This window comes from Centroberyx affinis, unplaced genomic scaffold (genome assembly GCF_046629955.1).
Source record: "Centroberyx affinis isolate AG114_WGS23_722 - 3 ecotype Tasmania unplaced genomic scaffold, CSIRO-AGI_Caff_v1 ptg002489l_1, whole genome shotgun sequence".
Classification (NCBI taxonomy): domain Eukaryota; kingdom Metazoa; phylum Chordata; class Actinopteri; order Beryciformes; family Berycidae; genus Centroberyx; species Centroberyx affinis.
In genome coordinates, this window is record NW_027280716.1 from 9603 (window position 1) to 81691 (window position 72089).

At 42.9% G+C, this 72089-nt stretch overlaps 2 protein-coding genes across 2 annotated transcripts in view; both read left to right on the plus strand.

Moving 5' to 3' along the window:
* Positions 1-28337: 28337 nt before the first annotated feature.
* On the plus strand, positions 28338-40032 carry snw1 (SNW domain containing 1). The gene is made up of 14 exons (XM_071534112.1): positions 28338-28376; positions 28908-29061; positions 29496-29657; positions 29930-30025; positions 31189-31295; positions 31822-31926; positions 33175-33244; positions 33602-33667; positions 33930-34046; positions 34300-34441; positions 35415-35517; positions 36535-36652; positions 37275-37438; positions 39081-40032. The coding sequence occupies exons 1-14, from the start codon at positions 28363-28365 to the stop codon at positions 39271-39273; spliced, it is 1611 nt and encodes a 536-aa protein (XP_071390213.1). The 5' UTR covers positions 28338-28362; the 3' UTR covers positions 39274-40032.
* A 17436-nt stretch (positions 40033-57468) lies between these two features.
* The window catches only part of sptlc2b (serine palmitoyltransferase, long chain base subunit 2b), an 18805-nt gene continuing 4184 nt past the window's right edge, over positions 57469-72089 (plus strand). Inside the window, exons 1-9 of the mRNA XM_071534111.1 lie at positions 57469-57679; positions 61360-61554; positions 62510-62664; positions 63807-63955; positions 64553-64677; positions 66419-66512; positions 67139-67244; positions 69514-69733; positions 70760-70886. Coding sequence (XP_071390212.1) covers positions 57536-57679; positions 61360-61554; positions 62510-62664; positions 63807-63955; positions 64553-64677; positions 66419-66512; positions 67139-67244; positions 69514-69733; positions 70760-70886 — 1315 coding nt within the window. The 5' untranslated portion in view covers positions 57469-57535. The remainder of the gene's footprint in view (positions 57680-61359; positions 61555-62509; positions 62665-63806; positions 63956-64552; positions 64678-66418; positions 66513-67138; positions 67245-69513; positions 69734-70759; positions 70887-72089) is intronic.

A 72089-nucleotide genomic window follows, 5' to 3' on the forward strand; every position in this document is an offset into this window, starting at 1 on the left:
CATAAATTGCTCATACTTCTGGTGAACACAAACATGGTACTAGCATTACAATGTGTATTTAAGATCACTGATACGACAGATGGCCACGTAATTCACAGAGCAATGTGGGAAACCACAGAAAGCGTGTTTGTTTTCATATCCCACAGTCCTGTGGTGGGAAGCTTGTTAGCATTATGTAAAGCATTAGCAAAGGTGTGGTTATACTGAAATGAATGATAATAATGATGGACTTATGGGTGTTAGTAAAAAAAAATTGTAAGGAGAAAAAGAAAAACATTTGCACTCAAACTTAAGAGGAATGTGGTTTCTGTGCATAATTATGTTATTGATACATGACAGTGGATGCCATTAATCACTTAGATAAAACTCAGAGGTCTCCAAATTCTATGTTTTGCGACAAAATCCCTGTACATCGACAAAAATCTGACTTTGGAATTGTTTTCCTTGGAGGATTGGCATCTACACATCCGTAAATTTCCTCCCACATCCCACCTTTCATCAAACAAGTGGCAGGACCGACATGCTTTAGAGCAGAATGTGTGACACATACGGCACCGCAGATGTCACCGCTAATACTACCAATGATTTAAAAAAAAGGTGTTTTGCCTGTGTTAATTGAGCAGACGTATACAAATCCTTGTCATATGGATGGTACAAAAAGATAGTGAAAATAGACAGTAACTTCATATGCAGCGTGACCTCATGGGAATTTGCAAGAAATCATACAAAATATATACGCCGAGTCCTTTACTTCATGATCATGTACGAATGCCGTATCTTCGTTCAAAGTACAGAGAAGGATACCGGTGACTTCAAATTGCTATTTCAGGAAAACACCACATTTTTCTCTCATTTTCACCTTCAACACCTTTTAAAGTAGGCTGTTCTCATTTTGCTGTTGTTCTTATGTTCATCAGCGCGATTGTTTCATCTGTATGCGGTGAAGATGTCGTAGCATGTCCATTTGCATTGCAAAGTGATTTAAAAGGAACTTGTCTCACATCTGCACTAAGACGATAATCAAGTATGCGTCTTCTCACCGGGTAAAAGGAAGAAAATAATTGCTCAAAAAAGAGACCTTGCGCTCTCTTCTGCAACCAGAGCTGTACATAGGCACAGACAAAGAACGTCTACCAGTGGCACTGCGGTAACCATACTAATTTCTGTGCTACCATGCAGTCCAGATGGCCAATCAGAGATCCCATAATAAAACATTAACTTTAATAACACAAGCGCAAGCAGCTATGAGCTACTGCACTATAAGACACCGGTTGGTACTTTTACAGGCGTGAATAAAATGGAGCACTGTCTGCCTCTGAGTGGTCCTGCAACAGACCTTTGTTTTAATGGGATCCTGGGGGCCCTACACATCAAGGCCGGGGGGTCGTACAGGGAAACGCCTGTTTCTCTAGGAAATAATGAGGTCATTCAATGTATAATGAGGCAACTGATGGGGGCCAGGTAGACACAGGGGGATTTCAGGCTCTGTTCAACATCAATTTGTCGAAACGTGTTTTGGATTGGATTTTTTTTTTTCCTCCGTTTTCTCCTTCCTACTCCCTTCCTCCTCCTACCGTCTTTTACACGCTGTAATTTTGTCGTGTCATCACTACCAGCAGGGTGTGACAACCCGCTGCTTTTAATCATTCTCAATCAGGAGGGACTCGCACTCTCTCTCTCTCCATCTCTCACTCTCTCCCCCTCCACCCCTCCCCCCTTTTCTCTCTGTTGGGGACAGACAAAATGGAGAAGAATGAAACATGCGCGTAACCTTTTCAAGGACAGCAGTGAGGATGGGCCGTCCGGCTAGAAAGCACTTTAGGAAAAGAAAACCACTGGTGCGGTTAATACAGAAAAGAAGAAGAGAGGGAAAATAGATGAGGGGGCCTGAAAGCCGACTATGATGACTTCTATATATAGCCGCTGCAGTGCGTGGTTAAGGCCTGCACTGCTAAGATGGCATGCTCTTCCAGCTAAAGGGATTTCACAGAGAATATGTGTGTGTCTGTGTGTGTGTGTGTGTGTGTGTGTGTGTGTGTGTGTGCGCGCGCATGTATCTGTGTGTGTGCGTGTGTATGTGTGCATGTGTTTATTAGGCCAGAGATTACACTGAGCACTGCTGCCAACAAGAGGAGAGGAAGCAAGAGGAGGAGGAGTAGAGAGCTTTATAGCTGCAGGAGCTGCAGCGTCCTTAATTACAAAGCAAACAACCGAGGGCCTTCTCCCTTGCAGGATAACTGCTTATGTATTTCTCTGAAGGGCTATTATTACAAAACTTTTCTACTCAGCAATTTCTCATAATTAAATGCTACAAAGACCCATTATTCTTGTTAGGATGGTATGGATTTTTTTACGTTGTTTATTATTCAGCAAAAAATACATTTTCTATCTTTCCAGCACTACACTTTCTTGAAAGAAAGAAACCAGGCTGAAAAGTAGTCACATAATTCAAGCTATACTGCATATTGAATTACACTGCTATTATCAAATGACACGGTGAAAGGATAGACTGGGACTAGTTTTAAACTAAAAAAAAAAATGAAAACGTGACAAAAAAGTGACATATTGTATTTTCCAAGTGCTATAACCTTTACCAGAGCCAATACCAGATTAGAAAGTAGAGACCTAAATCCAAAATAACCTCATTAGTCCCCAAATAACATCAACAGCCCCTAACCCATTGTCAGACACATCCTAACCTACACACAGCTGTAGTAGTGTGTGTGTGTGTGTGTGTGTGTGTGTGTGTGTGTGTGTGTGTATGTTCTGCAGAAAACTCATGTTTCCAAAAAGACAACTTTTCAGTAAGTGAGAGAAACTAAAATTGACACTTGTGTATTTTTGTACAATTGTACATGCAGTGTACCATCAACGGTTTGATTTGGTCCCCAGAACCTAAAATATTTTCTGCAATTGTAAGACAATGACAGCTGTCAGTTACAATCTATCTGAAGATGAAAGGTTTCTACAGGACACCAATATGCTGCAGGCATATGTTAGCCAATAGGTAGAAGATCAGTGTTGGGCCACTCAAAACTCAGGCAGCTCAGATACTTCAGTTCTGGGCAGCTAACATTCCCCTTGTCTCATTTTAATGAGGAAAATGTCTCCATTAGGTCCCACAGAGACTGGGAGTGGCGATGGAGGTAAATAAAAGACTCCTGATTGTGAAATAATGAGTACGAAAGTTGCTGCTTGGCAGCTGGCTGCTGCTGTCAGCAGGTTTTGAATCACTGTGAGAGGCAACGGCACAGGGGAATAATGGGAGCTATTAAAATTGCCATAAAGATTACCTACATATCCACCTACCAAACACTTTGCTTGATGAGGAGAGATTGGCGGATAGGACCGACATCCTCTTGACACATTAGTTCATTATGCTTAGAGATGATATCATTAGAGCATTAACAGGGCAATATTCACTGGGCTCGGAGAGGTGAAAGACAAGGAAAAGGCACTGGTCTGAAATAGAAGAACCAGATTTGCAGTTATATAATAATAAATGAATTGGGTTCGAGGGGAAGTGTGTGATTTCACTTCCAATTCTGTACTGTGAAAGATGACACACATGATGCACACATGCACCACACACACTCTCACACACACACACAAATCAATAACACCCCCAAAGCGAGAAAGCTGTCAAATTGGCAGGGGTTTACTTGGATGCCATTGAAGTAACTCATTTACATTTTTACATTTTGGGCATCTTTTCCAGAGCGACCTATAATTAATGAGTAGGCAGTGGTTCGGAAAGCTTCGACAGCAAGCGGGTCTGTTAATGACATTGGCTGTCATGGAGATCAATCCTGTGGAATGGTACATTTTTGTATGGGACAGTGTCTAACCATTAGGTCTTCCTGCTGCCCAAAAAATATGAGAAATGGCAGGTGGTTGACCTGTCACATGGGTCATGATCCAAATTCAAACCCACAATATTGCAGGTGCAGCGGGGGTGCGCCTTGGCTGAGTCACCATCAGGATGGTCATGTAGGGTAAACTCCTAAACTCCATTCAAACTTTTCTGCGTATTTTCCACTATAAACTTACTGTATTATTGGCTAGATTCAACTGATTCATCATAAATATACACGATCAGTCAAAAGTTTGGACACACCTGATTGAATGTACTATGTTTTCCATTATCTTAAAGCCATTTTGATCTAAAGGCTTATGCTTAAATGCTTGAAATTTGTTTCTTAGATAAATATAAATAGTGAAGTTGATGCCTATGTATGAATTTCTTTCCAAAGCCTTTGCCTTTCCATCAAGGCAAAGGGCGGCTACTTTAGAGAATCTAAAATATAAGACAGTTTTGAATTGTTTAACACTTTCTTGGTCACTGCACAATTCCATTAGCGTTATTTCATAGTTTTGATGTCTTTAGTATAATTCTAAAATGTGGAAAATAGTAAAAATAAATAAATTTTTGACTGGTAGTGTGCATAAATATGTGCATGTGTTTATGCATCCATGCTTACAAGTATATGCACTGTGTGTGTGTGTGTGTGTGTGTGTGTGTGTGTGTGTGTGTGTGTGTGTGTGTTTAGTCAGGGCTGTGCTGTGAGCAGAGTGGGCGCCAGACCAGACTCACTGCGAGCGGTTAATGAGAGAGTGGCAGAGTTATTAGCTGATTGCTGTAAGTCAGTGATCTGTGTGAGAGAGGATTAGGTTCCACGCTTCTTGCACAATCTCACAGGAGCCAGGAGCCTAGACTCAGGGAAGCTCATTAGATTTAAATATGGGTGTCTAGAGCAAATAGTTGACAAGATGGATGTAAACTCCCATTATGATGATGGTGAGATTCAGACGGTCAGGCGTGAATGTGTGTGTGCGTGTGTGTTTATGTGCTTGCAATGTGTGTGTGTAAGTAGAAAGAAAGTAGAAAGTAGATGGACTTTGCCTAATCACTGCTTCACATTTAAATTTCATTATCTGCCAAAACAAGATTTTATTCTCTGCGAGGGACAGACATAACTTTTATCAACAAAGCCTGTTGACAGTTCACTCTCATTCTGTTTCCTGTCACTCTTTTGTTAGTATTTTCGAAAAATGGAACATTTTGAAAGCCCTACACGCATGCCGCATGGGTGTTACAGTACACTGTCATTCATCCATTGTAAAAACAAGCTACAGGTCTTGTGCAGTTGGGACAGTTTTGGGAGGCTTGTGGTGCAGTGTTGAAGATTCCTGCTCTCGGCACTGCAACGTTGAAATGTTTATCTTAAGTCGTGTAATCATTTATTTAGTCGTAAAATCATAAAAATCGTAAATTGATTTCGCTTGCTTGAAACAAACAAAAAATATGTTAAACTAGAGCATTTCACTCCATTTCTTTCACTCCATTTGAAAACTCTTGAAACATGTAGACTTGCATAGGAACACGTGAAATCACATCCAATTAGTAGATTTGCCACTTGTTTTAATACAAATATGACTGAAGAATTTTGAAGATAAGACAGAAGACAGGACTAAATCACTTATTGAGATGGACATTTCTTGCAGTGTGTGGTTATTATATAAAAACCAGGCCTGGCGTTATGTAACACAGCGGTGAATCAGGGAGATGATGACAAACACACAACGCTGGGGACAGTAGTCCTGCTATAAGCTGCCCTTCTCTGTAACTCGTTTCCTTTGTAACTCTGTTCTCACTCACTGAATTTATCTTTTTCTCCCACACAATGTCTCCCCGCCTGATTCTTTCTCTCTTCCCATTTCTCCCTCCATCTCTTTCCTACCCTTGGCGCATTATTCTTTCTCTCGCTCTCTCTTCATCACCTCCTCTGCTTTTCCTCACTTATTCTTTCTCCCATTTTATCTATCTATATGCCTCTTTCTAGTTAGTAGTTAGCATCTCTTTAAATGCATCATGTGGTCTATTCAGTGTATCGCTGTGACCTTGCAAATTTTGGTTAATTTGAACAGGTGCACTTTCATTATGTGTGGCATCACTTCAGCAGCAGGGAGGATGCTAGCCTGCTGTACCTGACAGTACAAAGTTGCATGTTTTAGTCATCCAAGACTCTATTAATACAACTAGACTTCTTAAATGTCTAGAAGACAATTAAAGAGTAATTATGCACCCAGTTTGAGCTTCTCTCCGCCTACTGTGTGAAAAAAAATGCAAGAAAGTGGAGAGCGGGGCAGAGGAGGGGGGTGTGGGGTTGGGCCGGGTTGGTGAGAAGAGGAACAGGGTGGAGTGTCTCAAATCTATACTTGGGGTGGTGACATATTTTTTTATCAAATGATGTATTTTATAGTATGTTCAGATTATGGGCTACAAAGCATCTGGAAGTCATTCATTCAGTAGAAGCTGGTGACACAAAGCTACAAATGCCGGTGTGTAAAATGTAGCAGTGTGTCGGGGTACAAACTGTTCAACTGGATTAAAACATTTTCCACCCTCTGATGATGTGGTGAAGTGCGAACCAATCAGAGTAGAGGGACGGTAGTGTAGGGTAGTTGTATTTACGTTATTATTATTTTTAACAAGAACGATTACTTGCCAAATGAAATACAAACGAGACAATTGCAAATCTATGACAGCATGACATCATTAGTTGGTGCACCCAACATGATGACGATATGAACCGCCAACAACCACCCAGGCAACACTTTTCTGCATCTTTGGCGACACTGTAGTTTGGTACACCAGACCGTTTCGTAGCTTTTGTAGCCCATGATCTGAATGTACCATTAGGACCCTTGTCCTTGTACACAGCTGCATCTCCAACTGAGCACCGGCTGTTCATTTTAACCACTAGAGGGCAAATTTAGCCGGGTTTAGTAAGATAAATACGGCACCGGTAGATTTGTGCTCAGATGTTGACAATATAACCAACATTGTTGCATTTCATAACTAAATAGTCGTTTACAACTCATAAAAGTGTTTCAGTGTGGAGTTACTCTTTAAGCTTCCATTTTGACTCAAATCAGATGGTTCTTTGCCTTGTGGAAACACGGTAAGATGATCAAACCTTGAGATCCATCCTGTATGACCCTCTCATTTTGTATCCTACACAAGCACAGTGAAAAATTTCAAGGTAGGGTCAAGGGGGCCCACAAGGGTGCTTTAGGGCAGCCCCAGGAAAATGAAGTAATTTTAATTACATATGTGGAAAGCACAATGAACAGCTTCATCCAACAATCTGTTATGGCCAGCAATAAAAGGTTTGGAAACTGGACTATGAGGACTGAGTGCAGAGGTTGTTATCTATTTGCCTATTTATTAACACACTGCTCTCTGCTGTTGTATTTTGCTGTGCTAAGGACTTGGGGCTCTCAACATTTTCTGCTCCAGGAGCATGGATAATGGATGGAAGATGAGGAGTATGGAAGATTAGACGTGTGTATAGACGAGGTGTGTCTGTCCTCAAGTGTTAATAGTAAAACGCTCTTTTGTGAGTGTGTGCTTGTGTGTGTGTTCCTGCATGCAGATACATCCATTTGTGCATATAGCTTTATGCCATGGTTTTTAAATATACAGACCAAAGCAAATGTTTTCTGCATTTAAGCAGAGTAGTCTGTGACCTTAAAGAGAGGTGTGCTACATGCTGAGGATGAGGAAGAGAGGAGGATGGGCAGTTGCCGTTGGAGGATTGTGGATAGATATAACCTCCTCCCATCTCTCTCTCTCTCTCTCTCTCTCTTTCTATTGAAACCAATGACCCGTGAAAAAAGGCAGCGCCAGCCACCACATTCCTTGGCCGCGCACCGCACCGAGTGCCGCCATGTGTAAAGTGTCTTTTATTCCCCCGCCCCGCCACACCTCTCTCCTCCCCTCCTCATCCCAGAGAGCCAATCAAAACTGGGCAGGATAATGAATTACATAATGAGAACTTCTGTATAATCGTCTCCTCATCTGCCTCCATGCCCCCAGCTAAGCGGACAATTAGAAAATAGAGAGAAAGACAGGAGACGATGGGAGAGAAATGAGAGAGAGAGAGAAGGGAGTGAGAGAGACAAATGGATAGCGAGAGGGAGGGAGAGAGAGAAGGGTAGTGAGTGCAAGAGAGGAAGAAATAGCAGAAGCGAGAGAGAAAATGAGAAAAAGAGACATTTGACATTTAAAATGTCTTTATTGAGTCACTTGAGGTTCATGTGACACAACAGAGCATCTCTCTTAAAAAATTGGGAGTATTTAAAAAAAGAACATCCATCAACACCAATATACAATATCAGCTGAAGACAAAACCTAGTATCACTTCACAAATGAAAACATTGTGAGGATCCACAGAACGTACAATGTCATCCACACACCACACTTTTTTAAACAACACAATATCATTGTCTCTTTGATGTTACATAGCCAATAGAAAGACTAGTTGTTATCAAGGTTTTGAACAAAATCACAATATGAATAACTTGCTTAGCCGTGTGTGTGGTGTAGAGCCAGTTTTGCTTGGCCAAGGAGGAAATTGGCCTGAGTACTCCTTCATTTGTTCCCCCTGGGGATAAGGAAGTGAAAACAACTAAAACATGGTGATTAAACAAAAACCACAAGTGCACAATAAGTCTAGCAATGGGAACAGATGTAAGCACCCAGTAAAGCAATGAAACACTGTGTCAAAATGGGCAGGTGGGCATAAGTGGTGGGTTCAAACAGGAAATGAAAGCATTGGTGGCAGTATAGAAAAGCCTCCACCACAAGTCCCCAGCTCTTTTTGGGATAAGGGGCTTATATAGTACCTTCCATATAAGAGAGGCCTTCCCATAAGCCAGGAGGTGACTCCGCCACTTGTGTGGTGAGTGTCAGGACAATCGGCTAGCTGTGTAACATTGACTGACTTGACACAGAGCTTGTACAGTGATTTTTTTCCTGGAGTGGCTGAGGTCCTTGAAAAGAGAGCTGCTGTCACCCTCTCTTCACACCTGCAGCCTTTGAAGAGCCTAAAAAATTTCACAACAAATCTCACTGACCTTATCCCCACTTGGTTTGAAATTTCCAGTGGTGTCCTCCATTTCCCTTGCCCAGAGTGCAGCGAATTCTCAATACATGCAATCAAACTTCACCTTCACCCCTTCACCTACTTGCTGCTAGGTGGATATAAGTGGACTGGACATAGCTTCTGCCCTGCCAATATGCTTGTCCTCGGATCTCGAAAAAGAGACTAAGTTCTAAGCATTGAAAACTGTGTCCTAGAACAAAGGGAGAGGAGGATGATTAAGAAAACCCCCGGGCAACATAGCACCAAAAGGCTAAAGGCTAACCAAGCTGCTCTATTCTTGGGACAGACAAGGCGTTGAGCCTCCTGGAGCCATAGTGCTGCCACCTCACTGGCCAGGCGAATCCCTGCTCCCTCAGCAACAGGGAGATAGAGTTCAACAAATTCAACAAAAGACTTCTGTATCCTCTGGAGAAAAGGACCAAGAGGGTCTACGACTGTTGCTCTGTGCCAAAGCGTTGATGCTGCCAGACTGTTCACTAAAACCTGCCCCCTGTGTGATAGCTGTGGCTCTATCCAGGCCCAGCGCTGCAGGCATCCAAACAGGTGAACGCTCCCACAAAGTTCCTGGTTCCTCAAGCAACTTTGAATTAAAATGCCAGTACGGGCTTCTTGGTTTTCTCCCTGTTGTTGATACTGCATTGGAGTCATAATGATGGTCAGAGGGCCATGGGTGTAACGGCTCAGCTACACCAGACGCTTCTCTGTTCCATCCGTTTGTGTCGGCAGGGTCGGATCAGATAAACAGACATTTACTTCAGTGCAGCCGCGCACACAGCACGCTGGTGTTGATATACGCATTTTTGACAGACTACAGACTGTTTGTTGTGTATTTGAGCCATACAGATGTATATAAATGCCAAGATTTTGCTTAGTAATTTATCACCATGTCAGCTAGATGTCAACATCATAGTGCATAGCAGAGAAACAAAAACAGACATTTTCAAACCAACAATGCTATCAAAGCTCAAACTAGACAATTGCTAAATATAACAACTTGAGTTGTTTATGAAAATATAAAAAATAAACTAGATCCTTTTGTTCACTTATTGTATGATTGTCTGTTGTTATTATTGTATATTGTTTTCATTTTATGGTAATTAGGTGAGATACTATAAGTCCCGCTGTGCTTTTTTTCCTCAGCTGCACAATCTGTGTTAAGCTGCATGTTGTATCTATTTGTTATTATGTTCTTTGTGCGAAAAATAAACAAAACTAAGATTAAATTAAACTAATTTTCCCATAGGTAAAATGTACATAGGTGCAACACAACCAGCAGACCGCGGCGGTAGGCTTCAAGAACGGATCTGGTGTAGCAGCTTAAAAGTCCATGCTGAAACTAGACCGCAACAAGTTTGGATATGCAAATATTATACATGCTGTGTAGTTTAGGTGTAATGGTTCTCCCAAAGAAACATGCTCTATTACCACAGGTCAAGTCTGGCCACTGATATCATGTTCTGTTTACTTTCAGCCAGCTGTATTGTTTTATGTCTGGATACATCTCCCTCCATATGAATCAATTCATGATAGATAATTGCACTTCTCAATGCACTGGCTGACTGAGGGTGAGGCTCATCGTGGTTCCAATCCATGGTGTGATCCAGAGTGGTATTAAAAACCGATTAAAGAGAGAGAGAGAGAGAGAGAGAGGAAAGAAAGAGAGATAGAGTGAAAGTAGGAGGGAGATGGAGCGTGAACCCGAATGAGAAAGCGTCATCAGGAGGAGAGGCGTATAGGCTAGAAAGAGAGAGAGAGAGAGAGAGCTGCGGAGAGACGGAGAAAGAAAGAGAGTGGAAGGGAGACGGAGACACAGAGAGGGTTGCATTAGTGGCTTCAATCCACAGTCAATGGAGTGTGGACGGGTTCAATAAAAGCGGTGTAGATCCCAACAGAGGCTCGGCTGGATAGAAAAGCTTGACATTGACTGGATGACATCAGACTAAGCTTGTGTAAAGGTGTCTGCGATATTGACTAGGCTTGACTGACTCTGATGGTGAATGCAAGAGAATCCATTCAGAATTGTAATTAGCTCTTTGATGTACAGTTTTATGTGGTGTGAAATTGGGTTTTTCAGGTGTTATTTCTCCCCGCAGTCACCATAATTTACTCAAGGACTGTCACAGCCGAGGCAATGTAAACCAGCTGGCAGTCTCACAATTGTGCGAATTCAGCAGAGGATGGCATAATATGCTCAAGTGTATTTTTTGCCCCCCCCCCCCTTATACAGTGACTCCACCGGTTAGCGAGGTGTGTGTGACAGAGACCTCAGATGCCATCCAATTTCCCGTTCGGAGGGAAGAGGCACCTCGCTATCAAAGACAAACATCTTTCTGAGCCTGTCAAAACAGATTGCTGTGACACACTGGCTTGACACGAGCAAGGGCATCCTCCACTCCTCAGAGGGGTTTGGTGGAAGATACAGAGGCATAGAGACAGACGGCGCTCATAAAACCTCTGTTCACTGACAAACCCGATACCCCATAGGAGTGGATGCTGACAAATTGACATATAACTTTACTGTATCCGTCTGTATTTCTCATTTTCTGATGCAATAAGCCTCATACAGTACACACTGCTAGACAGCAGAAAGAACACAATGTTATTGACACCTGTGGCCTTTTGTGATGTGTGTAAGTCCGTTAGATAAAGCACACACACACACACATGCACAGACACACACACATACACAAAGCTGCTTAGGTCATCATGTAGTGTCAAGTTTGCACTTGGAGCAAGAACGCTCTCTACCTGTCACCATGGCAGCTGCGCGGAATGATAGCATTCAAACAACCAGCAGAGGCTCATGGGAAATAAGCCTGGAAGAATGAGCTCTCCTGAGAAACAGAAAGACAGATAGTGGGAGGAAGAGTGAGAGAGAAAGAGAGAGAGAGAAAGAGAGAGAGAAAGAGGGAGGGAGAGAGAGACAAAGAAGAGCAAGCAAGTTGAGTGTGAAAGAGAGAAAATCAGAGTAACCTTTAGTTTTCAATTATGCGAATAAGGAATTTGACTTTGAGGAACTGGCGCTCAGCAGAATTTGAATGCAACTCCACTTTAGATAGCAACTAGGAGCAGCAAGCACATACCTGGATGAATGAATGACATTCATTGTAAGGCAAGACTAAAAGACTAAAATAATAATGATGCATTTTATAATGCACTTTCCATTAAAAGCAAATCTCAAAGAGCAGGTAAACCACAACAGGGATGGAAATAAAATGAGAAGTGGCAGGCTATTTACTAATGAACAGCAAATGCGTTTCTAAAGAAAGATCTTTAGGCCTGTCGCAGGTTGTTGCTTTACCTGCGGATGCACACACACACACACACACACACACACACGCACACACGCACAGACACACACATATACTCCACATCCCCTTACTAGGTTCATGACATAACACTCCCACTTTTCCCCTAGGCTCATATTTCTCTTTTTTTTCTTACCTCCCTCTCTCTGTCTGTCTCTGTCTCTCTCCCTCCCCCCCTCTCCCCTCTCTCTCTCTCTCTCTCTCTCTCTCACCCACTCTGTCTCTCCCGTCCATTAGCCCTCTGTGGGAATATACTGAATGAGTGAACCTGACTGTGGGTGTGAGTCCAGTGTTCAGCTAATTCCCCTTCCATATCACTCCACATTAGCCTCATCGCACCTCCTCTCTCCCCCCCCCTTTCCCTCTGGGCGTCAAATTAGCCTTTCCCCCATAGCTGTGCGAAACATGACAACACGATTCACCCCTTCCCCCACCTGAATGCCATCTCCCTGCCATACTCCTCCTCGCTCCCATAAGCCCTGCGTGTCCCTGCATCACCTTTCACAGCGCTGCCCTCCACCTCTCCTCTCTCTCCGGCAGCTACCTCCATCTCCCGCTGTACGAGTGCCATATTTAGCATAAGCCAATGAAAACGCTCCGCTGGAAGACGCCGTCGTAATGTGTTAGAGGGTGCGGTTTCACATCGGGGGCCTGGGGTGTGTGTTCTCGCAAACTATACCGCTCAAACGCAGCAGATGCTCCACTGGGGGGATGAAGGAGCAAGCTTAGCAGTTTCACAGTGCTGCTGTTACTTCATGCTTCACAACGGGAGGATGAAGAGGGAGGATGAAGAGGGAGGAGGAAGGAGAATGAGATGCTGGCAACATATAGGGACCTTCGAAGAAATGGAAAACACAACAGTGCCAGAAATGTGTAGATCAGAATACATTAATCAGGACACACTGCGAAAAATCTCCTTCTTAAGTCATTTAGTCTGTTATTGAGTCCTAAAATCGTAATTTTCCTAAAATAAGTGAAAAAAAACGGCCAGTGGGGTTTGATAATTTCACTTGTTTCCAATGCAAATCAACTTGTTTAAAAAAATTTGTAGAATCAAGTGTCAATTTCTTGATAGTAGTGCAGTGATTTCGCCTTATTCTGACTCTAGAAAACTCCTGAATGAAGTGAAACTGCATTGGAAACAAGCAGAGTTATCCCACCCCATTGGCAGAATTGTTCTCTTGTTTTAAGAAAAATAAGATTTGAAGGTTGAATATGAAACTAAATGACTTGTTAAGATGGATGATTTTTGCAGTGCAGTAAGCCTCCATGTAGCCATATTTCTAAGCCACTCCAAGGCATCCCGGCCATCTCTTAGTAATATCTTGTTAGTACCAAGAAATTAAAGAAACAGGTTTGATTTGACAGACGTTGAGTCCTTCTCTCACACTGGTGAGAGAAGGACTGCCCCCACTGCCCAGAGAGGAGTGTGGGATCATACATTTTGGTGACTGCCTGTCACCCCGGGCCTGTCAGGCAGCACAGTCATCAATAGGAAACAGAGAGGAAATATTATTGCCCCAGGCTTGCTTTTCCTAGCCCCGCAGTACACCCAGATTATCATTGCCCAACAAAAAAAGATAAAGATAATCTCTAGCCCTGTGAATACTGGGGAGGAATATTGAGGCCAAAAACAGCCAATTCCAGAGAGTTAATTAGGGTTCGGTTGACTGGCTGCAGAGGGTGTGGATGAGCAATGTGCTGCTCACCGATAAAGACGATTGGCTGTGTTTATTGTTGTTTCCTCAGCCTATTCGGAAAAGTTCTCCTTCTCAGGCTCACTCAGTCAATCACCGGCGATCGCCTGATTGTTTCATTAATCCGATTACTGACCAAACTGTCTGTTATCTCAGTTTGGATACAGGACATTACAGGAAAGAGATGCACATTATCTTGCTGGGGCAATGGTAATTATACATGGATGTGTTCAAAACTGAGACAGTCAGTGGACAAATAGAGAACTTCCATCAAAATAACAGATTCAAAATGTTGAAATGAATGTCAGTAGAAGTTCTTTGGACAACGTCACAGGTTAAGTGGTGACACACCAAGCTCACACCTTCAACTGTTCCTTACCTCCTTGAATGATTTGATTTTGTAGAATGGTAGTTGTCAAGAATTTAGATTCACCCACCAGACCCACCACCCAGATCTTTCCTGCTCACAAATCCTGCCTGTCTAACCTCTCATCTCTGTACAATGTGTGTAAAAATAAAAGTGTGAAATGTAAAACGTCAATCAATCACATTAGAATTCCAAAGGCAAGTTTGAAACACAAGAAGGCGATCTGTAATTTTAGACATCAATTCAAAATTATTCCAATATACACCAGAATATAGAATTTTATGTTTGACTATGTGATAGCAAAACACATTGATCTTCTGATGAAAAAAGTGGTTTTAGTGGTTGTTGTTTCTGTTTAAGTAAGCACCAACATAAGGCCCGGAACAAACTACTGTAAAGCACAGTCCACTCCACTACAAATCAAGTATGTACTTGACATTTAAATCCCCCCGCGGCCTGGAGGGGGTCTGCAGGTTTTTGTCATTGCCTCCAGTTGTGAGTGATGTTTCTATTGACTCTCCATTCATACTGCGACTGGCCCTCTTAGCACTAATCAATGGACGCTAATGCTTCTATTATAATCCATGCTCTCAAATTAAGGTCGCATTGATCAGTAGGCCTTGGGTTTCTGCAGTGGAGCTGTGTGAGCGGGTGGAGGGGAATTTCTGTTTAGAGCAAACAGAACCTCAGTCAGCAAGAGCATGGGTGACATGGAACAGAAAAGAAAAGGAACGATGATTTTTTTTTTTCAAACCCAATCTTTAATTTGTAGCCTTTCCCAGAGGTTTTTTAACTATGCCCCCAGTTTAGGGTGTTGTGAAAATGAATCATGCATGTCGATCAAAGGTGTGCTGGATTTTAAATACCGCTGAGCTTTGGGGCGCTCTGTGAAGAATTTGCTCCAGGTGTTTTTCAGACAAAACAATATTGCATCAGCGAGCACGTGCCTCTTTTAGCAGAGACACGCATCAGCACCGACTGTGGATCTGGATGTACTGCAGTGCATTTTGGGATATGGTAACTATACTATTTCTCATATTTCATTATCAATATTAAGGGGCAAGATCGATTTTCTGCAAACCATGAGCAAGTTTGTGTTCTCCAACTGTTTTGTTTGCTATCCCCGTCATCAGAGAAGCATCTTGTCTTTGTTCTTTGAAATGTACAGTTTCTTTCCAAAACTTAGGCATTCATCAGTTGGAATATACACTAATTTACATAATAGATATATTAATCACTTGAGATATCCACCAGTATCCACCAGTTGACAATTGCACCAATTAGGATATCCACCAGTTTTAACACCCCGCCTGAAAATAGTGTCATTATTGATAAGAAAATTGTTTTGACTATGGAAGTATCAAGCAATGAACAATGGGCAATATTGTTTTTCAGTTACCTAACTAGAAAGCTCTCAGCGATGCAGAGAGAATGTCTCATCTGTCTGACAGTGTAATAATCCCCATGTGTTGAATGTTCATCATTAGAATCCAACTCTGATTAGATAAAAATATGATCCTGTTGTTGTTTCTCGTTTCTTATCATGCTCTGTCAACCAGCCAACCACGCTCTGCCACCTCTCTCTCTCTCTCTCTCTCTCTCTCTCTCTCTCTCTCTCTCTCTCTCTCTCGCCCACCCCTTTTTCTCCCACCTTGATTGGTTGCTGTGCCTCGAGGCTGAGTCAGAGAGAGGAGGCCTGCTGTAATTTAGAGAGCCACTCAGCTTCCTTTCCATTTCCAAGTCTGACCAGGGCAAAACACTGGGAAAATGAGATGAAAACATGATGGAGTAGGCAGAAACACACGGTGTCAGGGAGAAATGTTGCATACACAACTGCGAACATTTCACTCGCTCGAACACAGACTAGACTTGCAGCTATAAAAGTCAATGTATCTGATACTACAGTGGAAAAGCTCTACTCATCAACTGGACTCAAAGGAAACATCTACAGCTGAATAGACTAGAATAGACTACGATATACATACAACAGTGTACAATACAATATAATACAATACAATGCAATATGGTATCTTACCGTACAACACAATAATACAACTGTATTGTCTAACCAGGATAGAAAGCATCTTTAACCTCTCCTCAAACACAATTAAACACACAATAGCAACACTGGTTATCACACTTTACATCACTACAGCACACATGAGCCATCACACATCACACATAACATTAACACATAGGAATATACACAAACATATCATATGAGCATAGTAGAATTCACATTACTCCAATCATTTCCAGGCAGTTGAGATTTCTTAACTGCCCTACCTGGATAATTAAAAGATGAAAGGGGGGAAAAAATCAGTATTTGTAAGCATGAACAATTCTGTCTCCTAACAGGAATCCAAAGAAGCAGCTCCTATCTGTAATGACAATGAATTACTCACAGTAGGTAATTTCACACTTATATATATACGCAGTACATATATAGTTTTGGCTCTGATATCCTAGCTTTGGCAGACTGGTTCATGTACAAAGTTATAGACTAAGCTGTCCAAAATCATAGGAATTTTCTCTTCGGCACCTTTGACATCTCCAAAAAAAAAGGCAGCTTCAAACCTTGTTTTAGCACTATTACCCCATAGTCAAGGTATCTGGTCCAATCCGAAATTATATCTTCCTCACAAGCTTGCCAGCTCTCTCTCTCTATATCTTTATTCCTCTCTCTCTCTCTCTCTGTCCATCTCTCTTTCTTTCTCCCTCAGTCTCTCTCTGGTGACATTAATTACAATGAGGGGCAAGTGACGGCACTCATTGCCTCAATATTACAGGGGGCACATTCAGCAAATGCGGGGCCTGATGAGGTGTCCACATCACGCCGCGCCGTGATTTATCACTTATTTCTGCCACGCCGCTTAGGCCGATAACCCTTATTCTACACCATTTGCGGTCCTGACATATGTGTCGCGCGCAGAGAGGGGACTGTGTCATTTCTATTGATGTGGGCACAGTGAACGTGGAATGACATCAAACGATGAAAGGATCTGAGCACAAAGAAAGCTTATATAACTGAGAGCCGGGCTCTGTTTGAATGGTATGTAGAAAAAAACAGAGTGTCCCTATCCTGCTGTAGCATATAGTGATACATGAGAAGTGACAATATACACACACACAAGTGGAGTTTTTTCAAATGTAAAGACACATATCATTCTCTAAGGCGAGTGTGTGTGTGCCTGTGGGCAATAAGCATGTGTATACAGTCCAGTTGGTCTTTATTCCTCGGGCAAAAGTTCTAGGCAAAGGCTTTTCTGACACTATAAGCCAGTTTGCATTGACTTGGGGGTTTGACTCAGTGCTTAATGCCAGTGAGACCCTCATACGCAGCCTATGGGATTTGACAATGTTTCATGCAATCTGTACATGACGTGTCATATAGATGGGAAGTCACAGAGGCGGCGACCACGTGAATGCACGCCTTCTTAAGGGAGCGGAAAATCTGTAAAAAGATATAGCCGAGATCACAGTTTTTCCGGAGGCGTGGAGGGGAGGGAGAGTGAGGCGGAGGGTGAGAAGATAGTGCCGGAAAAAACAGAAATGAAAGAAAGAGGCAGGTGGAAAAGAATGAGAGGACAGCTGAAAGAAAGGAAGAGATGGTATGCAGACAGACCACAGAAACAGAGCGGAAGGGACACACAAATACGCAGACTGTAAGCGAAAGAGATTGAGAACGAGACAGAAAGATAGCGAGGAGGAGAAAGGCTTTCACAAGAGAAGCGAGAGTCTGCTCTATCAGTCTACATTAGCCCAAGCTCGGAGATGGCAGGAGAGTCTCTAATCCTTTCTCCCCGAGGCCTTGAATCACCTGCCATCCACAAAGTCACCGTCCATCCCACAGGAAAACACTCATTACAGGCTGCCATTACGTTTGACTGCATCTCTCGCCGTAACCTTGAAACACTGTTCACTCAGCCAAAAACACTTCAATCCAGCGGGAGAGCCAGGTCAATTGAGTCAATGTCGAGTGACTCCTTTCTCCCAAAGGCATCTCAATTGACATGCTTTTTTTGTTGGTTTTTTTGCTAGAAAATGTTACAAGGACAAGCGTCGGTATATCAAACGGGAACATAAAGAAGTGGGTGTGACATTGTGCTTTGATCTCAGAGAAGACATCCAAAGGAGTCAAACGTCCGAAAAAAGTAGTGCCTAGGTAAAAATGCTGCTGAGCAGATCCAATAGGGTCAATGCCCTTGAAGGATTTCATAAGTCTAGCCTGTACGACAGTCAATGTCAATTGTTACCTGTCACTATCTCTTTCCCCTACTAGCCAAAAAAGGCCAAAATCCAAAGGAAGGAGTCAACAATAGATTTTCTCATCTCTGCAGTGTGTGTGTGTGTGTGTGTGTGTGTGTGTGTGTGTGCGTCATGTGAAAATGAAGTGAGAAAGTCTGTTTGCACCTATCTCATTCTCTCTTTCTTCATATGTATGAGCTCACTGTTGGTGAAACTTTCTTTCTTGTTCCAAGAAGTTATTTGTAGGGATTTGAGATCAGCTGAGAAAATAGACCTTAGCGTTTGTTAAAGGATCACTGAGTCATTTTTCTCCTCCCATAAACAATTACACACTGATAGCTGCCTTATCTTTACATGACTGAATGAGCACCTCTCAGCTATTGCCAATTCAAAATATGTACGGTCATTTAAAGTACATTATGCATTATTCAAATCCCCTCCCTATAGAAGTATATTATGTTCCGCATAGGATTTGACTTTCCACATCAGCCTCCACTGCTGACCCCTAATAATAAATCTAATCTGCATTTTTCTGCTAGTTCATTTGGAATGAAAAGTACAGCAAAAATACAGCAGGGAGCAACTGACGTCAGGGGAGACAGATCACAGAGGAGGGGAGCTGTAGCTAATTTCATGCCTTGTATTTTTCTGTCATGCATGGCTAATTCGCAGTTCATGCCGGCACGATGAAATGCGCCCTGTGATCTCCCATAGTCCTCCTAGCCTGGGCTCGAGTGGTATAGCCTGAGCTATCTTTATGTGGGGAGGCCTTGCAAATCCATATTACGGTCTCTTTTCATACGGTACTAATTCAGAGAGAGACCAATAAAACCATGTGGGAGACAGTGGTGGCAGTTCCATTTGGGTTCGCTACCCTTGACTGGCTCTGAGATGTAAATGACTATCCACTCCCCGTAGCCCAATGTGCCTTCTCTGCTCTCGCTCCATTTGTAATTTAACACTTTGACAGAATGCGCTGGTTGGCTTAGGAAATATATATGAGAAATTCTCATCATATCATAAACATGAAAACCCCATTTTTAAAAGAACAAGATGTTCTGCAAATTCCTAAATAATCAGGCTGCAGAACCTTTTTTGGAATGATCAGAGAAGACCCAAGTGCATGGGTTGCATGTGCCTAAAATATATCAATAAATACCAACTCTGCAAGGTGGAACAAACGCCGAGAATTGCAGCTGTGTCCCCTCTTCCTCGGGAGGCGACGCCAGCTGATCCACTACCAGGTATGTGTGGAGCGCAGCTGTAGCTCCTGCCTCCCATCTCCCTCACCTGTCGGAAGCAGTTAGGGAGGAGCGGCCCCCCTCGCACCAGCCGCTCGGCAACACGTTGTCTGGTTACTGTGGAGGCCGCAGCTGTCCCTAGGTGAACCTTGCTGGCGCTTATTATGATAATGAGGTCCATTTCAGAACACTGGATGCCTGTGGTGGGGTAGTTAAGGGTAGGGTTGAAGGAGCATGGATAGAGGAGAGAACAGAGGAAATGGAGATGGAGAAATGGAGGGAAGTGAGGAAAATGAGGGGGACTGCCACGGGGAACCTCCATGCATAAAGATGAAAGCACCGGGGCCAACGTTGCTCCAACAAATCAATCAGACAGTGGTTGGAGGGTGCGGCTGGCCTGGCAGTGCCCCAACTGTGACAGGAATATGTCCCACAGCTGTGCGTGTGTGCGTGTGCGTGTGCGTGTGCGTGTGTGTGTGTGTGTATGTGTGTGTGTGTGTGTGTGCGTGTGTGTGTGCGAGCCTGTGCAAGTGTTTGGCACATGTCGGCTGAGACACACACGCACAAACGCACACACACACACACACACACACACACACAGACACACACCAGATCCCATCTCAAGATGTCCCCTGGATCCAGATGAAATGTGAGGTGAAGCGAGAGAGAATTTGAGTTGCAGCATGAAGCATTGCTGAATAAGAGTTGGTCGCGCTCAGAAACTTCATTCTCTGATCGCCTGGATTGTTGTTCCACCAAGACCAACAGATGCACAATACTCCTACTCTTTTGCTCCGACTTGTTATTCAAGTGTTGATAGCATTTTGTCTCATTAGCACGACATTAAGTTCCAAGAGATCAGGTTTGCTACTCACAACTGTGCAGCTATTTTACTCTTTGGCTGTTTTCGGAGTTGACTTGCTGCCTTGTTAGCGCCACATGCATTATCACCACATTTTCACTTGTTACTGAACTGAATTGTGTTACATTTTCAGGCATCAAGTGGAGCAGAAAATGAAGCAGAACTGCAGCTGCTTGAGTTTGCCTTGCAACACCTTCACTTAACAGGGTTCTGTCTCAAATCTGGAGCGATACATATCTCCACTGCTGGAGACGCCGCTGCTCACTATCAGCACCCTTCATCGAGCGACATGCTCGGGAGATTAGCCCTGTGCGCTGCTGTTTCGACTATTGCTGTCTGTATCTCCCCTTCCTTCTCAAGGTCAGATCAGTGTCGAGCGCCAAGCACCAGCGCCACAGGCGTGAAGGGATGAACGCAGCATGAAATGGGGTTTATCAGAGAGCAACTGTGCTTACTTGTTTATTTGAACACACGCAGCAGGCTGAGTAATTGCGTAAAAGGCTGTCGATGTTCGCTGAGAGCATTTTAATTAGCCCGGCTCTCTCGTTTGCCCTCTCAACAACAAGCTCTCTCCGAGTGACAAAGCAATTTTGTGTCGATTAGGAAATGAGTGATTTCCTCCCCAAATTGGGAGGCCGACGATGGGACTGCTGGTGCTGATGGGGGGCCACCTCCCTCCTATCACCCTGAATGGGATGTGCACTGAGGCTGCTGTGCAAGTGGAGAGGGTCCAAATATAGAAGGGGGAAAAGCATCTCAGCCAGCCTGCCTGCTGATGTAAAGAGGCCCTGACTGGCCGCCCCTGGCTCTCTCTCTCATTCTCTGCTAATGCTCTCTCTGGCACTCACACAGAACTGCGCACATGCACGCACACATTGAAAAACATACAGTCTCATAAATACACCATCATCTCTCCATTTCAATGTCTGTCTATCATGCAAAACAGATTCACGGTGTAGAAGGACTCAGAGCCTGAGAAACACCTGCAGACATCTTTGTTGTCACTTGTGAAAGTGTATGTGTTTGGGTTTGTGTGAGTGTGTGTCTGCAGACTAACGTGTGCATTCATGACTGACAACCCAGCTTTGGGTGGTGCTGCCATCTAGTGGTAAATATATGAACTGAACACCACCCAGTCATAGTACATTTATCATCTAATAAGCTGATGAGTGAACGCACACATTGCTATATCATTTCCTCATCCTGTGTTAATTTATGAAAAAGGGGGACATGCAATTAAGGGATCATGTAATTAAGAGATCATTCCCTGTATGCCTAATTCATATTCAGCTACATGTAATAACTTTATGTGATAAAGATATCCAATTTGGCTGATAGATTGTTCAGTCTTTCCATTATACGAAGATGAAAGGAAATGTTTAACGTACATGATTCGCAACCTCAATCAAACAACAAAGAGAATGCAATATGAGTATACTCTCTAGTTTTTAGTTGTATTTGGTAATATCAGTATTTTGACAACACAGCATAAACTGCATGGTCATAAATATTGAATAATCCATTCTGTTATAACAGCAGGATTACACTCACACACCCATATCACAGCATGCTCATAAACATATCACAGAGTTTGTTTCAATGACATTATTATGTCAATAAGGCAAATCTAGGATTATATTTTAAATAGAACAAAATCATAACAAGAAAATATTGAGGCACAAATTGTGAAAAGTCACCTTGTCACCTCTGTATCATTTTGACCGTGTACAGGAACTCTCCTCCTCCTCAGCGCTCCTGTAGCTGTTCCCCTTTCCCTCCTATTAAGTCTCCGTAGGCTCCCCTGGCAGTGCCTGCGGTTTATTTAGACCTCATAAGCTGTTCAAACCCTCTGCTGACCTTGGCTGGCCCTGTCTTGCTGTCGACCCAGTCCTGGTGCTGGCAAAGTGGAGCGCTGACCAGGAGTGACTCCGCTCTATAGCGAGGCCAGATAGCATGGCCCATGGCTTCAGCAACACTGGGTTAAGGTCTGTGTTAAAGGTTAAGGAGAATTTAGCAGCCATTTAAACAACACACAGAATTTCTCTCAGTCTGCCTCTCTTTCTATCAGCCTCCCTCCTGTTTTTCTGTCTTGTTTGTGTTCACCTTCTTTTCTTCTTCTTTTCTTTCATACTCTGTCTTTCTGTTTTCTCCCTATTTTCCTCACACTGTGCAGGTTTCTCAACCACACACACTCACATGTATACATATAGACAGTCCATGAACATTATGCACCAATGACAAGTCAAGGATAACCAGCCAGTGCAGAGCTCTCCATACCTGTCTCCTGGATTTATGAAAAGAGGAAAGAAGGTGTTTTGCTCTGTAAACAGTAACATACATCCGTGTAATTCATACTGATTTGCTTCATCAAAACAGCTGCAGAAAGGAACAGTAACAGCATTTACTCCGTAACCACATTTGACAGACAAGTTAGAGGTAAAGAGTGAATGGAAATAGACTTAAACTAATCTAAGACCATCTGTCAGCTATCTATAATCTACGGTGGCAAATGGTAAAGAAGCTATATGAGATTGTTGTATCAGGTGGGAGATTGCATCGCAACAGAAAATAAGCAAAGAGCCTCTATAGCATTGCTTCAGTCTGCCAAGTGTGCTGTGGCTCATGCAGTAAATGTCCTCCAGAGTATCTCAATTGTTTTATTTTTGTGTGTATGTGTGTGCACGTGTGTGTATGCATATGCATGTATGTGAGTGTGTGTGTGTGTCTGTGCATTCTCCTGACTGGGAACTGGCAGGCTGCTGACCCAGTTTGAGTTGTTTTCATTTTTCATTCACTCCCCATGAGCAGCCACAAGGCTCTTGCTTTTTTCTCCACTCCTCTCTTCCTCTTTTCCTCCTTCTCCTCCCAGTATTTACCTGGTAATCACTGTGACATGAATCATTTCCGACAGGGAGGAGCTCAGCTTTCGGAAACAAACTCCCCTATAAAAGCCATGAAGAGGAAGAGAAACTTTCTTTTGAATCCCCATGCTTGAGTGGCTGATGAGTTTACAAGCGCTCCTTGCATCTTTGTGTTTGCTTTTGACTGATGCTAGGGGGAACAGCATCAATTTCTGAGACAGGAAGTTTACTGGGAACATGAGATGCTGCATTAGGCAGGGAAAAGACAGTCGATTTGTATTCACCTCTATTAAGATGTTTTCCAATTAACATCAGATGAAAAATGTTATACAAAGATAGAAGTAATAGCACATTCTAATGACTATTAAATGAGTTTCAAAGGGTAAATAATGACTGCGTTGCTCTGCATATCTTTTGATCTGCCAGTCTATTTATCTGTTATTTCTCTGTGGATCTTCCTCTCCTTCTCCCGTTTGATCTCCCTTTCCTCTGCTCCCTCTGTGCCTTACTGGAGACAGGGGTCACGCTGACGACGCCGAGGTATCCCAGAGCATGTGTTGTTTTCCTCCGCCCCTCACACTTCTCTCGTTGGGAGGCTTGACATAGCCACTGGCACTGCCACCTCCGTGTCGGCTCGCATCAAGGCCCTCCGCCACAACCCCGGTGTAAGCAGCTCAGCTGGCGGCACGTGGACGGCCCCTCCCGCAGTCTGCCCGGCCTCATGACGGGGACATGAGCGCTGTTTGACCATATGCCAAATGGAAAGCATGGCTCCACAAATGCAACATTTAATGCTGCATCTCAGATGTAAGAGAATTAACCTTTGTCTTATCTACTGCCTTTGATTTAGAAACAAAGATTTCATTCACAGGTTCCATATTTCATTCACAGGATCTCACGGGGAAATAGCCTCTTAAAAAAAAAACTTTTCGGGGAATACGTCACGCCCCTTTGTTGATATTTCCCCTCATAAACTGAACTTGAAAAGTAAACAGGTTTATTAATTTACATTTCCCACCATCCTCAAGAAAATACTCAAAAAAAAAACTAAAGCACCACTTACAGATCCCCCGGAGGGCGATTTCAGTTGAGTGGTGAAAAGATGCTCACTCCATCACTCGTGCTGCGGCGAGTCCAGGGAGAGGCAGACAGAATGGTATAGCGCTCCTCGATGCCAAACGCCAAGCACGACCCAGAAGAGGAGCACCCAGATGATTGGGTCTATTAAAAGCTTTCTCGTCCCGTGCCACAGACCAGTGACTGATCTCCTCTGACGTGTCCTTTTACCCTCTGTCACATTAATAAACTACGTCTCTGCTGAGAGACTGACAGGCTGTCTCCTCCTCCTAGAGAGAGATAGAGGAAGAAAGAGGGAAAGGAGAAAGAGAGAAAGAGGGGGATGGAGAGTTGGAAAGATGTAAGAAAAAAGCATAAGAGAGAGAGAGAGAGAGAGAGAGAGAGAACTATAGATAGTCGGAGACAGCAGAAGAAAGAAGAGGAAGATCAACCACCAGTCATTAACAGCAGGGGTGTCACATTTATTGCTGATCACTCCAGCAGGATAGCCTGAGTAAAGATATTCTTCATCACATCAGTAGGGCCAGTTATGGTGACATTACATAATTATCCTATTCCTTAACAAAATCCCATTTTGTAAGCTTTTATGTTCTCCTACTGGTTTAGCACTCAAGTGAAACCTATGCCATTATGTCGACCAAGACTGGAACGGCTCGAGGGATTCCTCCTGGCTATTTTACAGAGGATAATGTCTGCTGTCCTCTCCGCTTACACTGCTTCATTGCTCCGTAGTAGAACTCAGCATGGAGTTCTACTGCAGAGCAATGGAGCAAATCAGTTAGTGCTAATGCTGAACAAAAACAGACAAATCTGAGGTATATGCTCGGACCGCAGGAGGAACCCTGGTGGGCAAGAAGGGCTGAAATCAACCAAGCGCTTAGCAGGGAGTTAGGGACTAGAAGAGGCAATGGGTCACAGTCACATTAAGGCCCCGGTCCGTTCACCACAGCCTTTCTCTTCAAAACTAATAGGTAAAGAGAGGAAGGAGCTCACAGTGGAAATATGGCCTCGGTTGATCTCTGTCATAGCCCAAGGCTGAAACAGAGAGAGAGATCAAAGCTTTTCACACCAAGCTGACTAAAAGGCTAAAAAGTGAGGACGTCATAGCACTGGTATAACTGAACTCGCTGTTCTCTCTGTCTCTGTCTCATGTTATTGCCCACACTCTCAGGTGTAGTAAACCATTAGGCTAGGCCTTAAATTTGGAGTGACATGGGGCTAAAATGTTTGCTTAGCCATGCTGAACATTGGAAAAAGACTTCTCTAAGGAGTCATGTCTGACACTGTTTATGGGTCAGTTGCTTATTGGCCAGGGGTTCTTAAAACTTAAAGCTATATTCCACTTAACATGGAGGTTATTCGGCACTTGACCACCATGAAAACCAGAATATAAACTACTCACAAAGATCGGATGTAGCGGGGATGAGTTTGTAACGTTCCGATTTTTACTTGCCATTCATTTGAATGAGGCCACAAAAATAGCCTGAAAACTTACAGTTAACACATTTGTGAACAGATTCAACAACAGATCCCGCTTTTAAGACAACAAATCAGTCCTAGGTCTGTCCTCATTTTGCATTTCTATTCTTGGTTTACACTAAAATTAGTATTTAAAAATAAAACTAGATCCAGTCTCCCAAACAGGAACTATCTCTCCTAAATGGTATCCCTCTGCTATGTTCTCTTCTATCAATAAAAATGCTATTCTGCGGAATTATGTTCTAAAACGTTGGACCCACAGTCAATTGAAAATAACAGTAGTGGGATCTGTTGTTGAATATGTTCACAAACGTGTTAAATGTACGTTTTCAGGCTATTTTGGCCTTGTTGAAATGAATGATCTAGTTGTTATTGTGGTTTTCATGGCGGTCAAGTGCCGAATAATCCCCAAGTGGAATATTGCTTTAAGTGAAAAGAAAGAATATGTCACAACCTGGGATACAGCCTTATGATAGCATTATACAACATAGGATCACAGACTTTGGAAAGGGAAATAGAGTTATTGGGGCCGATAGTAAATGGCAGCCCTATCAGATTGGACTGACTGTAGTGAAAAAAAGGGCTATCACGCTATGGAAAGAGTTTTTTAGTATGAAAGCTAGAGGACTGTTCTGTATGGGGCATAATCCGGATGTGCCCAGCACAATTCCCAAAGAGGTTGCTAGCAGATACTTTAGAATAGTTCAAGATAAAGAAAAGTAATCTCATAACATAGTGTTTGTGGGAGCAGGGAATTCTGTTATTGTTGCTTTGCACTCTTGGTTAAATTTAATACCCTGTGCGCATGTCAACCTGCATTACAAATTCAGCGTGTTTGTGGTTTGTCCCATGCGATTAAGAGGACATAAGAGGATGTGAATACAGGCCTACAGACACCACACACCCAGAACATAGCCAGCAGGCATGTGTGAATGTGCCTGAAGGTAATGGTGCTGTGCTGTCCCAGCCTTTTGGAGTCTGTCCCTCAAGGACTAAGTGGTAAGGTATAAACCACTCCATTCACTAAGTGGGTGTGATGTAGAATTAAAACAGCTTAGTGTGTGAAACAAAAACATGCTTGGCTACTAAATTTAGTTTCCTGCGAAGAGATAACAAGCCAAAGCACTCTTCACAGTGTTTTAGTTTTATCTCTTAATGAGTCTTGAGAGTTTTTATTTATTTATTTTATAAAATCACACATGTTGTCCAGGAAAGACAAGACGTCAGGCAGAGGTGTGTCCTCAAGGGATTGTAACTTCACCTTGAGTTAGACTTGAGCCCAAAACTGGTGATTTGAGACTTACTTGTCACATAAGGGAAATTACTTTCCCTTGATCTGGACTTGTGCATGCATAGACTGAGACTTGCTTGTGACTCAAGATGAGACAACTTGAAACGACTTGTGATATTTATTGAGAATGTGTGTAAGCAAATCCCCATATGGATTTCTTGCTGATTGCACTCTGCTCTGTTTGCTCTCTCACCAGAGCACTCAGCTGCTGAGGGGCAATCTCTATTGACAGACTCTTCATTGAGATTCTATCACTGCTGTGTGCTTTTGGTTTCCTAAGAGCCAGCTTGCACTGAAAGTCAAATTGCTTTGGAAAATCAAAGTTAAGTGGCAAATTGTTCCTTCTGATCACAATAACTGCCTTTTTCTCATGTACCAGATTACTAGATGAGATATTACATTCCCACACTAGTAGTACATTACATAACCATATGGTGGGGACCCATAAGAAACAGGAACACAACCCACTTTGGTTCACCAATCCATAGTTTAAGAAGCTCTGACCTCAGCTAAATCATCAAATAGGCCTAACAGTTAACAACTGGCAAAAATAATCCTGATAAGATAATATATCACTTTATTAATCCCCTTGGGGAAATTTGGGTGCCACAGCAGCAACTGGCAGAACAGTAGCCTACCAGGGAAAAGAGAAGAGGTAATAAGATTAAAAAAAATAAAGGTAATGTAGCCTACATAATAAAAAAAAAACTATAGAGACAGTGCAAAAATGCAAATAAATGCAAACAATAATAATAAATGTGTATCCATATATTTATGTACTGTATATATATACTTCCTTTTTTGGTGAAAAATTATATTTGCTGGTGAACGATATTAAGAAAAACGTATTGCAAAAGGATAATGATGATTCTAAATTCTATATTGTCTATTCTATTCTATTCTGTTCTGTTCTGTTCTGTTCTGTTCTATTGTCTGGCACTGCGCATGTGCGATTCCTTGCTAAGGAAGAAAGGAGAAAAATGTCTCTTGCGAGGTGAGTTCGGTGACAAAGCCTTACATGTGTTTTTGAACTAATTTGTCATCACAAATTATTTTGTGTCGCATTCTCTGTCATACAAGTGAAGCGCTATCATATACACGGAATAGGCTAAACGTTTTGTATTGATATTTTTGGGTTGTGTGCGATCGTTTGCTACCTCGGTCAAAGCTAACGGTGTTAGCTAAGCTAGCTAGCTAGCTTTAGTTGAACGTCATTTAACTAGCTGGCCTTGCACGTTGGCATGTTCATAGCTTAGCTTGCTTGTTAGCTACATGTTTATCAACAGTTTATGACAACAAGCGACGTTTTATACGCACAATTAACGTTATATTTATTATCACATTATTTCCATGTTATAATTGGTGTTAGCGCCTGTTTCAAAACACAAGAACCATCTTTAATGTGTAAGTTAACGTTAGTAGCTAAATATCACAGTTGGCTAACGTTAGCAAGGCCCAATAGCAAGCGAGCTAACGTACACATAACATTGTGATTGAAGCTCTGTACATATTTGTGTTTGTCCAGTTTTTTACCGGCGCCGACCCAGCTGTCGCAGGACCAGCTGGAGGCAGAGGAGAGGCTCCGGGCCCAGAAGTCCTACTCCACCGCCCTGGTTTCATCCCGCAGAGAGCCTCCTCCCTACGGACACAGAAAGGGCTGGGTGCCTCGCTCACTTGAGGTAAATTAGTTTTATTTGAAAACACAGCTTCATTGTAGAGACAGTTATCGCAAACATGATTACTCACAGACTTGCTTACAGATTTATTTGGTGGTGGTATGGGGTTATTGTCTCTGCATGTTTCCACATCCGTCCTTATTTTGGTACCAGTTTTAGTTGTTCTTTGTGTTGTTGGACTGTTAAGATAAGTTCAGTTTCAGGTAAATGTTTTGTTTAAAGCATTAATTGAAAACATTTGATGTATATGTGTAGTGTTTTTAGAGACACAGAACAGCGCTTGAATTCTTTTTTTATTCCTCATATCCTCTGGCAGTGCTGCATTGGCCTACTGTTGAATGTAGAGGAGACACTGCCATAGAGCCATGCAAGAAAGCATGACCACTTAATTTCACTTCCATCTCCTCATCTTGTCCTTTCAATCTGTGTTTCTGTAGGACTTCGGAGATGGAGGAGCTTTCCCGGAGATCCATGTGGCCCAGTTTCCCCTGGAGATGGGCAGGAAGAAAAAGACATCCAATGCCCTGGCGGTGCAGGTGGACGCAGAAGGAAAGATCAAATATGATGCCATCGCCAGACAAGGACAGGGCAAGGATAAGGTATAGACACAAATACCAGTCAGACTTAGAATGGGTGCTAAAATCTAGTCTGACCTAGGCTTAAGACATAAACAGTGAAGATGCTGTGTTTCACATGACCTACCAGTTACACACACACCACCACTTACACGCATTGTCAGACATGTCATCACTCTTTGATATAACTGACTTCTAATACACACAATCCATTTCAATGGTGCATGTCACTTCATGATGTGATTACATCAAGCAGCCTCATAAGTTACAGTTGTTCTCGTCTTTTATTTGTGCAGGTGATCTTCAGCAAGTACACAGACCTACTTCCCAAGGAGGTTCTGAATGCCGATGCTCCAGAACTACAGAGGCCCGACGAGGAGGCCGTCAAAGAGGTGAGTCATGGTGCTCTGTGTAGGTATGGGGTTCCATTATTTTTGGAAAGGCCAAGGTGACAGGCAGGTTGCCATTAGATTTAGTTTTGTATGGGACATAGAGTTCAAGACTCTCTAAGATCATAGAATATCCTTTACCCAGTTCCCCCATAGGGATCATTCAAGTTTCATTTAATCTGATATTCATTGCAAGATAAGGCCAGATAATCCATCTTGGCTCAGTCTAATTGAAAATTGATTTTTCATGTAAACATCTACTGGGTATCTGCAGGTCCATAAGATATCTTAAAATAAATTATCTGAATTTAAAGTTTGAAAGTGTTCAAATGTCTTAAATACAGTTATTAAAGATCTTATTTTTCACCATGTAATGACAGGTTTCTTATTTTTTTCACCATGTAATGACAGGTTTAATCCAAAATTATGTATGTAGTTTTTTTCCTTGCATATTGAACTTTTCCATAGCAAACTTCCTGTTCTTTTATATCTTCAGAACGGTCATTTGCTACGCTCAGTCAGATGTAGGCTGGTTTTGATAGCTTTTGTTTCTTCTGGCTTTTAAATTAGGTTTACTTCTATTCCATGTATGGCTTTCTGAAACCTGTAGATACCTTTAGCTATTGTAACAATGCAATTTATTATAGATTTTTTAAATCTAATTATTTATTTAGGTAGTGAGTTGGGTTGAGTTGATAATCTACATGTAAACGTAGTCACTATGCCTTTAGCTACAATTGTTTTCTTTTAGCTTGGACACTGAGGTCTGTCCACAGAGCTTGAATAGATATTAACAACACTTCCTAGTGTGTCATGGTAATTTCCTTTGGTTCACCTAACATGGCATCTATAGGATTTTGATAATATTGTCATGTAAATATTTATTTAATGAGTGGACAGAACACAAGACTCAGAAAGTTAGAACGTTCATCACAACTACCTGTCCAGATGACAGGTAGTTGATGATGTCGTTGCCATGGTAACACATCAGCTTTCTGAGTCTTGTGCTCCAAATCAACACTGATTTCCATAACATCATTATCAAACATTCTATAGCAGCCATTGTAAGTGTACCAGCCAAATGCCAAGCAAGCCATTCAAGCATGTAGATTTGAATGACTGTTCTATCAGTTCAAATTCTATGGGTCTGTTTCCTTTGTGTGTAGCTGACAGAGAAGACGCGTGCCGCCTTGGACAAGCAGGTTTCTCAAAAGATCGCCGCTGCCATGCCTGTGAGAGCAGCAGACAAACAGGCCCCCGCACAGTACATCAGGTATATATTAGGGCTGGTTAACAGTTCTCCGATTCATCATGATTTTATTTAGGCCAATTCAGAATCAGTTCTTCAAATCCTAGTGTTGATACTCACCTGATTAGACGCCACTCGAATATGTTGCACCCATACAAACACATTGTGTTAAAAAAAAAAAAATGCTGTGGAAATGCTCTTTAAACATTTTGGTTGTTCCACTGTGCAATATATGTTGATATACTCTTATAAAAAGGAAGTTTAAGCCAATTCAATATACTCAAGGTTTACCGTTTTGATCACATGCTATATTTTTTTTTTGTATCTCTGGAGTGTATTCAACTGTCTAATGCAGTCAAGTGGGCAAATAATTCAGAATGGTTCAAAATTCTAATGACAGTCCATGCATTATTTGGCCACAGGGTAGGATAGACGAACATATGAAACACTTTGAGAACTGTTGTAGCTATTTCAACTTGTTTATGATCTGTGTATGTATGAGAGTGTAAAACTCCTATATGTGGTGACGCGTCTTGTTTCTTTCCCCAAGATACACCCCATCCCAGCAGGGAGTGGCCTTCAACTCGGGGGCCAAGCAGAGGGTGATCCGCATGGTGGAGATGCAAAAGGACCCCATGGAACCTCCACGCTTCAAGTATGTAAACACAACTCTGTCACAGTAACTTCAGCCACTTGTAAACACCTGTTTGCTAGATTATACAAGGTGTGTGCAGGTCCTTAAAAAGCATCATGACTTGAATTATGTTAATGACATATTGATTAATTATATAGAATTATATTAATTCAATTATATTATCTAATTTCATTGCCTAAACAGTCTTAAATACAGTTAGATAAATCACTTTAAGTCATACATTTTAGAGGTCTTAAAGATATCTTGGTGCATTTTTCTCGGTTGCAAAATTGGTCTTGTATTTTATTTTAACTGGCATTAAAAGGCATCAAAAGAATTTAAGCTGTTGCAAGTTATATACTCCCCATAACAGGTCCAGGCCATAACAGACCAATATGCCTGATCAGATTTAAAAGAAACATTAAAAAAAATCACAATCCCAGCTGACTATGTTTGAGCCTAATTCTCATAGTACGAGGTGCTTACAGAGTCTGTTAAATACTCAGCGGGTACAGAGGTAGCAGGACTGGCAAGCTACTGTTTGGCACCAAGCTTCTGGAAATGCTTTTCGTTCCTCTGTGACATTGGACTGGATTCCAGTTGGTTTGGATGCATTGCTGGTTCAAGTAAAGTTGTATCTCTTTTTTGCTCTGCTTCCATAGCGCAGTAGTCCTCCCCAAAAAGAGATTTTTAATAAATAACTGTGGCGGTCTGGAGGCGGGGATCTGCATCATTCATGCCAGCTTCCAGGGTCTCATCAGCAGCTACTCCGCTTCAGTGACCCTGTGATACTAATCAGTTTCTACCCAGCTGAGTGCGTCACCCACAGCACCGTTCAAACTCGATCAAAAATTAGCCAGGATTATTTTAAACATGCACTGTTAACCATTGCATTTTAGGCAGGACATGGCTTTTTATTTGACTGAAAATGATAAATAATTTCAGTAATTATTGTGCATTATTCATCTGGAAGTCAAAAGTTGATTTCAGCTATTTCGGGTAATTGAGTATTCAACTAATCGTACCCATCCCTAATATTAAGCTCAATTATATGAAGAACTCATTTTGGATCAAAATGCCAGATGGAACTTGCTAATTCCAAGGTCACAGTTTGTTGTAACTGTCTTTGCGACTATTTTTCCCACTGAAACCAAGCAGTATCTACATACTGACTTTTAATAACTTGGTTCTCATGGGGCAGTTGAGGCATTTGAGGCAAAATGAGAAAGAAGTGTGACCTGTGTATATATATATATATATGTGTTTCAGGATCAACAAGAAGATTCCTCGTGGGCCTCCCTCTCCTCCTGCACCTGTCATGCATTCTCCAAGCAGAAAGGTAGAGTTTGGTTTGCAATACCTCTTGAGAATGCACAACTTAATCCAATTGGTTGAAAATGTTAATGTGAAGCATATTGAATTATACGTGTTTATAACTGTTTTTGTCTTTGAATCGTTTTTTGCTTTTCTAATTTAATCAGAATACGCTCAATTCATTTTCTCTACAGAATTACCCATAAACTAGTTAAACACTTAGGATCCTATTGTGCAAAACCAGCGTTTTGCTTTTGCTTTTAAATACACTTTGATACGGTATCGATACATTTGAAATCAATATTAATAATGAAAGTTGCCTGCATCGTCCAGTAAGTTAACGTTAAAGTTTAACACTAGGCTTCTCTCTCTATTCTTTTAGATGACAGTCAAGGAGCAACAGGAGTGGAAGATTCCCCCATGCATCTCCAACTGGAAGAACGCGAAGGTAATGCAACACAGGAGCCAGACTCTCCTGGGGCGCAAAGAATCAATCTGACCACTTCTGTCCATTTCTAAAGGGCAAACCTTGTTGTTGTTGTTGGTAGCTCAAGCAGGAATATGTTTCTCCCAGGCCTTTTTTTTGTTTTGTTTTGGAATTTCAGGATCCTGTTTATATTTCATGGTGATTCTCATTTCCCTGCCCCGCTGCCATTTTTTTTCCCTGTCTGATCATGCCTCTCTCTCGATCTGTCTGTGATTTCTCCCAGGGCTACACCATTCCTCTTGACAAGCGTCTGGCCGCTGACGGCAGGGGGCTGCAAACAGTTCACATTAATGAAAACTTTGCCAAGCTGGCCGAGGCTCTCTACATCGCTGACAGAAAGGTACTGCACTGTTGGCCCTCATGGATCTTGGTTTCACACTGTTGTCCAGCATTGTTGCATTGCCTGAAACATAAACCTTTTTGTACATATTTAAATTATCTTACATGATCATTCAATGGTCATGGACATTTTTTGTCATATGTGTTATCAGGGCATTATGAATTTAGACCCTTGCACTTGCCTTACTAATGGTTTCTTGTAATGTTGGTGATCTATTTTAATCCTAATTTGCTGTTGCACTCATTTTCTATAGGCCAGAGAGGCAGTGGAGATGCGTGCCCAGGTAGAGAAGAAGATGGCCCAGAAGGAGAAGGAGAAGAAGGAGGAGAAGCTGAGGGAGCTGGCCCAGATGGCCCGAGATCGCAGAGCAGGGATCAAAGGCCACGGAGACAAAGGTGAGTCCTAAAGATATGGGCCAAGAAAAAGAAAAAGTTAAAAAATCGTCCAATACTATCAGTACCCCAGTATACCTGTCTGACTCTAGTCCATATGGTACTGTGCTTACGGTGTGCTGTTATTATCCAAGTGTGTATGACTCTCTTGTGTGTATGTGTAGATCCATGTGATATTTATGTACGAATCTTGTTTAGTTATGTATGCGTGTGTAGAGCAGACTCAGTTGTCAGTGCTGTTACCAATTCCAACACTTTAACATGATAGTGGCATTAGTCATGACGACAATATTCAACCCACTGGTGTTGACATGACCAGTAAGCTGTGAAATGATGTTTCTGCTTCCCTACTGCTTATTTACATATATTTTAGGGAACAAAAATCAATGTGGCATGTCCTGTTTTTATGCACAGTTTTGGAATAATGACCATTTAAAGAGCGTAACGCATTGCATGCATTGTGAATGCAAAAATTTGAAAATGCGTGTTTTTGTATAGCAAAACAATAAGAGAATTGCTGTGGAATCCTATCATTAAGGAGAACTAAAACGAAAATGGAAGCGGTTATAAATTCTAGCAAACCCCCAGCTGTCAGCTGTGTTTTTGTTTTTGTTTTGCAAGTTTACTGACCTCTGACACTTTGTCTCTCACTTTCTCCTCCCTCTCCTGGTGTTTCTCCATCAATCCCCTGCCTCACATCCCTTCCCATCCCTCTGCCCTCGCTTACACATCTGTCTGTTTTCCTTCTCTCCTCCAACACCCCTATTCCTCTCTGGCTCTTTCGTCTTTACCTACAATCCACCTCCACTCCTTTTCACTCCCTCTCTCCTCTTTGTTTCCTCATGTTTCTTTTCACCCCCTCCCTCTCTGTTCTGTCTCCCATTTCCCTCCATATTTGTTTTCTGGTTTTCCATCATGTTCCTTTTCACTCCTTGTCCCTCTCTCCATCCGTCCATCTCCCCCTCTCACACGTCAGGTGGCGAGGACGGTGATGCCAGGGAGCGTGACGAAATCCGCCATGACCGAAGGAAAGAGAGACAGCACGACAGGAACATTTCCAGAGCTGCTCCCGATAAGAGGTGCTGGACACGCACTTTTAACACCCTGCACATGAACACCCCACCCCCCACCCCCCTCACTCTCTCTCTCCCCCTCCCTCTCCCCCTCATACACATATACACACTTCGCACAGATGTACCGCTCACTGCTGAATCATTCATGGGGCCGGCAGTAATACTGAACAAACGCAGCAGGATGCCGCATAGCTCTCAAGCATTAGCCCTTGTCTGCAATGATCCAGAGCCCATATGCGCATGTGAGATGTGTGATTTTTGTGTGTGTGTGTGTGTGTGTGGGGTCTGTCTTTGTGCATAAATGTGGGTGCACTGTCAGGTTGTCAGTTGATGTAATTGTGGGTCCGTGGGGGGGGGTGGAAGTGAAAATCAGACGAGTGCTCATTACAATGACAATTCCAGCTGTCGAAAGAAAGAAACCTCATTATCTTAGATTGCTTGGTACTTAACCTTGGAATAGCTGTTTGTTGAAGGACAAATAGTCAAGATTTTAAAGTCACAATGAAATGAGTATGACCTATTCACTTTGTTAGCTAAATGTAATAAGGTACACTTATTTAACTAGATAATTGCAAACAAAATCCATAATTTTTACTTTGTTTCTACATTTTCAACTTTTGAACAGTTCCCCTTGCACAGTATTCCGCCCCAACATCCTGTTTAAACTGGAAATGTTGTTTTACGGAAGCATGACACCATCAAATTACCATGTATTTGCGACTTCAGTCATTGTTTTGACGCTACAGAATGGAAAATATTGCGGTTTTGTAGAAATGTAGAATTATGAATTTAACTTTTAGCTAAAATCTTCTGCCACTTATTTTTCCATACTGAATTTCATCTCACCCTCCTCTCTTGTGTGTGTGTCAGTGCCATTTGTTTTCTTCATGTGTGATATTGCTACGCATCCATGCTGCGGTCCAGGCATTGTTCTGTGTCCCTATTATTATATCCTTGACAAGTTATTGTGCATGTGGATAGAAATATACAATTTGTTTGTAAAGTGTGTGTGCTCATTTCCAGGTCGAAGCTGCAGAGGGACCAGGACAGAGACATCAGCGAGCTCATCGCTCTGGGCATGCCCAACCCTCGTTCCTCCAGTGAGGCCCAGTACGACCAGCGACTCTTCAACCAGAACAAGGTTAGAACACATACAGCTTAGATTATGAATACAAACTCATGCTCATTCCTTTTACTAAATAATATAGATATAGATGCGTTTTGTGTTCACTGGACAAAAATATAAATACGAACAAGACTGGATTCCTGGCCCTGCGATGTGGGGGAAACATCTACCAGAAAAAACTTGCCTCAGCCAAGTGAGATGTTTTGGCTTCCAAGGCTTCACACAGACCTACATTGCTGCAGTTAAAACATCTACTCCAGTCTTCATAGCAAAAAGGTTTCATTTCACCTCCAGTGTTTAGGCTTCGGTGGTAAAGTTTTCAGTGGTTTGTGTTTTGCATGAGGATGGGAACAGGATTGAAAACTTGAGTTGCAAAACAACCTTCATGGGTGACAGGTAGTCTATTCAAGAGTCTTAAGCAAGGAAAACGCACTCCTGGAAGTCACTCACAAGCCACATACAAAGAGGGAACACAGAATAGTTTGCATGACAACTTTGTTTTCATCTTTTAGGTGGTAGGTGGTGGCAAACAGCCAGCTAAGATTTATATATGCAGGGAGAGCCTCACTTCAAAAGTTCCAGGTATTAAATTTTTTGTGCACTCTTCATGTTTTTCTGTTGCTCTCTCCCTCTCCAGGGTATGGATAGCGGTTTTGCCGGCGGTGAGGATGAGACGTACAATGTGTACGACCAGCCGTTCCGCAGCGGCAGAGACATGGCCCAGAACATCTACCGGCCCAGCAAGAACATCGACAAGGACACCTACGCAGATGACTTTGACACACTCATGCACAACAACAGGTACCAGTGGATTAATGGAATTACGGATGTTGTTTGTTTTTAACATCTTTTTGTGAAACGTTTATTTACTTCATTGATGTATTTATTGACTTACATGTTTGCATAGTTAACTATTTACTTTTTTACCTTGATTCTGATAATTCACTCAGTAGTCACTGGTTTCTAGGGAGTCATAGGTACATTAAAAAATTGTCATAATAAACAGAGACTTGTTTAAATCAGTGCTTCCTGTAAAAGCAAAATGATTCCCACATATAACATGCTTAATTACTGAAGATAACCTGGAGGCTGAAAATATTAATTTTTATGTCCCGGCATCACAGGGCATGCGGGACATTATGTCATCATGGTGGCGTCTGTCTGTCTGTGTATCTATCTGTCTTAAGAGCACAACATCTCAAGAACACTACATGGTAGAAACTTCATACTTACACCACAGGTTTCCCCTATAGAGTAAAAGATCTGATTAGATTTTGGAGCACCTTACTGCATAAATTTGCATATTAATGAGGAAAGATTTAGATATGGATAGGGAGTTCATATTAATATACCACCCTTGTGTTATGTGGAGACATGTATGTTGACATAGAAATATTTGCTAATTAATTGTCTGAATTTGCTCATTAGCATAACCGGTTATGTTTAAAGGTCCCATATTGTACAAAACTGTTTTTCTCCCTTGCCCTTCCATATGTACGCATTTTGTCATTGTGTCTGATAGCCGAGAAACTGTGACATCTGAAACTCCTCCCGTTTTCCCATAGTTTCCTTATTTAAAAATCATGTGATTCTACAAGCCGTTTTGATCTGGAGCCCTAGTGACATCACTTAGGGCTTACAGTCTGCATTTGACCTCTGTAAAATTAATTCACCACCCCCAGGGGGTCCCAAACCCCAGGCTGAGATCACTGGTTTGAAACGGTTGTTCATATTTATCAAGCATGGGAGTCCTTTTCTATTTATCAGGAGTGAAACTACTGAACCTGGACCACTTAAGAAGTCACTCTTAACCTTCTCAATCATAATGAACACTTCAGGCAAAAAAAAAATCATTCATTAAGACCTGAAACTTTTTTGAGGTCATTCCGGCACAAGGCAAGCGTGCACATGACGTCCCAGCAGGAGCCCTTGTCCTTGGGGCGGCAGTGCCACACTCTACTAGTCGAGCATGGCCTGCCCCATATGTTTAGTCGCCAGCTTGTCATTGTCCTCTAGGAATGGCTGGCTGGCCACGGGGCGCTACACCATCGTGCACACATATCATGACAAATCTTTAACTTAAGCACTGCTCTCTGAGGCATTACGACATCTGTTTCGTGGAATGCCTTGACATTTTGGATCCAGTAATATCTTTGAGTCTCATTTTTCTTCTCGCGGTGGAAAATGTTTTTGCACATCTGTTAGCCAAAAAGCAAATTGCTAGCAGTTAGCTTGTGGTAGTACCCTTTTATGCTTTGAAGGACAAACAGCAAAACTAAAATTGTCAGTGTATTCCTGTAAATGTCAATGTATTCCTGTAAGAGCTCAATTGTCCTCACATGTTCAGCCCGCAGTCAAATGACCTTCAAACCAGTAAGAGAAACAAGGAATATGCAGCGCCGTTCTCACTCTCTCTTCCCTTTCCGCCCATTTCCCCCATCAGGTTCGTTCCAGACAGGGAGTTCTCCGGCGCCGACCACGGGCAGCGGCGGGAAGGGCCGGTCCAGTTTGAGGAGGATCCCTTCGGTCTGGACAAGTTCTTGGAGGAGGCTAAGCAGCACGGCGGCTCCAAGAGGCCCTCCACCAGCGGCCGCTCCAAGGACGACTACCACGACAAGAAGCGCAGGAAGGAGTGAGAGCGAGGCGGCGGCACAGAGTCTGGTTAGGGCGGCTGCTGGCGTCCGAGAGGGTGGGGAGGTAGTCTGCACGCTCCCAGCGACGAGACGGGTTTTAAAATCCGGGAGGTCCTATCAGGAATGCTCTGTTATAATTTTTTTTTTTTGCTTTCAGTTTGAAAGAAAACATTGCTTTTTCTTTCCCCCTCCTTTTTCCTCTTTATTTTTTATTTTTTTGTTGTTTACTCGGCTCCACTCAGTACGTGTTCAGCGCTAACATGTTCAGAACATGTTCACTCGTGTTCAATATAACATGAGTGAACATGATAAATATAACATGAGTGGAGCTGAAAGGATAGCCGTTTTATTGTATGTATGTATGAGATCTGCTTCTGCATCTGAAAACTTCATTGTTCTGTCTGTACAGTGTAAGTTTGGTCCAAAGCCCTGGAAATATATAGATTTAGTTATTTTATGTTGTTTTTTTCAAATATACAAACCAACCCCACCAGAAACTTAGCAGGGACTGTTAATATTTACCTTTTCTGTTTTATTTAAGCCACTAGTATATTTGTGAGCAATGTTATGGCCCATATTTGATACCAGATATGTACAGCATTCCTGTAAATCAGGTTGATTCTCCCTTGTCTTTCTTTGATCTATGGCATATTAAGAGGATACGACCTGTTACCTGTAGGGTATAAAGCAAACCAGCTCTATATTTCTTGTACAGTACTTCCAATGTAATAAATTTCATATAGTGTGGAATCGAGATCGCTATCTGCCTTTCTTGTGGAGTAAATAAATATTTGTGGTATTTATATCTGAGGAAACCATGCTGCTTTGAAAATGAAATGTGATACCCCCCCCCCAAATCAGATTATTCAGTCCAGTTTAGAGCTGCTTAACTCCAACTTTGAGAACATAGTGGGGAGTCCATTAGTTGTGTAATTGTTATATTTTGCTCATAGTAGTTCCCCCCCCTGTTTTAATCACTTCCTGAGTAATGTGTCCCATTTACATAGATGATTAAATACCCAAAGTGTATTCAGAGAAGCCATCAATTACAAAGTGTGAGTAGTGACATTTTCACCAGAAATAGGCTCTGCGATTTATGTGATGATTAGAACAAAACTGGTTCCATTAATTACAATTAATTATGATTTATGCAGTCTGACAGTTTTATTTTCCTGGCCTCCGAAACTAATCAACTTGGCATTACACAGCCCAGCAGACTTACAAATCTCTGCATAATGCCATCTCTCACTCATGCCTGAATAGGGGCGCAGACAGTTGGTTTATTCACATGATTTATGTTTTGTTCAATGGGCATTATTTTTGTTATGGCTTCTCGTATTAGTTCAGTGTCCTGGACTTGCCTGCTGTGTTTTATTGCCGGTCTTTCACCAGCATCAGAAAAATTATGGCGGGTAGACTGAGAAATAAATATATAATAGAACAAACATATTGTGCAGCCAAGAGGCAGAAGGTGTCGGGTGCAGAGTTTCAGATCCACACCACTTGAAATTTAATTTTATTAGAATCTGTGAAAGGGACAGTGCACTTTGATCATTTTCTAAATGTGCCTGAATTAGCTAATTAAGCTTGTTGTCATTTGTGGTTTACTAACCTAAAACTAAGCAAGATTTGATAAACTAGAAAACTAATAGCAGAAAAGGACACAAACTGCAACACTGACCAACCTTTTTCTTCAAGGTTGAAAAACACCAGACTTCTCTCCAACCAATAATGAATGAAGCAATATCCATGGGTGCCACCAATTGCATGAAATCACCATTTTCTTCAAAACGGAATCATTATTTTGTTTTATTAATAAGGAACCTTCAAGACCCCATTCCTGTGTTTCATAGACTTTTTCAGTGTCCATTTTGAGTTCCCCATGAGCACTATCTGTTATGAATTATATTGCTTGTCAAATAAAGCCCTGGACACAGCTGGCTAAGTATATTGGCTAAAATTATCACCAGTAATAGAAATTCTACAAGCCTGCTAGCTTGTGGTTAGTGTTACTCAGTGTGGGTTGGTGCAAAATAATCCCCACTAGCCACAATTTCAATAGAGGCGGGTGGAGAGGGTGCAAAGGTAAACATCAACAAGCTTACATGTTTTCTCTGATTCCATCTGAGCAGAGGATATGAAATAATAGTTTTGACCTCCCACCTCATTCTCGAGATCCTACAATAAAAATAAAAAACCCATGCAGAGTGTAGGGCATCGGGTTCTTCCACGCTGAGTACAAAACGACCCCTCTCTCTCTCCGGTCACAGCTATTGTGTACATTCAGATTCATTTTTTCCTCACAGTTTGAGATCAGAGCCAGCGCGGCTCTCACCGCCTGTTTACAGCCTTTATTGGGTCAGAGGAAGAAGCGAGGTGAAGTGCTGCAGCTTGTCTCTGCCCCCCCTCTGCTGCACCTGAGGAACCAGGCTAAAAGACGTTAAAACCCCCTGACTCAATTATGGCAAAGTGGCTCTGATGTGATTTAACATTGACCTATACCATGCGGAGAGGAGCTGCCATGCTGAAAGTCATCCGATTCTCTGCCAGTGTGGAGAAACCAGGCAGCGTGTCCCTGCTTCCCCTCTGCACCTGGGGAACCAGGCTAAGCAACATATAAAAAAACACATGACTCCATGGTAGGAAAGGGAGTCTGATGTGATTTAACATTGACCTTTATCATGTGGAGAGGCGTTTATTTATTTATGTCATTCTTACTCAGCTGATTTTCCAACTGTCTTCTCATTCTGCTTAGATATGTTTTTAATCATTCTATTATTGTCATCTTTACTATTATTATCAGTACTGTCTTCATGTCTTTTTGGTTACCAGTCAAAAGTTTGGACACACCTGATTGAATGTACTATGTTTTCCATTATCTTAAAGCCATTTTGATCTAAAGGCTTATGCTTAAATGCTTGACAAATATACATAGTGAAGTTGATGTCTATGGATGAATTTCTTTCCAAACCCTTTGCCTTGATGGAAAGGCAAAGGGTTTGGCTACTTTAAAGAATCTAAAATATAAGATAGTTTTGTTTAACACTTTTCTTGGTTGCTGCATAATTGCATTTGTGTTATTTCATAGTTTTGATGTCTTTATTATTATTCTAAAATGTGAAAAATAGTAAAAAATCAACCAAACTTCTGGCTGGTAGTGTATTTTATCATTTACATACTGTACTTTCTGATTGATTTATTGCCATGTTCTGCTTTATAACAAAGGGGAACATATACTCAAACTGAGGGCTTGTTCTCAGTGTGTGCCCCATGTGCAAATAAAAGTTGAATGAATGGATGGAAATTCATTCTCTACCGGTGTGAGGTGCTTTACAGACAGCAGGGGGTCTATTGTGAGGGCCAGTAGGAGTGCTGGTGTGAGCGAATCAATCTGACACGTACCGGCTTAGTGCGGCTGAGATATGGGGGGTAGATTGTTGTCTGTGGTTTGGGGTTTTATCAGAAACATGCCAGCTTGATATGCTCTAGACAACACGATCAATTTGAGCTTTTTGAAGACAGCAGGGTTTCATATCGCAGGACAACAGAGCGGAGGCGGGTCCCTCCGGCTCGCAGTTGCACTCGGACCATTGTCGAAGTGTTAAGGTGCATTTAATTTTCAGGGACAGGTTGATAATGGGTCTCCGCTCGGCCCTTGTCTGCCTTTCCGAATGCGCGCAGAGGAAGATGAATGAGTTTCCTATTCATGAAGGTAGCAGGAAATTGGTTCCTTGGCATTGCTTTTGTGTGCCGTTCGACGCAAACAGCAAACATATTGTGTCGGGCCATAATGGAATCTTCAGGTCGCAGACGGAGGCCGTGATGGATAGCTTCTTATCTTTGCTCCAGACGGAAACAAACCCAGAAATAATAAACAATATTGAGTTGTTGTAGCACATCTTTCCGCTCTTTGCACTTGAAGGAGGATAGCTTAGTTTGTTTTGTGATGCGTTTTTTTTGTGATATTTCCCCTTGCTCCCTCCCCTCGGTGGCAGCAAAGCAATAAGTTCGGTGATAAATGTACCCAGTGCTGCCGTTGACCTGTCGAAAACTGCGGCCAGAGATCTTATCTCACTCCATGAGGAGATTTGTTCTTCTTCTGCTTCAGTATTGAGGGCTGCTGCTGTAACAGAGGTAGATTTTTGTTTTGTTTTGTTAAAGAAAAACACCCACCTCCTTGGAAAACAATAGCCAGCTCCTCACTACCACCTACGCTATTCCTCATCCTCATGGGTAGATGCAGACAGGATCTGCAGACATTTTGAAAAGTAATTTAAGCTTGACCTAACTCATTTAATGTTACTTTAATAGATGTTTAACCAAATCAAACATAATCAGTGTAGCTTTTATTTACACAAAACCATGTGTTTTTTATGTTAGGAAATCATGTTCATACACCAAAAATCATGGCTTACATTTAGTATTCTGATTTTAAGCAAAAAAAAGTTACACAGGAAATGTCATTTTCTGTGCAACTTTTTCCAATCTGCAGATTACAGTCTGCAGATTCCCTTTGGACCTACTCATGAGTATATGGTTGATTTTAATATGCATTGTCACTCTCATTCATAATGTGAATATACAATATATGAAGCCTCATATTCTGTAAATTGAATCTGTCAAACTAACACACTACAGCAGCAGCATATACCTGGGAGACCTGTCTTTATTCTGTCACTCACTCACTTTCCTGTCATTAGTTCCTCATCTTTGCATATGTAACAGAGTTGTTTTGACATGTATAATTACACTAAACCTATTTGTATACCTGACAGTTTTCTTTTACCTCCACTTCTGCTGTCATGCTACAGTATGTACAGTAAGAGCCCCACCTCCTGCACCCCTCCTTCTCCTAGCCCCATAAACTTCCTGTCCCCCCTTCACCTCTCCCCTTTTGCTGTGTTCCCCTATGGGAGAGGTGGGTGTCATTTTTCCTCCCGTATTATCGCCATCCATCTTATAATTTCTTATCATCCATATTTCTATTTTTGTGATCCATAATGTCATAAAGTCTGGATGCATCTATTAGTTTATAGATTGACATTTATTGGCCATTATATAAAGTTGTATTTAATTTACGAAATCTGCTAGCTAAAAACTCAATGAGTTAAGCTAACATTCCCTTTTTTTTTTCCGTCATTAATTTCATTTGTGTAGGAGCTGGAGTGACATATTCACAGGGAGGATTTGTTTTGTTTTATCTCATGTCAGGTATGTTTACTGTGTTTTATTTTATATATATATTTTTAAGTTTAGCAGTACCGCAGTATGTTTGTATAGCGTCATGCGGTAGTTTAGGCCACAATCCTGTGGTGACGTTAGCTCGCCCTTTTGCTGTGTTCCCCTATGGGAGAGGAGCTGGAGTGACATATTCACAGGGAGGATTTGTTTTGTTTTATCTCATGTCAGAATAAACGGACGTCAGGTCCAAAGACATCCTGGTTTTGGGTCCCTCACTCACCTACAACACAACGCAGAAATTCACCGGTTACACTTGGTGCCGTGACCCGTCAGATCGCCGACCAGCGCTTGCCTGGTCCCCGGGGTTCTGCTGCCTGACGTCGCTGCTCTGCGCTGTCTGTCCATCGGCTCCACTGCTCTCCATCTGCGCCAAGAACGGTTGGACAGCCACGTTTTGGGTGCCCTTCCGACCCGTCAGATCGCCGACCGCAGCTTGCCTGGTTCCCGGAGTTCTGCTGCCTGACGTCGCCGTTCTCCACTGTCTCTCCATCGGCGCCAAGAACGGCTGGACAGCCACACAGCCGTTCGACCCGTCGGATCGCCGACCGCAGCTTGCCTGGTTCCCGGGGCTCTGCTGCCTGACGTCGCTGCTCTCCACGGTCTCTCCATCGGCTCCACTACTCTCCGGCTGCACACCTGCATTTATACCGCTCCATGCGCTTAGGAGCGCGAGGTATATTGAGTCTAATTAAATCGCCAAAGGGGCCATTCTATTGGCTGGCTGTTAATTGGGCTTCCTTGCTCTTGTGTTTATATGTGTATATATATTTTTGATAGGATAAAAGTTATCTGGCGAATTCTATGCTACTGTATTCAGTCCTATTGCATTTTTCTCCCTCGTCCATATTTTCATCTGGGTATTGGGAAATGTGTTGAATGCATATGAGTTTTTGAATGTGTTTTGCTGACATACTTACTCATCCTGGGTTTTCAGCTCTGCTCTAAAAGGTTACATTTGTTAACTGTTGCATTTGTATAGCTGTTTTCTGATTTTTATTTATGATAATTTTTCCAGTTATAATCTTTCTTTGCATTTTCATGGTTATATACTGATCTTAAGAGATGTCTGCTGGGGATACTTTCAGCCTGAGTGTTATGTCTAACCCAGTTGGTGGTATGGGGCTAAGTTACGGGGCTGGGAGGGGGCGGGGTGTGTTATCATTTTGTCATGGGAGGGGTAGGCCTGTAGGTCCTGTATTAAGCGAGGATGAGAACACAGTTAACCAGTCAGTGTTGGGTTCACCTGTGGGTCCTACAGCCAGTTCTACACCCATTACACACACTACCCCTCAACCTGTTCAAGTCATTACTACTGAAGCATTTGGTGGTATTATTGCTGATTTGGCCAAACAGATTGGTGAAACCGTCACTGCCAGTTTGCACACCATGCACCAGCCCAGTGGTAGCCAGTCCCAGTCTCCGCCTGTCCAGTCTCCAGGGTTTGCTGAAGCTTCACAGCTGAAAGTAGTGGTGCAGCCTGATACAAAGCCCCCACCATTCTTCAGAGGTGATCAGTCTGACAAGTTTTCCATACATGAGTGGGAAGACATGATGAGGAGCTATGTCACCAGGATGAACTGTAGTTCACACAGTGAGATATTCGAGCTGGTAATGAGCCGTCTCACCGGTAAAGCGAGGGATATCGTCAAAGTGTCACTCCGCAGTCATTCTGAGTTGAGCCCTAGTGAACGTCCCACAGCTGTCTTTGATATCTTGAAACGTAACTTCAGCGAGCTCACATATTCCAGCATGCCAATGAGAGACTTTTATAGTACTGTCCCGAAGGCTGGTGAAACTGTGATGGATTACTGGATCCGTCTCAATAAGGCCATTGATGCAGCTGATGAGTGCCTCCGTAGGCGGGGTAGGTGTGTTGAGGACCCCAGTGCTGAGGTTGTGATGATGTTCATCTCTCACTGTCCCGATCCCAACCTTGCCATGTCATTCCAGTTTAAGCCTGCTGACAAGTGGACTGCAGCTGAGGTCCAAGAACGGCTGGATAGCCACATGCATAGTGTGAGGAATGCCACTGCTCATGTCCAGCATACTGTCAGTGTGTCAGCCTGCAGCCAGGGCATGAATGTTGTCTCTCCACCATCTCATGGCAGTGTACCTCAGCCTCTGCTATCATCTTCAGAGGCAAGTCATCTCCTGCCTCCCTCTGGGTCCGCCACTGCTCTTGGTGGTTGGCTACATCCGACCCCTCCTGTGGTTAACCAGCCTTCTCCTCCAGTAATGCCAGTTTCTCAGACTGCTCCTGCATCCACCAATCCGGCTGCTGAGCCCGGCCTTCAACAAGTGGTCGCTATGTTTGAGAAGGTCCTCACGCTGTGCACTGCGACCCTTGCCACGGCTGGCCAGACACGCCCTCGTCAGTCCCAGCACTCAGCCAACCAGTCCAGTCCTTCATGCAGAGTGTGTGGCACTAAGGAACATTCCACCTACGTGCACTGCAGGCTTGACAGGCTATGTCGTCACTGCCTTCGCCCTGGTCACTTTAAGGGTGAGTGTCCATTCTCCTCCCAGCCCCCGGCCATGTCAGTGCCTTCTCCCTCTGCTGCTCCTTTAAACTAGCCAGCCCATGTGATGAGAGGGGTAGCATGGGCAACTCTGGAGTAACCCTCGCTGGAGAACCTGATTTGCAGTCTGTATATGTCAACAGCTGCAGTAAGCTTCCAGATGACAAGACAGTTATCTTTGTGGGGTCACAGAGAGTGGAGGGAGCGAGTGAGTTGTTTTATGCTCCTGTATCAGTCGGTGGCCAGTCTACTTTGGAGGGAATGCTTGATTCAGGAAGTATGTCATGCACGCTTAGTGAAGAGGCAGAGTCAAAGCTGAAAAGTGCTGGTGTTCTCCCAAGTCCTCAGCCTGTGCCTGAAAGAGTCGTGCTTGTTGGTTGCGGTGGCCTTGTTACGCAGCCTAAGTGCATTTATGACTTGGATATTGATGTCTATGGATTCAAATTTATCGTCCCAACCTTTGTTGTTCCTGGTCAGAGAGATGAGCTTATCATCGGGAGCAATGTCATTAGGCCCATCATACAGAGGATGAAGTCCACAGAGAAATACTGGGAGCTTATCTCCTCCAGTACCAACGACCCCAACTGTGAGCAGTTTCTCCAACTACTCAGCTGCATCTCCCGTTGGTCGGGCCCTGAGCAGCCCAGTAAGATTGGGACTGTAAGACTGAGGCAGGCTGTTACTCTCCTTCCCCGCCAGGAGTATGTGGTGTGGGGGAAGCTGCCAAGCACTGCTTATGTGTCACCAGGGAGTACTGTCATTGTTGAGCCAACTTCAGCCCGCTCAGCACCTAAGAACATCCTTGTGGGGCGTGTCGTGACTCCTATGTGGGGGGATCGCTGGGTTCCCATGAAGGTTCTTAACCCCACACAGACTCCTGTGACGCTGCGCCGCAATGCCAAGCTGGCTGATGTCTCTCCGTGTCTTGCTCTTGAGGACCTGCCAATCACCCAGGGGCTGTGCAGACCTCAGGATGACGTTGCTTCAACCCCCACTTCTCCGCAAACTGTGTCTGATCCCATACAGCTGCTGAAAGACTGTGGATTGGGAGATGTCAACATTGAGGGCTGTGAGGTGTCTGGCAGTTGGAAAAAGAGGATGGCTGAGCTTGTGTTGACCTATCAAGATGTGTTCTCCAAAGACAAGCTGGACTGTGGAGAGGCCAAAGATTTTGTCCACCGCATCCACCTCTCTGATGACCAACCTTTTCGGTTGCCTTACCGCCGAGTCCCTCCTGCACATTATCATACGTTGAGAGAGGTGCTGTCTGAGATGGAGATGAAGGGCATCATTAGCAAGTCAATCAGCGAATATGCTTCACCACTGGTCATGGTCTGGAAGAAATCGGGTGACCTGAGGATCTGCACCGACTTTCGCTGGCTCAATGCCAAGACCATCAAGGATGCTCACCCGCTGCCCCATCAAGCTGACTGTCTTGCCGCTTTGGGTGGGAATGCCCTCTTCAGTACCATGGATCTGACATCGGGGTTCTACAACATCCCCCTCCATGAGTCTGACAGGCGGTACACAGCCTTCACAACACCCTTGGGCCTGTATGAGTACAACAGGCTCCCCCAAGGCCTGTGCAACAGTCCAGCATCCTTCATGCGAATGATGTTCAGCATTTTCGGTGACCTGAACTTTTCCAGCCTCCTTTGCTACCTGGATGACCTGCTTGTTTTTGCGCCGTCTGAAGAGGAAGCTCTGAAGCGTCTGGAGCTGGTGTTCTCTCGCCTGAGGGCCAACAACCTGAAGCTAGCACAGAAGAAGTGCCACTTTCTCCGCAAGTCTGTGAGGTTCCTGGGGCATGTAGTGGACAGTAGCGGTGTCTCAGTCGACCAGGAAAAAGTGGAAGTCATCGCGAGCTTCAAAAAGGAGGACCTTATGAACACCGACGGTTGCACTCCATCTCAGCGGAAGGTCAGATCTTTCCTTGGAATGGTTCTATACTACCAGCACTTTATTCCTTCATGCTCCTCCATTGCTAAGCCCCTCTTTTCCCTGACTGCGGGCCAGAAGCGGAAGGTTAAGGGTGCTGGTGGCCGTAAGAGGGCTGGAACATTCCGTGAGCTGACACCAATGGACTGGACTCCTGCTTGTGATAAAGCATTTGAGGATTTGAAGAGTGCTCTCCTCAACAGTGTAGTGCTAGGCCACCCGGACTTTGACAGGCCTTTCATCCTTTCCACCGATGCCTCTCTTGATGGTCTGGGCGCAGTCTTATCCCAAGTCCCTGCTGGTGAGGAGAAGGCTAGGCCCATAGCTTTCGCGAGCAAATCTCTCAGTCGCAGCCAGTCTAACTACCCTGCCCATAGACTGGAGTTCCTGGCTCTGAAATGGTGTGTGTGTGATAAGTTCAGTCATTGGCTTAAGGGTCATAAGTTCACCGTCTGGACTGATAACAACCCTCTCACATACATCTTGACCAAACCGAAGCTTGACGCCTGCGAACAGCGTTGGGTCTCGAAGCTTGCTCCATACTCCTTCGAGATCAAGCATGTCCCGGGCAGGTTGAATGTTGTGGCGGATGCCCTCAGTAGGGAACCCTTTGTGAAGCCTCTGAGCCAACGTCTCCTGTCAGAGCCATATTCCAAGCTGCTGGAGCAGGTGTGTGACATAGGGGATGGATGTGTGCAGGATGCCTTCCGTCTGACGTGCCAGCCTCAGTCATTGGGGAGTGCCTCTCCGCCTACAGCCACTGATGTGTCCATGTCTGAGGATGAAGTCTCCTCCCTCCTTTCTGCTCATGATGACTGGGACTCAGCTCCGACACAGCGTGCCGCTTTGCTAGCCAGCCATCTGAGCAGTTTGACTCCTCCTGGTCAAGACTTGTTCCCCTCGCTGTCTTTGGTTGATCTGCAATCCCGTCAGCAACAGGATCCTGTCATCTCCAGGGTGATGTTCTATGTTGTCAGAAAGCGCAGGCCCTCCAGACGTGAACGTTGTAACGAGTCCCACCAAACCCTGAGAGTCCTGAAACAGTGGGAGAAGCTCACACTCTTGAATGGTGTCCTCTACAGAGTTATCAGAGACCCGTTGACCAAGCACAAGAGGTTCCAGTTTGTCCTACCTGAGTTCTTGAAGTCAGAGGCATTGTCTGGTGTTCATGATCAAGCAGGCCACCAGGGTCAACCCCGCACACTCTCTCTCGCCCGTCAGCGCTTCTTCTGGTATGATATGGAGAAGGATGTGCGCAACCACGTCAGAAACTGCCACAGGTGTATCCTCAGCAAGACTCCAGAGCCTGCTGCAAGAGCCCCACTGGAGAGCATTAAGACCTCTGCCCCACTGGAACTTGTGTGCATTGATTTCTGGTCTGCTGAAAACAACAACAACAAGTCTGTGGATGTGTTAGTAATCACTGACCATTTCACCAAGTTGGCACATGCTTTCCCCTGTCAAGACCAGACAGCCAAGAAAGTAGCAAAGAAGCTCTGGGACAACTTCTTTTGCATCTATGGCTTCCCTCAGCGTCTCCACTCTGACCAGGGGGCTAATTTTGAGAGTGAGCTGCTTGCAGAGCTTCTGGTGCTGGCAGGTGTCGACAAGTCCCGGACCTCCCCCTATCACCCCATGGGGAATGGTGGAACTGAGAGGTTCAATCGCACACTGGGCAACATGCTGAGATCTCTGCCACCAAGATCAAAGCTGAAATGGCCGCAAATGATCCAAACCATGACCTTTGTGTACAATTGCACAGTGCATGAGACCACCGGATTTGCACCATTTTACTTGATGTTTGGGAGGGTCCCTAGGTTGCCAGTCGACCTCATGTTCAGGAATGTTCTCCATGATGGGACAGTCTGTGATTATGATACTTACGTGAAGTCCCTGGTGAGTGACCTCTACACTGCTATGCTCCAGGCTCAGAAGAACTCTTCGGTTGAGCAGAAGCATCAGTCTGACCAATATAACAAAAAGGTCAAGGGCCTCCCTCTTTCTGTTGGTGACCAAGTTCTTGTGGCAAACAAGGGCCTCAGAGGGAAGCGTAAGCTCGCTGATAAATGGGAGCCTGTTGTCCATTCAGTGGTGGCCTCCAAGCCTGCCCTTCACATCTACAGGATCAGAGACAGAGAAGGCAATGAAAGAGTGGTGCACCGGAACCTGCTGCTCCAGGTCAACTTTCTCCCCCTGGATGAGCATCTGGATGAAGGGGACACTCACGTTCCCCAGAGCACTGGCTGTGTCACTCCTCTGTCCAACTTGCATGAGGATGTCGAGACTACTGTGATGCAGACAGACATTCCAGCCGTTGAGCTGTCCCGGGCTGGTTCTTTGTCCAGCATGAGCACCTGTATGGATGACCGCACTGCTTCATGGGTCCATGGACAGTCCACAGTTGATGATGATGATGATGATGGTAGCACTGCTGGCCCCTCTCCTTCCCCGATGACCGTCCCCTCTTCTGATGGACTTACTGTGGCTGGTGCTGGTTCTCCCTCTATCCCATCCCCTGCATCTCACCCCTCCCCTGTGCCGCACTCTCCCCATGTTAATGTTAGTCCACTTCAGCCTTCTGGCAGAGGTAAAGGCCGTACTTCACGATTTGGGAGAGCTATTAAGCCTGTTAGGAGGCTCATAGAGTCAATGGTCTTGAAGCACCGTGCAGTGTTGTAATTTGTCTTTCGTGAAGCTTTTCACGGGTCCAATTATGGCCATTGGATTTGAAACAGCTATAGCTGTGTGTGGGTTTTTTTTTGTTTTGTTTTAAACATTTGTTTTGGATTTTCTTTTTGAGATGTGCCCAAGTGAAGTATGGCATAAGTTGTGTGGTGTAATAGGCACCTCATTTTGTCTGTAGAGTGTCCTGAGATTTCGCTAGGCGCCGAGCGGGTCTCTGTCCCTCTTGACCCTTTTTTTTTATGGGTAGCAGTTATTGCTGATGTATTCCACTGTATGTGTGGTTGTATTTCTTATGTCCGGTTTATTGTCATGAGTGGGCAGTTTTGTCACACCATTCACAATTTTGTGTAATTCCAAGGTGTTTTTTTTTTTTTTTTTTTTTTTTTTTTTTTTTTTTTTTTTTTTTTTCTTTCTGTGCTTTTGTGGTTTCTATGCCCTTGAGTATGGCACAGGTATGTTTCGGTACAATGCAGATTTTAGTGTAATTCTAGGGGGGTGAGTGTAACAGAGTTGTTTTGACATGTATAATTACACTAAACCTATTTGTATACCTGACAGTTTTCTTTTACCTCCACTTCTGCTGTCATGCTACAGTATGTACAGTAAGAGCCCCACCTCCTGCACCCCTCCTTCTCCTAGCCCCATAAACTTCCTGTCCCCCCTTCACCTCTCCCCTTTTGCTGTGTTCCCCTATGGGAGAGGTGGGTGTCATTTTTCCTCCCGTATTATCGCCATCCATCTTATAATTTCTTATCATCCATATTTCTATTTTTGTGATCCATAATGTCATAAAGTCTGGATGCATCTATTAGTTTATAGATTGACATTTATTGGCCATTATATAAAGTTGTATTTAATTTACGAAATCTGCTAGCTAAAAACTCAATGAGTTAAGCTAACATTCCCTTTTTTTTTTCCGTCATTAATTTCATTTGTGTAGGAGCTGGAGTGACATATTCACAGGGAGGATTTGTTTTGTTTTATCTCATGTCAGGTATGTTTACTGTGTTTTATTTTATATATATATTTTTAAGTTTAGCAGTACCGCAGTATGTTTGTATAGCGTCATGCGGTAGTTTAGGCCACAATCCTGTGGTGACGTTAGCTCGCCCTTTTGCTGTGTTCCCCTATGGGAGAGGAGCTGGAGTGACATATTCACAGGGAGGATTTGTTTTGTTTTATCTCATGTCAGAATAAACGGACGTCAGGTCCAAAGACATCCTGGTTTTGGGTCCCTCACTCACCTACAACACAACGCAGAAATTCACCGGTTACACATACTTAGGACTGCAATAATTCACTCATCATTATACCGGCAGTCTGGAGTTGGACAGAGTCTACTACTCACTGGAAAATGGCCTGCCTGTCAGTCAGTCTGTCTGTCTGGGTCGCGGTATGCAGCCAAGGCCCTCATCTGAATCCCGGAGAGCAGGATTGGTCCTCTCCTCAGCGGCTCCATCTGTGGATAATCCATTATGGTGGGAAGATTTAGACAGGCGTAACAATCTCTAATGGTTGTGTCAGTCAGGAACGCAGCCTCGCCGCTACCCACCGGTGTGCAGGGCCCGCCCAGGCATGCTGGGAGCGCACACTGACAGCGCTGGGATTTGCTGTGACGGGAATTGATTGACGGCTCAGCCAATGTCTTCATCTGAGGAGAGGGATAGAGTTTGGTTTGAATGAGAGCGTCTGCAGGTGCTGTTGTTTCCTGTCTGGTAGTAGCAGTGGTGGGTCTAATGCTGCTGCTGCTACTGATGATGATGCATGAAAGTATCATCATTAACAAGCGGCATTTGTTGTCTTACAATCAGAAAGCAACACCATTTCATTTAATTTCCCCTGCATTCCTAAATCTCTCTCCTCACTGCACCTGGGCACACTTGTTGTTCCCATTATTCTTCCCTCCACACATTCACCATACTTGCAGTTTGCAATGTCAAAAATAATGCTTTGACGGATACTTCGTCCTTGTGCAACTGTTTGAGACATTTATTGCAGGAGTGATCTATCTCTTGGAGTGGATCATTGGTGGGATGTGATTTGCAATTGCTTCAGTTTGTGCATGAGTGGAATTCCTAGCAATGAGCACGCTCATTCATACTCATTTATATGGTTACTTGTGTATTATCCTCATTTCATCATTTGTTATCTAATGCATTAGACACCATTGAAGTATGAAAAATGGCTGCTTGCCTAGACTTCCTCTATGGCAGCGCTGGCTCTTAATAGGCTGTCTGGGGAATAGGAGGAGAGATTGATTCTCCTGATGATTTCATTACATGACATCAAAGCAGGGAAATTGCAACAGAGAGCAGGAATACATCTTCCATGAATGGGAAATCATCTGTCATTTGAATGATACTTACTGTAAAAAACAGACAATATATCAGCAGTGACATGTAAACTTGTCAGCTGAGACAGATAATAATTATGCTTTTGTCTATAGGGAGAGTGGATATAATGTTGGTGCATCCCACTGGGCTACATAGCTTCCTTCATAACTTCTATACTTTATGATGCAATACTGATGCAGGGAAGCACTGAACAGTAGGTAGCCCACTTTTTATCCTCTCACATAAAAGAGATTCATATGAAATAGTTATGGTAGTTATAGCTAACAATAGCTACCTGTTTGGAATAATCTTTGCATATGGCTCTACTGAGAACAGAGTTAAAAGAGACGCTGCCATGAGCAAAAAAGATAATCATCTGCACATACGGTGCATCACATCGAGTACATTCTTATCAGATGAAAAAAGTCTTAACTCTATTTTTTGCCGTCAGTCGCTAATCACAAACCATTCACAATGATTTTCAAAGTCTGTATCTCATGAGAATGTATTCCAATAATTACTAAAGCTCCTTGCTGCGGCAGTATCAATGCGAGCAGATCCTCTTTCCTCTTAACCCTGCCTCTGATCCTATTAAAACTGGATCTTTATCGTCTTTATCAGGTTCGGAATAGATGGGGAGCTTAACTGCCTCTGTGTACATTGGCAAGCTGCGTTGATCTTTTATTATTACGCAGCCAAGGTTACAACCTTTAGAGAAAACAAAAAAGGCAGGCCTTGAAAATTGATTAGAGAATCAAGTAGTCAGATGTTATCATCAATGTCTTAATCATGGATGTCACACCCTGGGAACATTGGGCTGCACCAATGCCATCACACAATGAACTACAACCCACGGCACCAGCATAACCTCTCATTATGGCTCTGTTAATAGGAGGAGGGGGTGTGTGTGTGTCTTTGTGTGACCCAACAGTGCCATCTAGGAGGTTGGAAGAAGAAGTGGGTTCCTTGAACGAAGAAGAAGTCTTTTCAAGTCTGCACAGTATTTAGAGTGTCCCACTATTTCCACATGAAGAGAATCCCCCAACACTCAAACAAGGACACTGGGGTTGGGGTCAACAGGCCCTCTTCGCGTCAAACTCTTGCATCACAACTTCCTGTGGCAACTTTCTTTTTGCGGGTTATTGACAAACCAATCCAACAAAGACGACAAAAACAACAAAATTGTAATGGTTACTAGCACTAGATACATAATGTAATAATGTTATGCAAATGAGATGATGACTGCCAAGAGATGACAGCAGACGAGGAGAAACTGAAGCTAAAAGTCTCCTTCATAATTGAAGAGGAAACTTTTGGTGAAGAACTTGAAGCCTTTCTCTGGTTTAGATTCAGGAGTCAATGAAAACAGGTCAGCAAGTCTTTTACCCATGTTAATGTTGGGCCGGTTGTGGAGCGATTAAGTGAAGGCGATGATGGCCATCTCAATGTGGGAGCTGTTACCATGACGACGTGAAAAGGGCCTATTCATGAATGAACTCATTAATTCCAATTCAGCTAAGGAATTGTAATTGTAATTTGAAAACAGCATTGGAACAGAATTGGAATTAATTTTATAAAAAAATAAATTATAATAAAATTTAATTCAGTGAAATTCTGTGATATTCCATGTTTTTTTTGTTTTTTCTTACCACATATTACACATACTGTTATATATCATTATGTCTGAATATCATAAAATGTTAAAGATTCCTTTCAGGTGGTATTTGATGCATAACATGTAATCATACATTGTGACTGACTGAATGTATTTGATTTGTTGAACTGTCTTTTATTTGATTCATAATGCTTGATTTATAATGTTTAGTGAGTCAAGGCCATCTTTCTTTGAAGTGGAATTTCATGGAATGTCATGGAATTCAATTCTGTTTTCTGTCATTCCAAATCAATTCCAATTCTGTTTCCTTAGAGCTGGGTGTAATTCCAATTCCAACTCCAGGAATTGAACTGGAATTTACTGTGCATTCTTAATTAAATTCATGAATGGCCCCAATCCTAAAGGACACATACAAATATAGTGTAGTACACCATATCCTACACACTCACACACATTGTTTAAAAGACACATAAGACACATTTTTTCCCCATGTACCAGGGACTTGTGCTGACACGCACGTTCCTCCAGACCGTATTTACCAAACAGGAAGTACAACCTGGAGGGTCTTTAAAGGTCTAGCACGCAGGCTTGGCCTTGACTCCAGGAAACACCTCTGTTGTTGTTACATTCTCTCACTCACATTCCTCAAATCCACACGTCAGAGGTCTTCTCCTGCTCCACCACCCTGGAATGTCTTCACTGGTAGTTCAAAACATTACGTACAAACCTCCTTCCCTCCTAAACGGTAAAGGGAAAACATACAGTATAAAGCATTGTTGTCATTCTGAGAGAAGAGAAACATTTTCATATACGCTCTGAAATGAGAAAATTGTGTGTTGTGTAGCACAAGGCAGGCTGATGGAGTGGGCAGATAGGTCTAATGTTAACTTACAGCTTACAGTTTCAGGCAAGTGGCATACCAATGGCATGCTTCTATGTTTGTTTTTGTTTGTGAGCAATTAAAGATCAACTGTTTTCTCTCTGCCTTTCTCTGCAATCATCCCACATCTCTGCAATAATAAGTTCACAGCCAAACATAAGCGTTGTAAAATTGGTGCCATGAGAGACTTTATCCTAAACTGCAGATCAGACATATTTAGCCATTTGAACTAATATGAGTATAGACTATTCAGTGTAGTATTCAGTGTAGTAATTTGAAGACATCTCCCATGTTTCTCGTGGGAATCACCTTGGACAGATCCTTGACACTTGTCCTGCACAGGTGAGAAACGGCGTTACTGGAATTGGGTGTTCAGCTGACGCCCAGGCAAAGGTTATTATGGGTTATTTCCATGGGCCGGGCCTTAGGACCTCCCTTGTTGAGGAATGGGTGACGCTAGACAGAGAGATGGCAAGAGCTCTCACTCTGTTCCTATTTCCGCTGACCACAAACGTCATCACGGACCAGAGTCTCAATAAATTGACGTTTAAAGGAAAAAAAATCCAGTGCATCTACAATTTTTCGAGTTTGATATCAGAATATTTTTTAACTATCTAACACATCAGCGTTAAACAGCAATCCGTCAGAATCAAGAGTGCAAGTGATGTTTTCTAGACCCAACATTTTGCGCCGATGTTCAGTGATTACACAGGGATAAATCCATTGTAGAAGAGGCATATACATAATACTGTATATCCTATGGATAAGAGATATGGCCCACAGAACGATAATGCAAATGTGAGGGTTTGCAGACCAGAGGGAGGGATAATTCATTTGAGTGATTCATTTTCTTATGCATACACGATCTTTGCACTGGAGTAACATCATTGGCCAATGAAAGCAGGCAGGGGCGTGGATTTCCGACAAGCTCGTGTGGCCAGTGCCGAGTGGGCGTCTCATCCGTCTTCCCCCTCAGCTCATACATGACTTCACGATTACACAAGTTGGGCCACCTCTAATCGTGAATTTTTCGGGCGCAGTTGGCCGACAAAAAATGACAGAAAGCTCCGCGAACAAGCTGCTAAACGGAGACGCCTGTCACCGGACCTCAAATGGCAAGAAATCGAGTAAAAATGGCTTCGTGAAGAACCACTGCCTGTTTCAACAGACACAGAAGTATCGTCGCCCGAGGGAGAAGGTGAGGCCCAACCGTCAACTGCTCGATGGGGAAGGGCCAGAAACAAGCAACGCTGTGTTTATTATTGTGTCTACTAAGGCATTTTGCATAAGAAAGTAATTTCAGTTGAAATATTAATCAACGAATGCTCAGTCGTGTGCCACTGCGGATATAAATTCTTGTTTTGAGTATTTGTTTTGTTTACAGACAGGCGAAAAGTGAGAACTGCGGCCAAATGAAGGCAGCCCAACGTTATGTTTTCACATGGAAAATTAGTCGAGATCACATGCGTTACAACAGCATTGTACTAATGCGACATAATCCTAGCTAGCTGTCGAGCATTAGCTACCCGATTTTTGATATGTTACACGTGGCTTTGAAAACTAATTTCTATGTTTAAGACACGATTTTAATCTATCAGACGTAAGGGGGTAGAGGATCTAAACAAACCATTTAGTGATGACAGATTTCAATAGGATGTAGGCATAATACAAGAGACTGTGTTAGTACTAATTGTGCCTTACAGTTCAGAATTATAAGTTGAATGCTAACATCCATTTTCTTTTTGTCTTTCACTTATTTTAGCCCTTTTAAAACTACTTAACAGCACAATGGCGCATGCTACCTGATCAGGGGGGATTGTAGTGGTGAGGTCTTTGTAACCTTACACCTTGTTGTTATTTTGTGTGTGTGTGTGTGTGTGTGGTGTGGATGGGCCGGTCTCTGTTTACACTGACACTGGCTTGGAGAATACCAGCAGGGCCCCGTTGTGTAGTGTTACCAGAGGAGCTGGCTCTCTGTCTCCTGGGAGAGGAGAGGAGAGTAGGCCTCCGTCCACTTGACACTTTAGGGGGAGAGGAATGTCTTCAGGCTATGAAGGGCGCGGTTCCTCCTATAGGCTGGAATGGAAAGCAGAATGAAAGTGGGTGGTGGCGTGTGTGTGTGGGGGTATCACACCCACACCTTTGAAGTTTTTTTCAGAGGTTTGGGTTCAGTGGGCCTCCACACTAACACACACATTCAGAGAAATCCTATACATACACATACATACAGGAAGATTTGAATAGAGCCTGTCAAATTCCAGACAGCCGCAATGCTGCTGATTTCAACATACAGTGGTTTCAGACAATTAGGTCCAGGTGCCATGACTGTCAGACCAGTTAGCTCCATATGCATGTATTCTCTCCAACCTGCCAGAAGAGAAGGCAGAGATCATATCAGTTTTCCCGTCTAGGAATGCCTCAGCACTGATACTGGTATCCAGTATCGGGCTGATACCTGGTTAAAATAGGGTAACGGTATCTGTGAACTTCCTAAATCTAACTAAAGTCAGTGTTCAAGAGCCATGTGAAACATACAAACGAAAGCACTGGCATTTTCACACATTGCAGGGTGTTAGATCTCTAACATCTCAATTATTCTTGTGGCCTCAAACTATTAATCTGTGTGTTTTTCAGTATAAATAGTAGACCAACCAGATAGGTACACTGTATTAAGCAATACATAAAGGTTAGAAATACTCAGAATTGGTATCAACATTGAAAAAGTGTTATCAGTTCATTTCTTTCCAATCTGAGGCTTCTGATCTGAGGTTGATAAGGCAGACTGATGGAAAGTCAAGTTAACAACTTGTTAGACTGAAAGAGGAAGCTGTGGTGTGGAAACTGTCACAGCAGCAGACCCACGGGTGCACCACCACCCACAGAACTTCTCGTCTCTTTTGGCTACCTTTCAAGCCGCAGCGTTAAATTTGTGGATCCAAAATGGGTCGCTGGCCTGTGTTGAGTTTCCCCACATGACAAGAATCTAGACAGTGTTTTAATCTGCCTGGGTCGTATAAATTTACTCCCGGGTCTGGGTCCTCGGATGAAAAATTGACTTTCTTGTATTGAGTTAGGCTAATCATAATGCCTATAGGGAGTGTAAGGGAAAAAAGGTTGGAAGCAAAAGTGAATAACCCACCCATTGTTTACTGGCACCAGGCAGGATTTTCAGGAGCAGGAAGGAACACAAGAAGACAGCACTAACAGTTCTCAGCAGAGATGATAATGTCAGTAATGGATCCGTACAGATAAGCTGCGCATGGAATATGCAATTAGTGGGAAGAGGACTCAGTCATTGCTTTTATCAGTATTGAAACATGTACCACATGCAAACTTTTATTTCTGTGGGTTCAATGGAATATGATCATCTATTCAGCTACAGAGCAAGTCTTTGAACGAGCATATGATCTGACACAGGCCTACATCTTTTTAGTTCCTACTATACAGTTATAAAAAGTTGAGCAAATATGACATAGGCGGAACTGTATTTAGTTGCAGCGGTTGACCTCGGGATGTAACGGTTTCTCTTGAGTGGTGTGCTTGGAAATGAATGTGTTTTTGTGCTCAATAGAGGGCTAGGTCTAAGTTTGGGACAGTTCACAAACAAGACTGCATGTACTCAAGACTTGGGAGTGTATTCCCAAGGATCTTTAGAGAGAGAGGGACCTGTTCGACCGGCTTTGTACACACACACACACACACACACACACAAAGACGCGCACACACACACACATGCTGCAGTGCTGTCCTGTTCTCCTCCACAGAGGTATTTCTTCGAGAGGCATGACCGGTCACATGTGGTGTGGTTGCTAAGCTGCAGGGCAGAGCTTGTAATGAGTGACAGCCCTCATTTGTTTAGTGTTGGTTTTGTAGACAACCAGTCCATAGTCCAGCTTGCAGTGATGCCCCAAAGATATTTTTCAGTAGCTTTTAGTTGGTTGAATACATGAGGTGTGGGTCTGGATCCACTGAGTTTAGAATAGAATAGCACTTCTGATGTGAGACCAACTTTATATGGTCCCATAATCTGAGATCAATATTTCTATTCATAAAGCTTCATGAATTAGGCCCCTGGTTGTTTCATGCCCTCTTGATGGCTGTTTTACTGCCCATTGGTCGGAGTGGGCTAAATGTGCTTATTGTATTCTTTACTAGCTTTCTAACCATCTTGCCAACAAAAACACCTTTTAACCTCTTTCACACTGCACACGCTACAAAGATGCAGTCAGCTTTTGGTTCCTGTGTTTCAGCTCTGGCAGAAGCAGAGCTCTCCTGTCTCTGTTTCTTTACAGGGAGAGAGAGAGAGAGGCTGAAGGCTGCTTGCTGGCTTGGCCTGATCTGTCTTCTCTCTCATTCAAATGGGCTTTCCACTACTGGCAGATTTAATGAGTAAACAGATTTAAAGCGGAGATAAGCCATTACCTTTTAAAGGAGAAATGACCGCCTGTTGGGATGGCTCAAGGCTCACAGGCACTGTTGTCTTAAGGCCTAGCTGCAGTGTGACAAAAGCTTTTGTTCTTACCGTTTTATCAGTGAGTTGTATGACCTCTCCCTGTGTGATCATTGATGCTAATGGGCCAGTTTGACCTCTAGTGCCTTGGGGAAATATACGCCAATTCAGGCTAGGCCCAGTTTTGATTTAAAAGAGAATTCTAATTTCATTTCTGTTCTTCTTTCTTTTCATTCTTTAACATTATTACACATAAATCTGTGTCTTAAGCCTAGATGTATCAGTAAAAGAATGGGTGTTTTTTGGTTATACTCTGATAAAGGCTGTCAGACTGAAGTGCAGTGGACTAAACTAAACATTAGGTCTTAATTGTTAATTCTAAAAGACATGGGCTACAATTGTTTTCTTTTTGTCTGTTTCTCCCCCAGAACCAAAATGTCCCGCGTAACTCCAGCCTGTATAAGAAGCCCTTTGTGGAATCGTTTGAGGAGACGCCTCTCCTGGTGGCCGTGCTCACTTACATGGGCTATGGCATCCTCACCATCTTCGGCTACCTCCGAGACTTCCTTCGCCACTGGAACATCGAGAAGTGCCACGTGGCCCGGGAGAGAGAGGAGCAGAAGGTAGGCCCTAGTTGAATACTGCGGCTGATCCAAAACTATTTCAAAGCCAAGACTTTGATTCATTGAACGTTCAAGATAAATCATTTCAAGGCTTTCTTTCAAACATTTCAAACGTTTGGCACATCATCTAGAATGGAAGCATTTCAGTCCCACTCGTTATCACTCATATCACTTTTAAAATAATTTCTCTCTTCAAAAACATTTTGTTATTAGATGAAAAAATACACCATCCTTTTAAATGTTGCTATTTTGTAAGCAAAAGTCATAAGACAGGGCAGAACTTTAATATTATTCCATAACTAGCTTTACTTATACCAGTAGCCAAAAAAAGCTGTCACATTTTTTTGAATGTTGGCTATCTGATCCTAGAACGAAACTGTACAAGTCACAGCCTGCCACATTGGCTGTCACAGTATTGCTCGTCTTTCACGCTTGCTTTTTACTTGGTTCAACAGTAGCATTGATCGTGGCCCTTGTTGTAGAATGGGTTTATCTGAAACTGCACGGAAATGAACAATGCACTTTTCACACAGAAATGCGGAAAGGTGACTTTGGTCAAGACATAGTCCACACAGCTGATTGGTGTTGATAGTGCTACTGTTTTGTGATACTGTACTACCGCAGAACAAATATAGTTTCCTTTGGCATATACTCAAAACTTTCATATCAGAAGAAACGTGACAATAAGTATGAGGATGTGGACGAATCCTACTTGTTTCAGTTTCCGCTCAACTGTACAAAACATGTTGGACTGTCCAGTGTTTCACAACAGTTGTTCTCCTATTTGGTGTCTGTAATTGTCTCCCTGCTGAGTGTTGTGTGTCCATCCAACTCTCCTGCTTCCCATTAAAGGTTTTCCACTTAACGTGACCTGCCTGGCAAAGTAAATGAAAATGAACTATCATCTCTCCATCTCTTCTCACACCCTTATAAATGTTGTTTCTCTCTCCCGTAGGATTTCGTCCCCCTGTATCAGGACTTTGAGAACTTTTATACCAGGAACCTGTATATGAGGATCCGGGACAACTGGAACCGGCCCATCTGTAGTGTTCCTGGTGCCAAAATGGACCTGGTAGAGAGAGTCTCCCATGACTACAACTGGACCTTCCAGTGAGTTGCTGCACTCTGTGTGTGTGTTTGTGCATGTCTATATGTACGCATGGTTATTTCAATATCAAGGTGTTGTCCATGTAGTTGATTACTACACTTCTCCTACCACCTATGGGGAGTGTGAGACTGAGTGCCCATTTGTATATCTCACTGTCTCCAATCTCTAGGTTAGTGGGAAGTGTTTTGCACTTAAGGTCATCGACCTGTTTCTGATAACAAGAGTGACAAAAGGCATGATTCAGTAGAAACCAGTAGTATCTGTCACATGGCGTTGTGTTGAAACAGACAGACACTGTGCACCATTAATGGGATGATGGTCACCCAACCTGTTCTGAACCAAAGATCTTGCAAGCACATGGGTTGCGTTTTAACCCACTGATCCACCGGGCCTGCTTGAGTGCTGTGATGTCTTTAAGGCCACAAACCTACAGTAATTTAGATAAATTGTTATCATTGACTGTTAGCAAGGCTGCTGAATTAGGACAGTCGTTTTTCACAGCAACTTGCTAAAGAGTGCTAATGAACGAGGAGAATCCATGGATAACAAATGGCAAACAACTTAGTCTGTGCAGACAAACTGCCCAGAGAATATTGGACCCGCTATATTTACAACAAGAGAAAAATGCCTCGATGAATAACATTTTATGTATACTGTACATATAGTTGAGTGCTTGTCTCCCCATAGGCATAGACTGATAACATTACTGATTCTGTTTTATACCCTGCCCACTGTTGGATACATTGAGCAGTTCATTATCTGCGCTGGCCTTTCCATGTACATAAAATAGACTGGCTGCACTGATAACTGAATGTTGTTTCATATTTTGCTTGCTGGTGCGTATAATGTGTACTTTGTTTTTTTTCTGTGCTGGCCTATGCAAACTGAATTCCCCTGGGACAATAAAGTATTGTATAGTGTTGTACGTGCAGCGTGATATCTGTGGCAGTATAAGGATCAACATTGAATAGGAAATGGTTGCCCGGCAACCTTGACTGGTATGCATGTTGAAGGTTATTATTTCTATTAACCTTGAGTCCGGGTTCTACTTTTTTCTTCCCTTCCCTCTCTCTCTTTTTGTCTCTTTCTCTCTCTCTCTCCCTCTCTTGTTCTCTCTTTCTCTTTCTCTCTCTATCTCTCTCAGGCACACAGGCAAAGTTGTGAAGGATGTCATCAATATGGGCTCATACAACTACCTCGGCTTTGCTGAGAACACTGGCACTTGTGCCGATGCTGCTATTGAGGCCACACACAAGTATGGAGTTGGAGTGGGCAGCACCCGCTATGAGATGGGTAAGGGTCAGAAAAAGCTCTCTTAAAGGGGTAGTTCAGATTTTTATTAAGAAGCCTCTATGATTTGTCATCTTCTGAGAGTGCTTTCATTGCAAAAATGAGCTTTCAGTTCATGATAAACAGACTTCTTAAAAACATTAACTATTCCTTTAAAGGCCATGCCCTCTTTTGTTTGTGGCACATTCAGGAAACAACAGAAGCCACAGGCTCAAGTGGTTTTGAAGCACTGAAAGATTGCAGAGTACGAAATATAATGACACGTTGAAAACTACACCAGACTTCAGCTTTGAAGTTTTCAAGTCCTTGTCCATTTTAGCCTTTTTGCCTAGTATGCTGCAGTCACCTTTTTGACCTGGGCAGCTATATTTTAGTTTAGCACATTTTATCTTTTTATCTTTTGCAAAAGAAAAACACTTAAGATAACCAAGTAGCCAAGGAGACTGGTGCATTTACCCCAAGGAGAGTGGACTGACCTCGCTCTTAACACCATTTAACAGGGCTATGAAAACAAATCTGCCACTTGACAAACAGATGCCCTATTAAACAATTCTAGGGTGATGTGGCAGGACTTGGTTTCTGACATGTTGTTGTTTCTAGGGAACCTGGACATCCACGAGGAGCTGGAGCAGTTGGTTGCCAGGTTCCTGGGTGTCGAGTCATCCATGGCTTTTGGCATGGGCTTCGCGACCAATTCCATGAACATTCCTGCTCTTACCGGGAAGGTATGACATTTCCTTCTCTTCCTTTGTTTTTTGTTCTCTCTAAAACGCCCTACTCCTTTTTAATTACCTCGCTTTGTCCGTAGATGGTATTTCTATAACCAAATTGCGCCTGTAATTGTAACCCGTTTTATTGTAACCAAAAAAAAAGGGTTTCACACCGTTTCCTATGTGAGGTGAAAACAAGTTGTGTTTTCAGATCAGTGGCCGCCCCTGAAGAGTTCAGACTGTTCCACAACATGCGAGTTTCCGCCCCATGTTTTCAAAACATTCTGAGTGAAAGGGGTTGGTGAATGACATTTGGCTAGTCTCTCTTGCTCTAACCCCAACAGGTCAAACACACCGGTCCTCACTTCCTCTTCTTTTTCCCATAGCCGGGCCTCTTAAGTAGTGTTTGAACAGGATGTAAAAATCTGGGCTGACAGGCGGGTGTACCTTGTGAGTCTCGGAACACATTTCCTGACAGTCTTAAGAGTGAGAAACAGATGCAGACAGACAGAGAGCGAGGCAAACAGACAGAGAGACAGCGAAACATAAGGATTTCAGTCACCTCCCTTGTCAGTAGGGATCATGAATTCTTAACCATGCCTGTAACTTTTCTGCTGGCTCACATCTTCACGTCATAGCATAATTGAGTGTTGTGTAACACTCTCAATCATTCATTGACCAGAGGAAATGGTGTGACCTGTGGAAAAGTTTGGGTGTGTCGGGTGTCAGGAGGTGGATAAGGTGTCTGCGTTTGTACTGCGACCGTGGCCTTTTGTCCTCATTAGGGGGATGGCTGGAAATATTAATGACTTAATTTGAAAAAGTCATATCCTGGAAATAAAGTTGTCCTAGAACCTCGTTTACCTCAGACTGCCGAACCAGCCAGTCCACCGAAGAAATAATGCAGTGATTTGTAAATTAGATTTTGAATTCAAAATGCCTGGTTTCTTATTCAGACTTGGGATGAAATGTCGAAACATTTCAGTGCCTATGTTAACATACACAGAAGATTCTGTTCATAATTAAGTGACTCAGGTAATCTGGTTTTGGGTTAATACATTTAAACTAATTCTCTTAGAATAACCCAAGTAAGCTCATACTCTGATTATGAGAAACCTTGTTAAGATGCCATCTTGTCCAGCATTAAACGGGTTACTGTGGCTTGTAAAAATTTTGCTCTTTTCACTTTTGTTTTTTAGCCTTTTGCTCAAACTGGGATTCACACAGGGTTATGGGTACATTTTGATGTCACTAAAAAACATCACAGAAATTACTATAGGGATCATCATTTCCCAATGTATTAGAAGTAACCTAGTATTTCCCAGTCAAAGAGGAAGGGGTACAGCTTAACTTGAATAAGACCTTAACCAGAATATGAGTGTTCCAGACATTTATTTCTCTGCAACAACCAATACTTCTTTCAAAGAGGAATAATCAACAACTGCTGTACTTGGAAGTCATTACTCAACACTGGAAAAGTCCAGTCAATTAAACTCTTAGGTATTACTATTTTGTAAGCAAAGCTCTTAATAAGGCTATTAACTTAAGCGTTGCTCCATGGTGAACTTCACTCTCAACGATGAAAAGTGTTTGGTTTTTTTCTGGCTAATTAGGAATGCCTGCTCTCCTGACTTTGAAATGCAGACCAGAATCACTTGATTCCCCTCTGTCTGTATGTTTGTGTTGATCAAAAATCCCAAGCTCTGCCTGAATAGTTTGAAAGGAATATGTTTGTTTTTATTGTGCCTTGTCGTAGGGTTGTCTTATCCTGAGTGACGAGCTGAATCACGCATCCCTGGTGCTGGGTGCTCGCCTGTCTGGGTCCACCATCCGGGTCTTCAAACACAACAGTGAGTGGCCTACAGTAACCATTACATAACATAAGAATAATCACATAGAATTGTAAACTTGACTTATGGCGCACCCAAAGCTTGCAGTAACACAGAACACAGAGGATTAGAGTGACTAAAATGCATCTCTTGATTACTTTGCAACACTAATGTTGTCTAAAGTTTTTAGCTGCTTTACCCAAGAGAAAAGCAAATACATTTAAGAAGGGTGTGTCTGCTGCAAATTGCTTCACTCAATGCAAAACTGACACATCTCACTTTGTTTACTATACACATTCACACAGTAATGGGTGTGGTGTGGCGTGGCTTTCTGTTTAGCAGACACACACACTCACAAATCACTTGAGCTGTATTAAGGCTCACAGTCAGCAGCCAGGAACCAGGCTGACTGACTGCTGAGGAAAAACTCTCAACGCTCCAAAGGGTTATGATCATAAAATATTGACTCCCAGCCATTGAAAGAATTGAATTGAAAGAATGCTCATATTTCTATAGAGGAATAAAATCTGCCGTTTGACAATCTTACTATATAAAAGCTTACTATGTCAAGATTTCTCTAGATCTTTTCTTTGTTAATTAACGTAAGACTAAAGGTAAACTCTATCCCTAATTCCTGTGTATTGTAGACATGCAGAGTCTGGAGAAGCTGCTGAGAGATGCCATCGTTCATGGGCAGCCAAGAACACACCGGCCCTGGAAGAAAATCCTCATTGTGGTGGAGGGAATATACAGGTATATATTAATCTCTCTCTCTTTGTGTTTTACTCTCACACACACACACACATATATGGTAAACATTCACAAAAGTATTTATTGGCAATATGCCAATTAAAGAATAATACCAGTGTTTTTTAAAGTTTGTGCCAATTGTCTAGTTTGTCCCTCTCCTTTACATTTTCTTCCTGGTGTTATCTGCACACAGTCAGCAAGTCAGCATACAGTAGTTGGAGATATTTGTTCCCATTCATTTTTGGACAGTATGAAAAATGACTTGAAAATTGCCCAGGCAAGATAATCCATCACAGTAAACATGAAGCCTTAATTTGGTTTTGTCAAAGTTTCTGTTTTATCGTTATTTCATTGTGCCAGAGCGTGCCTGAGTTGAGTTTACGTTTACTGTCCCAACACCCACAGGAAGAAATGGAAATCTCCACCAGGAAATAATCCCTCAAAAACATGTCACCTTACAAGCTTTATTGTCACATCCATGTATTTTTATTTAGGGTGTGTTTGTTTGCTGGGACAGCAGTTAATGGCACCATAAGTTTATATTTTAAAAATAGAAAAACCAAAAAATTGCCTACGACATGAATTGTAAAAGGATTGGGGGAAATGTAAACTAGACTTAGACAGAAGTAAATGGGCTATAACTCTAAATGACATTGGTATTCTCCTTTTAAATTCACTTGTCTGGTTCAAGACTCACCAATCTTTATTTAGCTTGATTGGTAGCGTAATTGTCATACTGGCAGTCGCTGAATTCATAGGTTTGAGACCAGGAGAAGACTGTTCCCAAATGTAAGCTGTCATCCTTGCCAGCATGATTGACATCTCTGATGCAATAGAGCACTTTACTCCATTTGAGACATTATGGCAACAGCAACAATATAAAAGTAATGACTTAGTAAGCCAGTCGGAGGTCCCGAAGGCTGTTTTAATATTTGAATATGGCCCTCATCTTCACTGTATCAGCAAACCCATTTGCAGTGAAACAATGAAGCACTTTAACAAGATAATGGAAGCAATGTCTCATCAGATTACAGTTCCATGTGAGTAAGAGCATTTCCCTACACTGATTTCAACTGATGTTACACTCAGCTGCTGACTTTGCATAGTAAATACAAAGAATTTATGTGGTAGGGAAAAATGAGACGGCACCATTTGCAATGTGACCATATCTCACCCTTGCTTGAATCCCAGCTTCACAGTTAAGACCGTTTCTTTGCCATGATCCCTCTATTATGGTAACACTCACCAATTTCCCTTTTGTCTAAATAAAGAAAATAATGGCATGGTAGACAGAGTCCCCACTCTCCTTTAAGTATACATTCTCTGCCTTGTCCTTTGAAGTGTACTTACTATATAAAGGCAATCAATCTATGCGATCAATATAATTCTCGGGGAAACTGCCTGAGGTAATCAATACACTTGACTAATGTAATGTTAATGGAGTGGGATTTCCACAGGGAATTCCAAAGGAAACACTTCAACTGCCAAATAGGACATGCACAGCTACACGTACACACTTAAACAAAGAGCTCAAGCAGTAGCCAATAGGATAGACTGCTCATATGCTACTTCTGCATCATGTACCACTGTGTACCATTACTGATGCAGTATCCTGACACCTTTATTTGAAAAGGCACCATACATAGAGCACATAGCACATAGAGTTTTCATAACTGTATTTTTACCACAGTACTAGCATCACAGTATCAAGAGGCAAATTCAGGATGGGACACTTTATCCCCCTATACTTCACTTCGGGGTATCAAACTTCACCATGGTTGACAGCACCTAAAAAAAACATGATTTCCTACAAATCGTACCTGTTCTTTATTGAGCAGTATATCATTAATAATAGTATGTAAATGTACCATTTTGAAAATCTTACACATCTTATCTGTCTGAGAACTTACTTCCAGATTCTTCATTGCAAATACTTTGAATGGACTGCTGTGATGTAGTGATGTGTTTTTATGATTAAAGGACAACACATACTTATTTTATATTGTTGTATACGTAGTTGCACATTGTTGTATACACAGTGCTTCTATGTATATAATGTATCATAAGCTATGTTTGCTAATGGTTCAGTTGGTAATGTTAACGAACAAGCCAAGTAGCCTAACATTACTGTATTCTCCATAGAAGAGATTAAGGCAGTTGATCGACTAGGGAGCCAGAGAGCTGAAATCACATTCAAATAAACTGCTAATAAACTGCCTTGTGGGACTACACATAATTTGTCCTTTTTTACATGAATTCCTCCTCCTTGCAGTATGGAGGGGTCCATCGTTCGTCTGCCAGAGGTCATTGCCCTGAAGAAGCGCTACAAGGCCTACCTGTACCTGGATGAGGCCCACAGTATCGGGGCCCTGGGGCCTAATGGCAGAGGGGTGGTTGACTACTTTGGCCTGGACCCCAAAGACGTGGACATCATGATGGGGACGTTCACCAAGAGCTTCGGTGCTGCCGGGGGATACATCGGAGGCAAGAAGGTTAGTGAACTGTCGCACAGGTAAAGCCAAGGGGTTGTGGTTTTATACTTCACCCTAGTAACTGTTTCCTGGATCATAAACTTTGTTGTTTGAGAAGTCAAGGCACTGATTAGGAGGATTTATGAGTATCAGTGTGACGCTCTTCCTTCCTTCTTTTCTTCCTTCATTCCTTCCCTCCTTTACTCATATTACAGATCTAGATTGTTTGATTGTATTTTTTTTTTCCAAGGTGTGTCTGACATGGTTTCTTTTTTATAACTGAGTTGTGCTTTTTATAACCGCGCCAGTTTTAGTTGTTAGGTGAGGCCCACTCATATCACTGTAGTTTCAGCACTTACTCATCCTCCTTAGGATCCTGGGCAGATTCCTGACAGTTGAAACCCGACACCCTGTGTGTCATTCAGTTTCCGTCATAATGTTATTGGTCAACACTGTTTTACCAGCAGTGGGAAAGTTTGCTTCCTGTTTTCCAAAAAAAGCTTTTAGTTTGTCTGATTTCTCTTGCAAGAGAATCACTTACGCACACACACATTCTTCAAATAAAAAAAATAAAAAAAATTCACCATCAGGGCATTCCTGAAATGCCCAGATGATGGTCTATTGCCCGAATTATTGTGCTGTGTGCAAGGTGTGCAAACTTGTAAAGTATTGAAGTATTACTCTGAAGTTATTCAGCATACCTATCACATAGTTGTATTTTACACACCTGTGGCTTTACTGCACTGACAGATCCTCATCTCTTAGTTTTGAACTACCAATGCATCACAGCATCATCATCAAGCTTCACCAAGTTGGTCCTATTGTGCCAGCTACAATGCTGCTACGTGTGTTTATCTTGAATGTATACTTGTACTGTCTTTATGTTTACTCTACTCTTCTGCACTATATGAGGTCCCACACTAGGGTGACTGTCCTGTAATGTGCAGCTGTCATGTAATTTGTCAGCATCAGATAACCAAATTGAATTCTTTGTGTATCCATTGTACATGGCAAGTAAAAGCAATTCTGATGTAATTTCTCTGTAAGGAGCTGATCGACTACCTGCGGAACCACTCCCACAGCGCCCTGTACGCCACCTCCATGTCCCCTCCTGTGGCCCAGCAGATTATCACCTCCATGGAGATCATCATGGGAGAGGACGGGACCACACTGGGTAGGTGTCCAGGACGTGATGCCAGTGCTGTGCATAGCGTGAAATCACTCAAAAGTGTGTCAAGCTCCCTTATTGGCAAGCATCTGCCCTGCTATCCCTGCCAGACCCAGGGGTGCTGCTCTGTAGTTGATCCTGCACTCCTCCCTGTGGAGAGGTCAAGCAAAAAGACAATTTCCCTACGGGGGAGAATCACATAATTATGTGTGTCTGAGGAAAGTGAAAAAATGGAGAAGGCACAGTAAAATAAATTGGGCTTGCTGCATGTTTTCTTGCATGCCCACAACACTGTCCACAATTTGATTCATTTTGATTTAGCGCTGTACCAGTGCCAGGAGAAAAGGCTGGCATAGGCTATGATTAAGGCAGCATGAAGGTGGAAAAAAACATCCACAGTATTTATATTTCTTAAACCAGTCATAATAATCCAGGGTGGTGCTCAAAGCTAGGGGGTTTATGGGTGTCATATTGTATGATTTCTACCATTTGTTTGCTGTTGCACCCACATGGAATGCAGAGGGCTTTGGGTAGGCAAGTTACACAGAGCTGGTAGAAATGTGGATTGGGTGGAGATTATGTCAAATGGAAGATAATAGTATGTGTCTGGTGCATAGTGGACTGTAGGGGCTCTTCATTGTGGGCTTTTCATGCTTTTCATTTCCCTTGGACTGCAGCCAATCAGAAATGTTGCCCTAGATGTAGGCCTAGTTTCTGGGTCACTCGGAAAGTGTTTTTGTCTGTTTTGGGATTACACTGTCTGGCACTGTGTGACATGGCTTTCCATCAGTGACCACAAGATGGCAGTATAGACCTGTGGCTTTTTATAAATCTGTGTTTAGTCCTCTCTCTCCATGCAGTGTCATTGACTTTGTAGCAGTTGACTGGTAGAGAGGTATTAGTTGCCATGACATCATATTTTTGTTTTTTTCCAGATTCACATCAGCTTTGCCACGTTTGTCCTTTGGCTCCTTCATACTGAGTGTGCCTGTTTACCCTTGCAATCTCTCATTCCCTGCCAAGTGATAAAGGCTGTTATCGATGGCCAACTATGGCAAATAGACACTAGTAAACAAAGGAGTGGTAGACTGGCTTATCACATGGCATGTGTAGGCGTAGTCTAGATATAATTTGTGCCCCATGGACCCGTGTCTACACTCACATCACCTCAGTGGCTACTGTAAAATGGGTGTGTTGAAAGAGTCATTT

Bases quoted from the DNA above. Each gene is read 5' to 3' on its own strand.
- snw1 (XM_071534112.1), top strand. The intron at 29,062-29,495 runs GTAAATTAGTTT...GTGTTTCTGTAG, and splicing joins GGGTGCCTCGCTCACTTGAG to GACTTCGGAGATGGAGGAGC. The intron at 34,047-34,299 runs GTACTGCACTGT...CATTTTCTATAG, and splicing joins TCTACATCGCTGACAGAAAG to GCCAGAGAGGCAGTGGAGAT.